Source organism: Homo sapiens, chromosome Y (assembly GCF_000001405.40).
Source record: "Homo sapiens chromosome Y, GRCh38.p14 Primary Assembly".
NCBI classification, from domain to species: Eukaryota; Metazoa; Chordata; class Mammalia; order Primates; family Hominidae; genus Homo; species Homo sapiens.
Genome location: NC_000024.10, coordinates 2,835,077 through 2,905,162, shown reverse-complemented (window position 1 = coordinate 2,905,162; position 70,086 = coordinate 2,835,077). Strand labels below are relative to the sequence as shown.

General features: G+C 41.5%; 1 protein-coding gene and 1 pseudogene across 2 annotated transcripts; one reads left to right on the top strand and one right to left on the bottom strand.

The window, feature by feature from the left end:
• HSFY3P (heat shock transcription factor Y-linked 3, pseudogene) lies at positions 21,443 to 23,603 on the top strand (annotated as a pseudogene).
• On the bottom strand, positions 37,895 to 63,561 carry RPS4Y1 (ribosomal protein S4 Y-linked 1). 2 transcript variants are annotated; one of them, XM_047442742.1, is made up of 7 exons: positions 63,190 to 63,561; positions 62,921 to 62,998; positions 60,906 to 61,086; positions 59,420 to 59,517; positions 50,392 to 50,563; positions 39,918 to 40,075; positions 37,895 to 38,370 (listed from the first exon to the last, which is right to left on the bottom strand). In XM_047442742.1, the coding sequence occupies exons 1-7, from the start codon at positions 63,217 to 63,219 to the stop codon at positions 38,269 to 38,271; spliced, it is 819 nt and encodes a 272-aa protein (XP_047298698.1). In that variant the 5' UTR covers positions 63,220 to 63,561; the 3' UTR covers positions 37,895 to 38,268. The 2 variants fall into 2 exon arrangements, with proteins under 2 accessions (XP_047298698.1, NP_000999.1); NM_001008.4 differs by having other exon boundaries at positions 63,536 to 63,561.
• Between the last annotated feature and the right edge of the window lie 6,525 nt (positions 63,562 to 70,086).

Sequence of the window (70,086 nt, the reverse complement as noted above, 5' to 3'; positions counted from 1 at the left end):
TTGCATTTCCCTGATCATTAGTGATGGTGAGAATTTTTTCATATGTTTTTTGGCCATTTGTATATCTTCTTTTGAGAATTGTCTATCCATGTCCTTAACCCACTTTTTGATGGGATTGTTTTTTTCTTACTAATTTGTTTAAGTTTGTGGTAGATTCTGGATATTAGTATTTTGTCAGATGTATAGATTGTGATGATTTTCTCCCACTCTGTCAGTTATTTGTTTACTTTTCTGACTATTCCTTTTGCTGTGCAAAAGCTCTTTAGTTTAATTAGGTCTTAGCTATTTATCTGTGTTTTTATTGCATCTCCTTTTGGGTTCTTGGCCATGAAATCCTTGCCTAAGCCAATGTCTAGAAGGTTTTTCCAATGTTATCTTGTAGAAATTTTATAGTTTTAGGTCTTAGAATTAAGTTCTTAATCCATCTTCAGTTGATTTTTGTATAAGGTGAGAGATGAGGATCCAGTTTCATTCTCCTACATGTGGCTAGCCAATTATCCCAGAACCATTTGTTGAAAAGAGTGTCCATTCCCCACTTTGTGTTTTGTTTGCTTTGTTGAAAATCAGTTGGCTGTAAGTATTTGAGTTTATTTCTGAGTTCTCTATTCTATTCATCTATGTGCCTATTTTTATACTAATGTCACACTGTTTTGGTGACTATGACCCTTTTTTTTTTTTTTTTTTTTTTTTTGAGATGGAGTCTCACTCTGTTGCCCAGGCTGGAGTGCAGTGGTGTGATCTCAGCTCACTGCCAGCTCCGCCTCCTGGGTTCATGCCATTCTCCTGCCTCAGCCTCCCGGGTAGCTGGGACTACAGGCGCCCGCCACAATGCTTGGCTAATTTATTGTATTTTTAGTAGAGATGGGGTTTCACCATGTTAGTCAGGATGATCTCAATCTCCTGACCTCATGATCCACCCGCCTTGGCCTCCCAAAGTGCTGGGATTACAGGCGTGAGCTACCACGCCGGGCAACTATGACCTTATAGTATAGTTTGAAATCAGGTAGTGTGATGCCTCTAGATTTTTTGTTTTTGCTTAGTGTTGCTTTGGCTATGCAGGTTCTTTTTCAATTCCATAAGAGTTTTAGAATTGTTTTTTCTAACTCTGTGAAGAATGGTGGTCATATTTTGATGGGGATTTTGTTGAATTTGTAGATTGCTTTTGGCAGTGTGGTCATTTTCACAATATTAATTCTATCCATCCATAAGCATGGGATATATTTCCATTTATTTATGTTGTCTATGATTTCTTTTAGCAGTGTTTTGTAGTTTTCCTTGGTTTTTTTGAATCCTTGGTTAGGTATATCTTAAGTATCTTAATTTTTTTGCAGCTATTGTAAAAGGAGTTGAGTTCTTGATTTCATTCTCTGCTTCTTCGCTGTTGGTGTATAGAAGAGCTACTGATTTGTGTACATTAATCTTGTATCCAGAAACTTTGCAGAATTATTTTATCAGTTGTAGGAGCTTTCTGGAGGAGTCCTTAAGGTTTTCAAGGTAAATGATCATATCATCAGCAAACAGGGACAATTTGACTTCCTCTTTACCAATTTGGATCCCCTTTCTTTCTTTCTCTTGTCTGATTGCTCTGGCTAGGACTTCCAGTACTATGTTGAAGAGAAGTGGTGAGAGTGGGCATCCTTGTCTTGGGTTCCTGTTCTCAGAGGGAATACTTTCAACTTTTCCCCATTAGGTATTATATTGGTTGTGGGTTTGTCATAGGTAGCTTTTATTACATTAAGCTATGTCCCTTGTTTGTCAATGTTGCAGAGGGTTTTAATCATAGAGGGATGCCAGATTTTGTCAAATCTTTTTTCTGCACCCATTGAGATGATCATGTGATTTTTGTTTTTAATTCTGTTTATGTGGTGTATTTTTGCAGGATTCAGGAGAATGAAAGAGACCTTGGGTTAAAACAGCAGGATCTTTATTGAGTGCACTCAGGTCCAGCTGACTCACATCCCAAGACTGGGCCCAGCACAAAGACAGCATCTGACTTTTATATACACTTCACAAAAGGGGGCGGGCTAGCTTGAAGGAAGCTTACAGTGGCATAAAAGCAGGGGTTCAGAGGCAGGACAAAGACAGGACTGCACATGACCATTGCCAAGCAACCCAGATGTCCATTATCTAGGTTTGTCTGGGCATGGGCTTATCCTATAACCTTCACTGTGGTGCCCAGGCAGCTGTAGTTCAGGCCTACTCAGGCTTCTCATGACCTCCGTTGTACTTTTTAGATAAACAGAATACTTGAAGTCACTAGTTACAGAGAACAAGGATCTATAAACTCATTCCATAAAACAAAGGAAAATTTGTTTTTCTTCTCCCTATGTTGAGGGAGTGCTGGAGAGTCTCCAGAGCACATTAGGTAATATTATCAAGACTTTTCCTGGGTCTGGGCTGTGCCTGTTGCTGCCTCTGGGACAAATCAGCCTAATGCAGGAAAACTTATTTCCCTTTCTTTTTAATTTTATTTTTCTTTAATATCTTGCCTTAGTATCACACTTACTCACTTGTGTATGTTAAACCATCTCTGCATCCCTGGTATGAAACCCACTTGATCATGGTGGATTATTTTTTGCTATGTTGTTGGTTTCAGTTAGCTAGTATTTTGTTAAGGATTTTGGCATCTATGTTCATCAAGGATATCAGTCTGTAGTTTTCTTTTTTGGTTGTATCCTTTTCTGATTTTGGTATTAGGATGATGCTGGCTTCAATTAATGAATTGGGGAGGGTTTCTTCTTTCTCTATCTTGTGGAATAGTGTCAAAAGGAATTGTACTGATTCTTCTTTGAATGTCTGGTAGAATTCTGCTATGAATTTGTCTGGTCTTGGACTTTTTTTGGTTGGTAATTTTTAAATTACTGTTTCAACCTTGCTGGTTGTTGGTCTGTTCAGGGTATCAAATTTAAGGGTCCTGATTTAAGCTAGGAGGGTTATATTTTTCCAGGAATTTATGCATCTCTTTTAGGTTTTCTAGTTTATATGTGTAAGGGTGTTCATAATAGCCTTGAATGATCTTTTTTATTTCAGTGGTGTCAGTTGTAATATCTCCTGTTTTGTTTCACAGTGAGGTTATTTGGATTTTGTCTATTCTTTTCTTGATTAATCTTGTTTATGGTCTATCAATTTTACTTATCTTTTCCAAGATCCTGCTTTTTGTTTTATTTATCTTTTGTATCTTTTTTTTCTTTGTTTCAATTTATTTCTGCTCTTATCTTGGTTATTTCCTTTCTTCTGCTGGGTTTTGGTTTGGTTTGTTCTTGTTTCTCTAGTTCCTTGGGATGTGACCTTAGAATGTCAATTTGTGCTCTTTCAGACTTTTTGATGTCAGCATTTAGAGCTATCAACTTTCCTCTTAACACCACCTTAGCTATATCTCAGAGGTTTTGATAGATTTTGTCATTACTGTCATTCAGTTCGAAGAATTTTTTAATTTCCACCTTCATTTTTTTTGACCCAATGTTCATTCAGGAACAGGTTATTTAGTGTCCATGTATTTGCATTGTTTTGAAGCTTCCTTTTGGAGCTGATTTCCAGTTTTATTCCACCATAGTTTGAAAGAGTGCTTGATATAATTTCAATTTTCTTAAATTTATTAAGGCTCTTTTTATGGTCTATCATATGGTCTAATCTTGGAGAAAGTTCCATGTGCTTTTGAATAGAATGTGTATTCAGTAGCTGTTGGATGAAATATATTAAGTCCATTTATTCCAAGGCATAGTTAAATCCATTGTTTCTTTGTTGATTTTCTGTCTTGATGACCTGTCTGGTGCTGTCAGTGGAGTATTGAAGTTCCCCACTACTATTGTGTTGCTGTCTATCTCATTTCTTAGATCTATTAGTAATTGTTTTATAAATTTGAGAGCTCCAGTGTTCAGTGCATATATGTTTAGGATTGTGACATTTTCTTGTTGGACAAGGCTTTTTACCATTACATAATGTCTCTCTTTGTTTCTTTTTTTTTTTCTTTGAGACGGAGTCTCGCACTGTTGCCCGGGCTAGAGTGCAGTGGCGTGATCTCGGCTCACTGCAGCCTCTGCCTCCCGAGTTCAAGAGATTCTCCTGCCTCAGCCTCTAGTAGCTGGAATTACAGGCACCCACCACCACGCCCAGCTGATTTTTTTTTTTGTATTTTTAGTAGAGATGGGGTTTCACTATGTTGGCCAGGCCGGTCTCAAACTCCTGACCTCGTGATCAGCCTGCCTCCGCCTCCCGAAGTGCTGGGAGTACAGGCATGAGCCAGCATGCCCGGCCCTTCTTTGTCTCTTTTAACCACTGTTGCTTTGAAGTTTGTTTTGTCTAATATAAGAATAGCTACCCCTGGTCACTTTTGTTGTCCATTTGCATGAAATTACTTTTTCCACCCCTGTAAGTTTATGTGAGTCCTTATGTGTTAGATGATCTTCCTGAAGGCAGCAGATGATTGGTGAGCTCATATCCATTCTGCAGTTCTGTATCTTTTAAGTGGTGCATTTAGGCCATTTACATTCAATGTTATTATTGAAATGGCTTGGTAATGGCTAATTATCTCCACATTTGTTTGTCTGAAAAAGATTGTACCTTTCCTTCATATATGTTGCTTAGTTTCACTGGATACAAAGTTCTTGGCTGATAATTGTTTTGTTTGAAGAGGCTGAAGATTGGAGGCAGAAACCCTATAAGCCCTTCTAACTTGTAGGGTTTCTGTGGAGAATTCTGCTGTTAATCTGACAGTTTTTCCCTTGTAGGTTAGCTGGTGCTTCTGTCTCACAGCTTTTAAGATTCTTTCATTCATTTTAACTTTGGATAACCTGATGCAATGTGCTTAGGTGAAGACTTTTTTGTGATGAATTTTCCAAGTATTCCTTGTGCTTCTTTTATTTGCATGTGTAGGTCTCTAGCAAGGCTGGGGAAGTTTTCCTCGATTATTCCCTGAAATGTGTTTTCCAAGCTTTTAGAATTGTCTTCTTCCTCAAGAACACTGATTGTTCTTAGGCTGTTTAACATAATCCCAGACTTCTTGGAGGCTTTGCTCATATTTTCTTCTCCTTTTTTCTTTGTCTTTGTTGGATTGGGTTAATTTGAAGTCCTTGTCTTCAAGCTCTGAATTTCTTTCTTCTACTTGTTGCTTGGGGACCCAGTGAGCTCCCATGGACTTTCTGCTGCTTCCTCTATCCCTGTATTTTGCTTGGCTTGGCTCTCTAACTTGATTTAGCTCTAGGTAAAGTCAGAAACTGCTCTCCCACAAACAGACTTTCAGCTTCTCCAGTGGGGGCGTGTGTTCAGGAGAGGAGGGTCTCTCTTTCCCACTTCCACTGTTAGGACACTCACAGTATTTGGGGTGTCTCCTGGGTCCTACAGGGGCAGTCTTCTTCCTTCAGAGGGTCTGTGGTTCCTCTCGGGATTGCTGGTTTGTTCCTGCAGTCAATCTGGAGCTAAAATTTACAATGCAAGCCCCCGCATGCTGCTCTATCCGGATCTGCAATCTAGTCCTGCCTCCTGTCCACCACGATCCTGAAATCCACAAGTTCAGGATTTCAAGACCACCCAGGGCAACATGGAAAAACCCCTCTCTACAAAAAATACAGAAATGAGTATGGTGGCACATGCCTATAATCCCAACTACATGCCCAAGAGGTCAAGGATGCAGAGAGCTGAGATGGTGACATTGCACTCCAGCCTGGGTGACAAAGTGAGACTAATTTCAAAAACAAAAACCAAAAAACAAAGCTGCTTTTTTTGTTTTTAATTGAAATGCAGTCTCAGTATGTTGGCTGTGGCAGTCTAAAACTCCCAGCCTCAGGCAGCCCTCCTACCTCAGCCTCTCAAACTGCTGGTATTATAGGCTTGAGCCACCACCCCTGGCCTTCTTATTTAAACTATAGTAACAGTTTTGGTTTGGGCCCTTCGGCTCACTTCTACATGTCACCAGTAAGAGCCCAAAGGTTGGGTGTACCTGTACCAGAATGAACTACCAATGACAAATAAAGAAAATATCTTCCAAAGCACTATTTTCACCATTTGCATCTTTTCAAACAAGAAAATATATTAAAGAAAAAATGATTTGCATGTACTTCGAAATCATCACCTCTCAACTCACTCCATTCTCATATGAGAATTCATAGAATGAGTAGATGTACCTTGTGGCAAGCATAAAGTAAGTGTTCCATAAATGCTTTAGTAGCCATATTTTCAGGGTTAGGTTGCATTATAGGAATTCATTTTTAAAAAATTAAGATACAAGAGGCCGGGCACGGTGGCTCACTCCTGTAATCCCAGCACTTTGGGAGGCCGAGGTGGGCAGATCACCTGAGGTCCAGGATTCGAGATCAGCCTGGCCAACATGGTAAAACCTCCTCTCCACTAAAAACACAAAAATTAGCTGGGCGTGGTGGTGTGCACCTGTAATCCCAACTACTCAGGAGGCTGAGGCAGGAGAATTGCTTAAACCCAGTAGGTAAAGGTTGCAGTGACCTGAGATCATGCCACTGCACTCCAGCCATGGAGACAGAGTGAGACTCTGTCTCAAAAAAAAATTTAATTTAATTAATTAATTAATTAAGATACAGTTTACAAGCATTGTAAAATGTCATGTTCTGATATAGATGTACATTGTGAAATGCTTAAATTATATGAATCCTAATTAATGTGACATTTATGGGATGACTCCTAAGGCTCTGTGAGACCAGTAAAATCATATGCAAAACTGCTTGGCTTAATGTATTTATCCAGGGGGAAAACCACACCTAATTGCTCTTAAAAGAAATTTATGGTCCCTGTGCCTCCAAGAGCTTAAATGTTAATGCCATCCTCAAGCTTCTTTTCACAATATAATCAACAATTCAAAAGATCCTTTTGAGCCATTCAGTCTATAATATCCCAAACTACCAATTTTCTAAACACTAGTTATTGACTAGCTAATCAAAAAGTCAATTATAAATAGACTCACAATCATTCACTATTTGTTGCCTAATAAAAATGAATCATTAAATAAAACTATAATTTGCTTAACTTGGGGTATTATTTGTTTAAAATAAAATATCAGGATCTTGCCTTCTACAAGCTCCAATTTTTTCAAGCATTAATAACTTCACATGATTATTTTAAGAAAAAAGACAAATACTTGCTATTTCATAGCAGAAACAAATGCTAGGATTAGAATCTGTTTTCTAAGATTATCAATTAATTAGTTAAGACAAAATATAAAAGAACTGGAAAGATCCTCATTACTTATGTAGAAGCATTTGGTGTTTGTCACCATATTTTCCAATAAGAAAAGACTGTTGAATTTTAGGAGTAACCAATGAGAAATAAGTGTAGGGCATCAGGGAGAAGGTGACTAGAACTGTCTTCACCTTCCAATTTTGCAATCTAAGAATAGAGTCAAGGGAGTTCTGGAAGTCTCTTTATGTATATTAGTGCTCATGCTCCAACTCAAAATTAAAAAAATTAATTGGATCCTATTAATTTCATTTTCACCATAAATTTTAAAGATAAGGCAAGGTAGCATACATGGGGCAAAACAGGAGCCAGTTCTGAAAGACAGTTTTTGTCTTCCCAGTTTCTACTGGTACCACAGTCCTTCAAGCCTGGACATACTAAAAACTGAATCATGAAAAAATAAAAAGAAAAACTTCATTTCAACTAGGTCCAGTGGTATTTGTGGTAAGGCAAGGGCCAGTTGTAATAAGCAATTTCATTTCAAAACTGCATGAATCTACAAATCTGGAAATGTTTAGCAATGATCAAAGTATGCTAAAATGTAGATTAAATTCACCAATATGCCAAGTTTGACATTTATTTTAGATTCTACTATTTAAGTAGTAGAAGTTGAATTTCTGTCACCAAAAAAAAAACTAATTTTGCTTTAAGTATGTAACCCGAAGTTGCTAAGAGAAATTCTGACTTCATCAAAATACATTTAATTTTGATTCTTCAGTCACCATCTACTTTTGGCTTGATGGTCATTCCTCTTCTGTTCCGACCCCATCCAATTAAATTGCAAAATGAATGTAAATGAAGACATAAATTTTAAATCCATTTGGTCAGCATTGCCACACAATCATGACATAACTGGTTTAACCTGCATAATTCTAAATTTAAATTTGTTCTCATTATATGCCCTCGTATACATAAAGGTCTGTATTATCTCTTCAGATAAGTTCTGGTCAGCATATATAAGAAAGAAAGCCAGCAAAATGTTGCCACTATATATATGCTTATCTTCCTCTATCATAATATTTCTACACATTAGGAACATTATGATATTCCTATGATATTAGAAACCAGCCAATAAAGAGCACTCTAAGTCCCTTTAAGAAGCCATGACAATACACAAAACAACTCAGCCTAATTTTTTAAAAATTTCATTATATATTCTTTTCTCCTTTAAAAATGCAAAAATGCTTTCCTAAGCTTGTCAGGAGCTGAAAAGATTAGAATAGCTTTAAATGAAAATAAGTAAAGAACTGGAAGATCATATTTTTCATAAGCATATTAGTCTTAATAGCAGAGCAAACTATGCTATGTTCTTCAAGTTTGTTCTGGCCAATAACCAGGCCAATCATTTAGGAAAAACAAAACTCACTTTAACATGGGTAAAAGCTACAATTGTAAAAATATAAGAGAAGAAGAAAAATCAGAAGAGTTGGAGACTTGAAGTCTGTAAGTCCTTGTGCTCACAACAGAAATACCAAGTAAACAACAATATACTGACCAAAGTAGTCTGTGGGAAATTTAGAAAGTAGTTACGGATCTTCTACAACTAACAAGGTATTCACTCAAGAAAAAGCACACTCATAATGGCAGGAAATTTCTACTGGTACCACAGTCCTTTGAGCCTGGAAATACTAAAAACTGAAACATGAAAGGCATTTTTGCTCGCTTTTGCCCCACCATCTACAACATGCAGTCTGGTGCAGTGACACCTTTTCCCAGTTCCTCTCCTCAAGACATAAGAAAAGGAGTGAAACTCATTTTCAAAGTGTTGGCTTGTCTGAGGGCTGCCCAAAGCACTATTAATAGTTTGTGCCTTGCCTGATTTAAAGCCTTTGAGAAAAACTGCAGCATAGTTTGGATATCAGTTGGAAGCTACTCACAACAATCCTGGGACTGAGAGCCTGAGAGCTACAGTAGATCCTGCATCCTGGGGCCCCAGTTACAGGAACAGGAACGTAATAGAACAGCGAGCTTTAAAGAAGCGGCAAGGGTATGACTCTGGGGGAAATAAAGACATTTAAAAGCAGCCACAATTGTGAGAAAACTGGGGAATAAGGCAAACATACAATCTCAGGTCAGCCACAGGTCTAGAAAAAAAAAAAAAAGCCTTAGAAAACCATTAGCCTTCATTCTGGGCTGATTACTGAAAGTCATTCCCTGCATAGTGCTAGTCTGCATAAAGAATAGGGAGGCAGCTGTTTTGTTTTTTTTGGTTTTTTTTTTTTTTTTTTTTGGTTTGTTTTTGTATTTGTCTCGCTCTGTCGCCCAGACTGGAGTGCAGTAGTTCAATCTCAGCTCACTGCAAGCTCCGCCTCCCAGGTTCAAGCCTTTGTCCTGCCTCAGCCTCACGAGTAGCCGGGACTACAGGCGCCCGCCACCATGCCCGGCTAATTATTTTTGTATTTTTAGTAGAGACGAGGTTTCACCGTCTTAGCCAGGATGGTCTGGATCTCCTGACCTCGTGATCAGCCCGCCTCGGCCTCCCAAAGTGCTGGGATTACAGGCGTGAGCCACCACGCCCAGCCAAGGCAGCTTTTTTTAAATGCTCAATTTATAACAAAAGATCTCAAAGGATACAAAGAATCAGAGAAACATGGCTCATTCACATGAAGCAAATAAATCTCCAGAAAACAACCCTAAAGAAAAAGTAAGGCCTCAGACTTACTTGGTAAGACATTGTCTTAAATATTCTCAAAGACCTAAGGGAGAATATGAACAGAAACAGAAGTGAATCCCAAAAAACAAAAAGTGACAAATTTTTAAAAAGAACTAAAAAGATATTCTGGAGCTGAAAATATAATGACAGCATTGAAAAATTTATTAGAAGGGTTAAACAAACCTGAAGAAAAAGATTCAGCAAACCTAAAGAAAGATTATTTGAAATTATCAAGCTGAGGAACCAAAAGAGAAAAGAATGAAGACAAGTGAACAAAGCCTATAAGATTTATGGATAGCATCAAGCAATCCAATATATACATTATGAAAGTCCCTAAAGGAGGAGATACAAAATAAGGATTACAGGACTTCTTTGAATAAATAATACCCACAAACTTCCCAAATATGAAGACAAAGATATACAAATACAAGCACTCAAAGAAATGAAAGTATGAAAAACCCAAAGAGACCCACTCAGAGAAATATTATAATCACATCTAAAGTTATAAACAAGGAACTGAATGTGATGACACATGCCTGTATTCCCAGCTAGTCAATAGGCTGAGATAGGAGGATCAATTGAGCCAAGAGTTCCAGTCCAGACTGGGCAACAGAGAGACACCCTGTCTTAAAAAAAAAAAAAAAAGAAAGAAAGAAAAGAAAAAAGAAAGAAAATCACAGATACAGAAAATCTTGAAAGCGTCAAAAGAAAAGTGATTCATCATATACAAAGAATTCTCAATAAGATTATTAACACCAAAAACAAAACAAAGGGATTACCAGCAGATTTCTCAGGAGAAACTTTGCAAACCAGAAGGCAGTAGGGTAAACTATTTTAAGTGCTGAAAGAAAAAAAAAAACTGAGAATTCAGTATGTAGCAAAGTTATTCTCAAAAATGAAAGATATTCTCAAAAATGAAAGATAAAGACTTTCCGAGATAAAAACTGAAGAAGGTTCATTCCCACTACAGCTGTCCTATAAGATATCAAAAGAAAGTCTTCAAGTTAAAACAAAAGGATGCTGGATAATAACCTGGAGTCATATGAAAATTACAAGTTCTCTGGTAAAAGTAAATGCACAAACATCAGAAACAGTATTATTGGAATTTTGATTCATAATTCCACTTTTCATTTTCTTTTTTTTTTTGAGACGGAGTCTCGCTCTGGTCACCCAGACTGGAGTGCTCTGTCACTGTAAGCTCCACCTCCCAGGTTCACGCCATTCTCCTGCCTCAGCCTCCCGAGTAGCTGGGACTACAGGCACCCGCCACCACGCCCGGCTAATTTTTTTTGTATTTTTAATAGAGATGGGATTTCACCGTGTTAGCCAGGATGGTCTCGATCTCCTCATCTCATGATTCATCCACCTCGGCCTCCCAAAGTGCTGCGATTACAGGCCTGAGCCACGGCACCCAGCCCACTTTTCATTTTCTATAGTATTTAAAAGACAAAGTATGAATTATAAATCTATGTTAACAGGTATACAATAGATAAGGATATAAAATTTGAGACCTTAATAATAAGGGGGAGCAGCAAGCTATAAAAAAAGTTTAAAATAAGTTGTTAGGGCTGGGCGCAATGACACATCTTACAAACCCAGCACTTTGCAGGCCAAGGTGGGAGGATCTCCTCAGTCTGGAAAGTAGAAATTACAGTAAGTCATGATTGCACAAGCTGCACTCCACCCTGGGCACTGAGTAAGACCTCATCAAGTGAGACCTCATTTTTAAAGATTAAAAAATAAAATAAAATAAATAAAAACAGAAAAACTAAACACTAAAAGTAAACTTGTACTAAAAGTAAGTAAAACTTAAAAAATAAAACAAGCTGTTATTAACTTTTAAGATGTATGTAAAGCTCATAACTAGAAAGAAGTATCTGTAGAATATAATAAAAGGAAGTGATAGAGAAATTGAAAGTCACTACAAAAAATGAGCTAAACCAGAGAGTAAGAGAGGGGAGAAAAATGAGGAGCAAAAAATGTGTACAATACAGATGAAATATCCCTAATAAAAAAATCCAAAACTCAAAATCTGTACAATCTAGAACTTTTTGAGTGCCGACATGATGCTCAAATATGCTTACTGGAGTATTTCAAATTTTGAATTAGGATGGTCAAGCATTAACTACAACAGAAATATTCTAATATCAAAAAAATTTTTGAAATCTAATACCATTCTGGACCCAAGCATTTTGAATATGGAATATTCAATCTGTTTACACAACTCAAATAATAAAACAGCAATCATACATTCTTCAGAAGAGTAATTACGTTAACTGTGTAAACTTTCTAATGAAAAGAATTACTAAAGAGATTAAAAATCAAGAAAAAACTACATACTTTCTAAAAGAGACTAACTTTAGATGCAAAAGCACACAAAGGTTGAAAATGAAAGAACAGAAAAAGGCATTTCATTCAAACAGTAACCAAAAGAGAAGAGGACAACTATTCTGCTATCGCATAAAATGGATGTTAGCATAAAAACTCTTACAAGGCAAAAAGAAAGATATTATATTATGATAAAGAGATCAATTTGCCACAAAGATATAAGAATTACAAACATGCATCAAACATCCGAGTTCTAAAATACACAAAGCAAACATTGACAGAATCAAAGTGATAAATAGCGCTACAATAAGAGACTTCTATAACTTTCAGTAACAGGTACAACATTCAGACAAAAGATCAATAAGGAAATAGGATCATGAACAACACTGAACACCAAATGGATCTAAAAGACTTATGTAAGTCTCCACCCGACATATAACAGGATTATATACATTTTTCCAAGTGTAAATGAAACATTTTCCAGTACACACCATGAATCAGACCACAAATCACACTTTCATAAATTTAAAATGATGGAAATTGCACAATTTCCGATTTTATTTCTGATCATGATGGGATGAAAACAACAACAAAAAAACAATAGAAGGACAACTATTAGAGAATCTACAAATATGTGGAAATTAAACAATACACTTAGCCAATGAATAAATCATAGAAGAAATCATGAGAAATTACAAAATATCTTGAGACAAAAAGAAAATGAAAACACAACCTACCAAAATATGTGGGCAGATAATACTGAAAGCAGCTAATACAATTACCATACAATCCATCAGTTCTATTCCTGGGTATATATCAAAATCATTGAAAACAGGGTCTTCAAGAGATACTTGTATACCCACATTCATAATAGCTTTATTCACAAAAGTTGGAAGGTAGAAGCAACCTACATGTCCACTGACAGATACCTGGATAAGCAAAATGTTATATACATAGAATATTAGTATTATTCAGTTTTTAAAAGGAAGGAAAATTTTTGGTTTGTTTTTCTGAAATGGAGTTTTACTCTGTCGCCCAGGCTGGAGTGCAGTGGCGCGATCTCGGCTCACTGCAAGCTCCGCCTCCCGGGTTCACGCCATTCTCCTGCCTCAGCCTCCTGAGTAGCTGGGACTACAGGCGCCCGCCACCATCCCCGGCTAATTTTTTGTATTTTTTTAGTAGAGACGGGGTTTCACCGTGTTAGCCAGGATGGTCTCGATCTCCTGACCTCGTGATCCGCCCGCCCCTTCCTCTCAAAGTGCTGGGATTACAGGCGTCAGCCACAGCTCCCGGCCTTACAATATAACTTTTTAAGACTATAAAGCAATAATTCAGATACTTCTTTGTGTAACACTTTTATTTTATTTATTTATTTATTTATTTATTTTTCGAGACAGAATCTCGTTCTGTCACTCAGGCTGGAGTGCAGCCGCGCAATCTCGGCTCACTGCAACCACTGCCTCCTGGGTTCAAGCAATTCTCCTGCTTCAGCCTCCTGAGTAGCTGGGATTACAGGCACGTGCGACCACACCTGGCTAATTTTTGTGTTTTGTTTTAGTAGAGATGGGGTTTCAACATGTTGGCCAGGCTTGTCTGGAACTCCTGACCTTGTGATCCTCCCACCTCCGTCTCCCAAAGTGCTGAGATTATAGGCATAAGCCACCATACCAGACCTATGCAACATTTTAAAATTGTTCAAAGTCTAAAATTTCATTTGAAAAGAATTCTCTCGTAATAGTGAGAAGACAAAAAATCCTTATTTTCTTATTATTACTATTTTTAAAAAATTGAGATGGGTCTTGCTGTGTTGCCCAGGCTGGTCTCAAACTGCTAGACTCAAGTGATCCTTCTACCTAGGCCTCTCAAATTGCTGAGATTACAGGCGTGAGCCACCGTGCCTGGCCTAAAGATCCTTTGTTTTAAAAATGTGTTCTAATGCAGGAAATGTCCATTCATGCTGAGTAATATATTCCATTGTAAAGGTCTTTGAAGGCTTGATATTATTTATGCTGCTGCTGCTTTCTCTTCTTCTTTTCCTTCTTGCTCCTCCTCCTCCTCATTCTTTCTTCTGCTGCTTCTTCTTCTTCTCCCTTTTCCTCCCTCTTCCTTCTCCTCCTTCTTTCTTCCTTCCTTTCCTCCTCCTCTTTCTTTCTTCTTCTTCTTTTTTTTTTTTTTTTTTTGAGAAAAGGTCTGGCTCTGTGACCCAGGCTGGAGTGCAATGGCACAATCTCAGCTCACTGCAACTTCCACCTTCTGGGCTCAAGCAATCCTCCCACCCTAGCCTTCCAAGTAGCTGGGGCACATGCCACCACACCCAACTAATTTTTGTATTTTTTGTACAGATGGAGTTTTGCCATGTTGCACAGTCTGGTCTCGAACACCTGACCTCAAGAGATCCACCCACCTCAGCCTCCCAAAGAGACTTATTATTTTTTGAGACAGGGTCTCACACTGTTGCCCAGGCTGGAGTACAGTGGCCTGATGACTGCTCACTATAGCCTCAACCTACTAGGGCCAAGCAATCTTCCTACCTCAGCCTCCCAAGTAGCTGGAATTACAGGTAAGCCCCATCACATCTTGCTAATTTTTAAATTTTTTGTAGAAATGGGATTTCTCCATGTTGGCCAGGCTGATCTCAAACTCCTAGGCTCAAGTGATCCACCCCCCTCAGCCTCTCAAAGTGTAGGATTGCAGGTGTAAGCCACTGTGCATGGCCTATTTATACTTTTTTTTGAGATGGAATCTCGCTCTGTCACCCAGGCTGGCGTGCAGTGGCACGATCACTATGCACTGCAATCCCCACCTCCTGGGTTCAAGCAATTCCCTGCCTCAGCCTCCCCAGTAGCTGGGATTACAGGTGCCCAACACCATGCCTGGCTAATTTTTGTATTTTTAGAAGAGATGGGGTTTCACCATCTTGGCCAGGCTGGTCTTGAACTCCTGACCTCATGATCCACCCACCTCAGCCTCCCGAAGTCTGGGATTACAGGTGTGAGCCACCGTGCCTGGCCTTTTTATACTTATTTTTAAACACACTGGAAACACTAAGATCATAACAGAGGAAATAATAAAATCAAGTATCTATAAACCACCACAGAGCCAGATTATTTTCACAAAAGGCAATGAAACTTAACCTTTTAAATATTAATATAAATTAGATACTTATACTAATGTAGCTGATGATAAATGATGACAGATCTTGGGGCAAAGAATTCATGGAAGGCTTCATAAGGAGGTAGATAGTAAGAAAAGAACAGAGGCCAAGCACAGTGGCTCATGCCTATAATCCCAGGATTTTGGGAGGTTGAGGTGGGAGGACTGCCAGGAGTCTGAGGCCAGCCTGGGTAATACAATGAGACCCTGTCTGTACAAAAAATAATTTTAGCCTGGCATGCTGGTTTCTGCCTGTGGTCCCATCTACTTGGGAGGCCAAGGTGGGAAGATTCCTTGAGCCTGGAAAATCAAGTTGGCAGCAAACTATGATGGCACAGCTGTATCACAGCCTAGGTGACAGAGATTCCATCCCTCCCTATTAAAATGAAGAAAAGAAAGAAAGGAAGAAAAAAGAAGGAAGGGAAGGAAGAGAGAAAGAAAAGAAAGAAAGAGGAAGAAAGGAAAGAAGGAAGGAGGGACGGAGGGAAGAAGGGAGGGAGGAAGGAAGGGAGATGGGAGAGGAGGGGAGGGGAGGAGAGCAGAGGGAAGGAAGAAAGAACAGGCAGAGAGCCAAGTGTGACTTGATTCTGGAATAATGAAAACATAGAAAAATTCAATGAGGGGCTTATATTGGGAAAAAACAGGAAAAAAAAAGGTTAGTTTGAATCAGGCTTTTTTATATGGGCCTGAAATACTAGGGAGAGGTGAGAAACTACTATAAATTATTGAGAATAGTATGAAGAAATTGCTAAGTCCTAATAAGGAAGGAGGAGTCTGGCTGGTGGGACAGAAGAAAGGCAGAAAAAGAAGGCAGATAAGCTATAAGTCTACCTTTCTTCATTGTTTCAGGATACACAGCCCTCCTGGACAAATAATCCAGTCTTTCTGCAGCTTTCTGCAGCTATGACCAGACCCTCAGCTGATAGAAAAATGCAAGTTAGCTCAGTGCAACTTTGGTTGTGGTGTTATCAATACTGCACAAAGCCCTCTGCAGTACACAACATAAACACTGTTCCAAAAAATTCTCAGCAAGCCTTTGTTTCCTTGCAGTAGGGTCTTTTTGCTGCCCTGCTTGTTGCATCCTTGCAACATAGTTCCATACTTTTCCTAATAAATCTGCCTTTCTTATAACTGTTTTGGTAAATTCTTCTTACTACCTGTGTGATACCAGCCCTAGACAGTAGCTGATAAGCAATGACATTTTGGGGGTCCATACAGGGACTCTCCTTACGGGGAACGCACTTGCCTTTCTCTTTCCCAACTCAGGATCCTCAGTGAACAGCACCTAAGCACAGAGACAAGTGAACATCTCTGGCTGAAACTACATTCCAGTGGGACTGAAAAATGTTCGTGTGGAAGCATCTGACCACCAATGACCATGCAGGTGAAGAACCTAAGATTATTTTGTGTTTTAAGTCTTGCAACAGCTGGCTTCCAGTATCCCTCTGGCAACTATAGTAACTGCCCTGTTTTCTGTTGTTGCATGAAGGCCAAAGTGTGAACAGAGCTGACTGCCTTGCCTAAAAAGGACTAAAACTCTATTCTATCTTTTGTAGTAGAAAGTCCCTAATCCCTACAAGGGATGTGACTGACAGCAGAAGCTCATTCAGAGTTGTTTTAGGTGACTCAGACTCTCTCTTTCTCATTCTGAATTCTCTTCTTGAGTAATTCAGCCATCCTGCTCTAGACGTTACTAAATCAGGTGATCTCAGACAACCTCCGAACAAGGAGTCTTCCCTCACCCGCTCCATCTGCTGGCCTAGCACAGATTGAGTACTCTGTGTACCCATTTTCCTCACCAATCACCCAGCATAAGGCTCCTGAGCAGCCAAGAGATCTTTTCCAATAGGAGGAATGCCCCTTTAGAAAATGTACCCAAGTCCCTCAGCAGACACAAGTGAAATGCTCTTCACCTCGGCAGGAAACCCAAAAAAAACAGCGGTTCATGAAAGCTCCTGAGCAGTGTGTTTTCCAGTCCCATGATGGGACAAAGCCTATCTATTCCTTCAGACTCACCTCTTGGCAATGTTCTAAAGCATTGTGATAAATTTGACTCCCAAACCCTCAAATAGAAATGTCTAATTTTCTTGTGTAATACAGCATTGTTCCTATGCAGAAAATCATTAAAGTAGTTTCTGTAGTGAGCCAGCAAAGGAATCGTGACCAACTCAGCATTCCACTGGAGGCTATATGATCAAACAGGAAACTGTTTATCACGAGTGCAGGATGTGGGCAAACTCACACTGCGCCTGCTGCCAAAAGGTTTGCTGAGGGCAGTCACTCCCTGGCACCAGTCTCCTTGAAGTTATCTGCTGGGAAATTTAGCACCTATTGTTTCAAGGATGCAGTCTCGCAAGCCAGCTGTAAACCAAATGGCTGACTGACAATTACCTGACAATCACCACCACCACCACCCCCACACTGGCCCCCACCGCTTTCTCATTATCTCTTTTACCTAATAAATTCAGAGGGCTGAAAAAGCTCTGGGCCCTTGTCCACTAGAGGCAAAGCGCCCCCAAACCCTTCTTCCAAATACACTCTTTTGTCTTTGTCTTTTATTCCCACGTTCATCCTCCTTTGTTCAGTCCCACAAGGTCCGTGCAGGTTACAAGTGGCGTCCGGACACAGGACTTCGAGGATGTAAATGAAGAAGGTCTGCTGGAGCAGAGGAACTGAAATTGACAAGGTGAAGGGGGACCCCAGGATAAATCTGCCAGCAGCAGATATAACATCAGTGCCCTAAAGAGGTACTGGGAGCAGTGCTTTAAAGAAATACTGGGAACGGGAAGTTTTCTGAATCAGGGTAACATGGGGCAGAATTTGTCTATTGAAGAAAAATATTATGTGCAGTTGCTTAAAGTTTTGTTGAAACAAACTGGTGCTCAAGTTAGTTCTCAGACATTAACATGCTGCAGGAGGTTATTAGGCGTAATTCATGGTTTCCACAGGCAGGCACTCTTGATACGGAAAATTGGGACAGAGCAGGAAAAGAATTAAAACAGGCCCATCAAAAAGGTCTTAAAGTTGATTCTTCTGTTTTTTCCACTTGGAGTTTAATTCATACTGTTCATCTATCAATATGTCCTTATTATTCTGCAGGACAGCATGCTGAGTCTAAAAATCTGAAAGCATCTGTTGTCCCACCCACAACATTGACTGAAAATTAAAAACAGAACAGGGAGGATACCTATACCACAGGGAGGATTGGCCTATACCCCCTTCTCCAATTGCAGAAACATCTGTACCACCTCCTTCAATAGCAGAAATAGAAACCCCAATATAAAGAATTTTATGCTCTGCTGCCACAGCTGGGGAGTCCTTAGGAGCTTATGCTTTTCCTATTTCCATAAGGCCTGATCCAAACAATCCATAGCAGGTTATTCATGAACACACTCCACTAGAGTTTAAGTTGTTGAAGGAATTAAAAAGCAAGTGTGGTAAATAATGGCGTACAGAGTCCATTCACTTTAGGATTACTAGAATCTGCGTTCGGTGCTATGCATCTTTTAGCCTTTGATGTAAAACACTTGGCACAAACTTACTTGTCTGCTAGCGCATATCTGACATGGAATTTAAATTGGCAAGACATGTGTGCAGACCAGGCTAGACAAAATAATGCTGCTGGACACGGAGACATTACAGAGGATATGCTGTTAGGTAATGGCCCTTATTCAGACCTGGAGTGACAAATGGCACTCCCACACTTTGTTTATCTGCAGTGTGCAAAGGCTGCTAAAAATGCCTGGGCCACAATTCCTAAAGGAGGAGTCCCAGTACAAGCCTTTTTACATATCATGCAAAGGTCACAGGAGCCCTATTTGCAATTTCTTGCAAGATTACAAGAGGCAGTGAAGCATCAGATTCCTCATACTGAGGGTGCAGAAGAGCTAACCTTAACTCTAGCTTTTGAGAATGCAAACACGGATTGTAAACATGCACTAGCACCAGCAAGGTGTACACAAAACTTGGGAAATTTTCTCAGAGCTTGTCAGGATGTAGGAACTGAGCTTCATTGATCTGCAATGTTAGCGCAAGCAATGGCTAATTTAGCAGTTGACAAATCTAAAAGGAGCCAAGGGTCAAACCCTAAAATGGGAAAATGTTATAATTGTGGAAAAATTGGACATTTTAAAAAGGAATGCTGCCAGTTCTCAGGACAGAAAGGACCTTACAATGCAGTGTCCCACCCAGTGGGAAAAAAAAACGCCAGGACTTTGTCCTCACTGTTAACAAAGGAAATCACCAGGCTAATCAGTGCCACTCAAGATTTAATCAGAATGGCACCCCGCTGTTGGGAAATGAGAGGGGGGCCTGGACCCCGGCCCCTCAAACAATGAGGGCATTCCCAGTTCAGACCTCAACCCCATTTCAGGCATGGGTTCCTGGAGGCACATTGATTCCCTCACCCCAGGAGCACCAGGAAGTGCAGGATTAGATCTACCCCTCAAGAGAAAGAATCACATTAGTTGTGGGAGAAAAACCCATCAAAGTTCCCACTGGTTTTTGGGGACCTTTACCAGCAGGATACATGGGACTAATTTTAGGGAAAAGCCGTCTTAACCTACAGGACATTAATGTAGTCCCAGGAGTTATTGACTCAGATGAAGGAGAAATTCAAGTAGTTTTTGTTTGTTTGTTTCTGAGACGGAGTCTCGCTCTGTTGCCCAGGCTGGAGTGTAGTGGCACAATCTCGGCTCACTGCAACCTCTGCCTCCTGGGTTCACACCATTCTCCTGCCTCAACCTCCTGAGTAGCTGAGACTACAGGCACTCGCCACCACGCCCGGCTAATTTTTTTGTAATTTTTAGTAAAGACTAAAAATTACACTGTGTTAGCCAGGATGGTCTCGATCTCCTGACCTTGTGATCCGCCCACCTCGGCTTCCCAAAGTGCTGGGATTACAGGTGTGAGCCACTGTGCCCAGCCCTTAATTTTTTAAAGTACATCTCACATAATATAAAATTATTTTAAAGTGTACAATTCAATGGAATTTAATATGCTTATGATGTTATACAATCATCACCTCACTCTAGTTCTTAAACATTTCTATCACCCAACAGGAAAGCTCTTATCTACTAAACAGTTCTTTGTATTCCCCATCCCCTCTGCAGCAACCAGTAACCTACTTTTTTTTTTTTTTTTTTGAGACTAAGTCTCTCTCTGTCACCCAGGTTGGAGTGCAATGGTGCAGTCTCGGGTCACTGCAACCTCTGCCTTCTGAGTTCAAATGATTCTCCTGCCTCAGCCTCCCGAGTAGCTGGGACTATAAGCATGTGCCCCCACACTCAGCTAATTTTTGTATTTTTAGTAGAGGCAGGATTTCACCATGTTAGTCAGGCTGGTCTGGAACTTCTGACCTTGTGATCTGCCCACCTCAGGCTCCCAAAGAGCTGGGATTACAGGCGTGAGCCACCACGCCCAAAGGCCATGCTTTTTTTTTTTTTTTTTTTTTTTAACAGAGTCTTGCTCTGTCACCAGGCTGGAGTGCAGTGGTGTGAACTTGGCTCACAGCAATCTCCACCTCCCGGGATCAAGCGATTCCCCTGCCTCAGCCACCTGAGTAGCTGGAACTACCAGTGCACGCCATCATGCTCGGCTAATTTTTTGTATCTTAGTAGAGACAGGACTTTTAACACATAGGTTCTGCACTGCATCAGTTACCAATCCAACATGCCAAACTGACAGAGCTTTTAAAATCTTTTTTTTAATTGTTGTTGTTTTTGCATTGTCCAATTACCAGGCCCTACACTCCTGGCACCAATATAGTAAGAGTGTATGTGTAACAGAGAAAATCACTTTTATTTCAGGGATTGAGGACATTATTTATTTATTTCCTTATTAAAAGATTCTGCAGGAATGAGATTTTGGAGATCACACTATGTGAGTAGTAAGTCCACATTTTATTTTTTTTACTGGATACCTTTCTAGGAAGAATTGTCCTATAAAGAAATGAGGAATGAAAATGAAAATGAAGAAATTTTCATTTCTCATACTTGGCTGAATTTTTTACATTTGTTGCTAGGAGACCAAAGCCCTCTTGTGATATCATTGCTACTCAGGTTGGGAAACATCGTGATGGTTACTTTATCTGCCTAGGGCTTCTGAAGCAGCATTTGAAGCTGCAGGCTTGAAAACCATGCAGGCTGGAAGAGTAGCTAAAGAAATATTTATTTGAGATGGCACATGTTTCTTCAGAAACTCAAGATGTTTCTCCCAAAGATGAATTAACTGGTTCAGAAGCCTCCACTAGGTCTCCATTTTGTGAACACACGTTCCCTGGGGACTCAGACTTAAGGTCAATGATTGAAGAAAATGCTTTTCCGGTTTTGTCACAAGGATCCTTGATAAAAAGGCCACGTTACACAGTTTGTGTCTCTGAGCCAGATAAAGATAATGATTTTCTTTCTCTGACCTTTCCCAGGAAACTTTGGAAAATAGCTGAAAGTGACCAATTCAAGTCTATTTCGTGGGATGAGAATGGAACTTGCAGAGTGATTAATGAAGAACTCTTCAAGAAAGAAATTTTGGAAGAAAGGCTCTTTACAGAATATTGGAAACTGACAGTATGAAAAGCTTAGTTTGACAGCTCAACCTCCATGTATTTAGTAAAATTTGAGAGAATTTTCAAACATCTGCTTCTTTGGCCAACTTTCTGGCAGAAGAAAAACAAGTCTCTGTTTTAAGCAAAGTATTCAAAATATTTCAGTTACCACAAGTAGAGTATAATATATGATTTTATTTTATACATCAGTAAACATGCTAATACATGCAGTAAGACCAAATTTCAAAAATTATGTGAAATACTAAGGTTATTTAATTTTTTGAAAACATTGAGGACAACTTGAGCATTAAACTTTCAGTGTCTTAAAAAATTTTGCCAACAACTTTGAATCTTATCAGTGAACTCCAAATAAAGATACCAAAGCCACTAGTGAAATGTTACTGTCAATATATAACATGTTTTCACTTGACGGCTTTATTAATTGAATGCTTTTTTTCCCAAAAAGTGCATTCTTTTTTTTTTTTTTTTGAGACAGAGTCTCGCTCTGTAGCCCAGGCTGGAGTGTAGTGGCCTCGGCTCACTGCAAGCTCCGCCTCCCGGGTTCATGCCATTCTCCTGCCTCAGCCTCCCCAGTAGCTGGGAATAGAGGCACCCGCCACCAAGCCCAGCTAAATTTTTTTTGTATTTTTAGTAGAGATGGGGCTTCACCGTGTTACCCAGGATGGCCTCGATCTCCTGACCTCATGATCTGCCTGCCTTGGCCTCCCAAAGTGCTGGGATTACAGGCGTGAGCCACCGCGCCCGGCTGCGCATTCTTAAAAATAGCCAACAATGTGCATGCATTAGCTGATGACATTAACTGTGTGTGATAATACAGAAATCTGAGACTTTACACGTTAGATTTGTGATAATCGCTTGTCTCTTGGTTAAAAATGGCACTAAATCAACTTCTCCTTTGGTTTTAGTTAGAGTTCTCGTAATCCAAATTTCAAACATGACTGTCCCCAACTTTCAGTAAGAATGAAGAGTTGGGATTAAAAATCCTTCTCCTGTATCTACTTTATTTGCTGAAGATTTCAACAAGAAGCACTTTAGAGCAGGGTATAACATGGATAGTCATAATTCTGGCTTAGCTGCTGAAACTAGTGAAGAAAGTTCATTTCCAACCTCTACAAATTTAAATATGCCTCTAACAAGGAAGTATTGTGTCAGCTAGAGAATTGCTAGTTCAACTGACCCAGTCAGAAGCAGTTTTCCTCCTCCATCTTCAACTTCAGTTGGATCATCAGACCAAATTGCCACAGATCAACATGCTATTTTAAATCAGTTGACCAATATTCATATGCACTCTCATAGCAGCTACATGCAAACAAATGGACACATTGTGAATTTTGTTACAACCACAACTTCTCAATACCACATCACACCTCCCTTACAGAATAGCTTTTTGGGGCTGCCAGTGGAACAACTACTTTTCCAACCAGATATTTTGAGGTATCAGTCAATGAGGCTCCTTATCCTAACCTGCCACCAGCAGGCAACCAGTGGTTCCAAATGCCTATGACATTTGATACATCGGCTGCCTGTCTTTTCAGGCCATCTCATCAACCGTCTTCACTGGACAAATATCACCCTAATTACAACATATCTTCCACCAAAGGGGTAACAGATTATGCAGGACAACAGGGACTGAAATTTACATTGATAAAAAATTTTTAAATTCCTGCAATTCTCTTATTAAACAATAAAATTACATGTTTACCTTTATGGTTGCTTTTCCCTTATTTCTGAAAACAAGGTTAAGATTTCATAAAATGGTACTTTATTTCAGTGGTGGGCTATTATACTATTTTTACAACATATGTGGACTTTTTGATCATTCGACAGGAAATTTGACATGCCCCTTTGTAAGTTTATTTAGTTCTCTAAAGAGGAAAAAATAATAGAGTGCTTTAATCCATTTGCTGCTGCAACAACAGAATACCATTGACTGGGTAATTTGTAAAAAAAAACTCATTTTGCTCATGTTTCTGGAGGCTGGGAAGTCCAAGGGGCTGCATCTGGTGAGGGTTCCTTTACAACATGGCAGGAGGGCATCATACAGTGAAGGACTTGTGATAAACAGAAAATCAGGGCCAAACTCATCCTTTGATCCAAAGCCCACTCACACAATAACTAACTTATTCTCAAGATAATGCCATCGATCCAGTCATGATAGGTTGCACCCTCACAGCTAATCATTTCTTAAAGGTCCCACCTCCCAACACTATTACAATGGCTACAGAATTTCAATGTTAGATTTGGAGGGGACATTCAAAACCATGGCAGTGAGCAAGGGCAAAAAAAGGAACTGAAGCTAGCAAAAGGTAATAAGCAACTTCTCGAAGTCTGGCCTAAATCAAATGAGGGCCTAAATTAGGATGGCACAAAGGAAGGAACAAATGCACACATACACATGCACACACAAATAAAAACTCCGGAGAAAGCTTAACACACTATTTACTTCAGTATTTTCTCAGTTACATTTCCCTAGTTATTTTAAACTTGGATTTTAGTTGGCAAAGATCATCTTTATTACAGTTCATACCTAGCCAGCTCAGTAAACATGATCATCATTATTTGCATCATCACTTGAGTAACAAAGTTCACGTGATATTATACTCATGGACTGCATCACTGGCAGGACATGGTGGAATTTCACAGCTGGCATCAGCAAGGGCCATTTCTGACCTTCCGTCAAAGCATTCCAGCAGGTTTTTGCCTTTAATAACCTCCTGCAAGAGTCCACCTTTCACATTTTCCAATGCACATTTTCTTCTCTTTTTATTTATTTATTTGTTTTTTGAGACAGAGTCTCAGTCTGTCATCAGACCACAGTGCACTGGAGTGATCTCAGCTCACTGCATCCTCCACCTCTGGGTTCAAGTGATTCTCATGCCTCAGCCTCCCAAGTAGCTAGGGTTACAGATGTGCAGCACCATGCTGGGCTAATTTTTGTATTTTTATTAGAGACGGGGTTTCGCCATGTTGGCCAGGCTCTCCTGGCCTTAGGTGATCCACTCACCTTTGCCTCCCAATGTGCTGGGATAACAGCCATAAGCCAGCATACCTAGCCTCTAATGCACACTTTTATCACATTGGCTTCATGCTCCATCCAAACTCAGATTTAATTTCTTAAGTTGGCATTTAATACCTTCTAGATTTTGAGCCCAGGTCCTCAGGATGGCTGAATAAATCACTTCAAGATCTGACATTTGTCTACCTTTCAGCTTCATGTCTGTTTCACTACTGTTTATCTGGAGCAAGATTCAAACAAACCACTTTCGGCCATGCCCTTTCCCATCTTGTACCTTTTGCCCCATTTCTTTCCTGGAGATAAAAGACCCCCTCTCCCTCTTTGCCTACTTAAGACTCCTCCAGCACAGACATCACTCCTTCCAAGAGATGTTTCTTATCTATCACATTAATTTTCTTGTCTATCTGTCTGGGACACCCAGCAGTGACCTAACACAGTGACTGATATATATATGTATGTTTATATATATATATTTATTTATATATATGTATATATATATATATATTTATTTATATATATATATGTGTGTGTGTGTGTATCAGTAAATATTGACTATATGCTTAATCCCATTAAAATCTACTTTCATTGTCAAAAACAAACATTCATGGTGTTCAGCCATTACTTTTTCTCTTTGCTCTTCACCACAACCTTTCTTCAAGGGGTAGGCCAAAGCAGTGTTGGCTAGAGTTGGAACAATTTTGACTTAATGAAACTAGTGTCGCTGGTTATCAATTCAGCTATCAAGCTTTCTTTTTAGCTTCCAGTTATCTGACCACTATGCAAATGTGCACACTTTCGGCAATACCACCATAAAGGCTTCTTTCCTTTTATCTCATTGAAATGTGTTGATTTTCCCCTGCCTCTTCTAAAATTTCTTTTCTATCTTCTGCTTTGACTGGCAGGTCCTTGCCTGAAAGAACTAGCTGCATACTTACCATGCCTTCCTTTATTTGCAGCAAAGATTCCCAGTTGTTGTGCTGAAATGGATTACACTGGGGATTCCAGCTATGCAACTTTTCAGAAGCAGCAGAGTGGATTTTGTATACTGTAAAACTGCTGGTGTCACAAGCTAAAGCCTGACAAGATTCATCACTCAGCTTTCTGGAAAAGCTGAAGTTGGGATGGTGTATGGATTTGTACAGCCAGATTTCTCAGGCTGGAAACCTACTGCTGCCATTTGACCATATGCATATATTTTCAAATTGCACCTAAGTAGGAAAAGTTTGGAATGAATAATCCATGATCTATACAGGGAATCCTGATTCCTTATGCTGGCATACCATGACACAAAACAATGGTCATTTCACCTATGTCCACATGCCATTAAAATATAATACCACTTTTTAGTTTCCTTTTCTTTTTTTTTCTTTTCTTTGAGATGGAGTCTCACTCTGTTGCCCAGGCTGGAGTATAGTGGCACAATCTCCACTCACTGAAACCTCTGCCTCCCAGGTTCAAGCGATTCTACTGCCTCAGCATCCCAAATAGCTGGGACTACACGTACAAGGAAAAAGCCTGGCTAATTTTTGTATTTTTAGAGATGGGGTTTCACCATATTGGCCAGGCTGTTCTTGAACTACTGACCTTAGGTGATCCACCCACCTCAGCCTCCCAAAATACTGGGATTACAGGGATGAGCCACCATGCCCGGCCCACTTTTTAGTTTTCAAACTGCATAGGGTACTGTAGTAAACATGATTAAATGTTGAAGATGATTTTTTTTTTTTACAAAAAAAAGTCTGATGCCTAAAAGGATGAAAAGTGAACAGACTAACTTGGGTAAATACCAGGGGAACAAAGAAAAAAGAAAATCAAATTTTAGAAGAAGCAGGAGAAAGTAATGAGAGGATGGAAAAGGATGGGTTAAATGTGGAATACAATATTGTAAGGTTAAGGCAAGTGTCACACAAACAGCAACGGCAACAACATAACAAATGCAGGGAGGGGGAGACGAGGGGGAAGGAGGAAAGAGTAAACAAATGCAAAAAATAGTGGTCAACATGATTAGAATATGTGTCCTCAACCTCTGCAAACTCTTTATGTTCTGAGCAGTTTACCTTAGAAACTATCTTAGCTTCCTCTAAGATTCAAAGACACTGTACCTCCTTTTTTTTTTTCTTTAGATGGAGTCTTGCTCTGTCGCCCAGGCTGGAGTGCAGTGGTGCTATCTCTGCTCACTGCAAGCTCCGCCTCCAGGGTTCACGCCATTCTCCTGTCTCAGCCTCCCGAGTAGCTGGGACTACAGGCGCCCGCCACGATGCCCAGCTAATTTCTTGTATTTTTAGTAGAGATGGGGTTTCACTGTGCTAACCAGGATGGTCTCGATCTCCTGACCTCATGATCTACCCGCCTCAGCCTCCCAAAGTGCTAGGATTACAGGCGTAAGCCACCAAGCCCGGCCTTTTTTTTTTTTTTCTTTTTCTTTTTTGAGATGGAGTCTTGCCCTATCATCCAGGCTGGAGTTCAGTGGTATGATCTTAGCTCACTGCAACCTCCACCTCCCAGGTTCAAGTGATTCTCATGCCTCAGCTTCCTGAGTAGCCAGGATTACAGGCCTGCACCACCATGGGGATTACAGCCCTGCACCACCATGGCCAGGTAATTGTGTGTGTGTATTTTTAGTAGAGATGGGGTTTCACCACGTTAACCAGGCTGGTCTCAAACTTCTGACCTTGAGTGATCCACCTCCTTGGCCTCCCAAAGTGCTGGGATTACAGCCGTGACCCACTGTGCCCAACTGACACTGTACCTTGTAAAGTAGTCTGTCCCTATTTAGGTTAAATTCGTTGAAAGTTGTAGGGACCAGCCCCACAGGGTTGGTGGGTTTTCTCCTCATGTGCAGAGACAAGACAGTGTAGAAATAAAGACACAAGACAAAGAGATAAATGACAGCAGGGGACCACTACCACCAAGATGCGGAGACTGGTAGTGGCCCCGAATGCCAGGCTACACTGATATTTATTGGATACAAGACAAAGGAGCAGGGTAAGGAGTATGAGCCATCTCCAATGATAGGTAAGGTCACGTGGGTCACATGTCCACTGGACAGGGGCCCTTTCCTTTCTGGCAGCCAAGGCAGAGATAGAGAGGAGAGAGAGACAGCTTACGCCATTATTTCTGCTTATCAGAGACTTTTAGTACTTTCACTAATTTGCTACTGCTATCTAAAAGGCAGAGCCAAGTGTACAGGATGGAACATGAAGGCGGACTAGGAGCATGACCACTGAAGCACAGCATCACAGGCAGAGGGTTAGGCCTCCGGATAACTGCGGGCGAACCTGGCTGATGTCAGGCCCTCCACAAGAGGTGGAAGAGCACAGTCTTCTCTAAATCCCCCAGGGAAAGGGAGACTCCCTTTCCCAGTCTGCTGAGTAGCAGGTGTTTTTCCTTGACACTGACGCTACTGCTAGACCAAGGTCTGCTTGGCAATGGGCATCTTCCCAGATGCTGGCATTACCACTAGACCCAGGAGACCTCTGGTGACCCTGTCCGGGCATAACAGAAGGTTTGCACTCTTGTCTTCTGGTCACTTCTCACTACATCTCCTCAGCTCCTATTTCTGTATGTCCTGGTTTTACCTAGGTTATGATTACAGAGCGAGGATTATTATAATATTGGAATAAAGAATAATTGCTACAAACTAATGATTAATGATATTCATATATAATCATATCTAAGATCTATATCTAGTATAACTATTCTTATTTTATATATTTTATTGTACTGGAACAGCTTGTGCCCTTGGTCTCTTGCCTCGGCACCTGGGTGGCTTGCCATCCACAGAAGTGTTTTAACAGCAAAAATTACTTTGAATTTTCTGCCCAAAAGGAACAGTACAAATGTTCTGCATCTTCAGTCATCACTTAAGTAATAAAATAGATGGAGCAAATGTACTTTTCCATCATACCATGAATACAATTAATATCCCTGGGTGTTATAACTAAAACAAGCATAAGACTTTGAAAATTGGAGCAAAGAGGTAAACTGCTGAGGGAACTTAAGACCCAGCAAATGATAAAAAGGATGAGTTCCCTGGATTTTGTTTTGGCTTCATGTTATCACATAGTTGGTCCTGAAGGAGCTGGTACCCAAAAATGTAAAGAGGCACAGACAAAAATGTTCTCACAAGCCCGCCTTCTCTAGCCACAGGGCTAGGAAAAAGACATCTTACTAAGACAAAAAGCTTTTATACAATAGCCACCCTACTTTAGCCAAACAACACACACAAAACAAGGCAAAACAAAAAACCTACCCAAGCCAACAAAGTCCAAGTGCAAACATCCATTCTATAGGCAGTAATGAAGCACCCCAACCCTCTGCTGGAGTGGAATCAGAGAAGACAGCATAGAGAACTAGAGTTTTCGTGGTAATAAGACATCCTTCCCTAGGAGGTGCAAGTAAGGCCTTGTGTGACACTGGAAACTGCATATTCGTTTATCAGTAATGAGGAGCCTTACCTTGGGTGTCAAAGGAAATGAGGAAGGGAATTTGGAATTGTGCATCTACTAGACAAGCACACCCTTTCCTCTATTAGGGTGGTATTAGATAAAATCAGCTAAAAATGAACATCATAATAAGGTCCAGAGTCTCCTAACAGTCCCCTAAATGTTCAAGTTTCAAATAAAAATCACTCATAAAAATCAAGCAATAGGAAAGCCTCCACCTCAAAGAAACAACATGATAAATGTCAATACAGAAATGTCAGTGTTATCAGGAATATCTGAGAAAGATTCCTAAACTGCCATCATAAAAATAATTAAATGAAGAATTATGAACATGCTTAAAACTAATGAACAAGTATAAAGTGTAAAAATTACAGGTTTCAGCAAAGAAAAGGAAATTTTAAAACTAAAAACTCTACTATAACAAAAATTATGTAACACAGTCTGAGATCATCATAAATGTATGTAGAGAAAATATATAAGGCAAGTATAAAACGGGAAATGATAAAGGGACTAATAGGAGGTAAGGTAAATTGATGTCAGTAGACTGTGACAAATTATGTTTACACAATGTAATACCTAGAAAGACAACCAAAAAAGGCATATCTTTATATCTCTTCAGGTATACTAAAAAAGATAACAAATACATCAAAATGAATGTCTCAAATCTCTTCAAATAACCCACACAAAGGACAAAAAATAAAACTCGGGAGAAAAAACAAAACCAGCAGACAGAAAATGAACAGCTATTGTGGCATGACAGTTCTCGCTGACAGTCATACACACAGGCCTGTGCAACACCCTAGTTACAGACAAATTTCCATAGCACTGCCTTAACGTTGAGCAGAGTTAAACCTACAGAAATCAGTGCCCAGACATCAAAGCTAGAAATGAAGCATATGGTCATTAGGAGCCTGGCATGGGCTTCTCCCTAACCTGGAGCCAGCCAAGATAATAGAGACAGCCTTACATTCCTAGTGCCAGTATCCGTTTCTGGTCAACAAAACCTGAGATGAGTCAAGGTAACAGAGGCAGCTGTTTGAATGGATTCACTGGAGAGTCTAAGGCACCTCTCCAGATCAAGCTCTAAAAGGACATAAGATACAAATAATCACTGCTGTACCACAGTAGACAGCCCTTGAAGGCACTGGGGCCCTTTGAATCAGACTTAGCAAGCCTTTTTTTTTTTTGGCCTCTGACCTAATTGAAACAAAATTTAGCTGCCAATAGACTTAGGCAAAAGCTATACTGCATGTAGGCACATAAGCCCAACCTATATAACCACCAAAAAATTGTAACACTTTGAGTTGGTCTCCTGGAATTATCTCATCTTCTCCCTGTATCTAGTTACAGCAATAAATTCCCTTCTTATGTAGTTTGTCTGCTTCTAGTTATTAGGCCATGAGAAAATGCAGCCAGACCTGGCTTGGTTCCAAGAAAACTATGAACATATCAAAAATTAACACTAAATGTAAACACTAAATCGTTTAAATGCACCAACTAAAATATGGAGATTAGCAGTGTAGATTTAACAACATGCTCCACATATTTACTATCTACAAGAAACTCACTTTCATATAAAAGTACAGACAGGCTGAAAAGTTCAAAAGTGAAAAGCAGAACAGGAGTGGATAGATATATTACCAGATAAAGTAGACTAGAGAAGATAAAATTATCAGCGATGTAAAGGATATTGTATAATGCTAAATAAAACAACCTAGAAGAAACAGCAATCTGAACTGTCCATGCAGCAAGAAACAGAACTGAAAATATGTCAAGCAAAACCTAAAAAATATAAAAGAAAAAGACAAATCTATTATAGTTCGAAAGGCCAACATCCTTTATCAAAAAAATTCACCAGACAACTAGAAAGAAAATCAACAAAAAAGAGACCTCTCAGTAACACCATCACCCAAAACCATCTAATGAACATTTATGGAACACTCTGCTAAATGCAAAATACACATTATTTTCAAGGTTCCTCTGCCATCAAACAAAACTCAACAAATAAAAAAGAATTACAATAATCCAGTGTGTTCCCAAACTACAACAAAACTAAAGTAGAAATCAGTAAGAAAATTATAACAGGAAAATCTCCATACACTGGGACGATTATCCCTTGGGTCAAGCAAGAATCCTTCAATAATCAGAGGGTTAAAGGAAAAGTGTCAAGAAACAATAAAATAATACATTGAGCTGGATAAATTTGAAAACACATTTCAGATCAGATGAAGGTAAAAGGAGAAGGCGTGCTGACAGGTAAAATTATGGCATTAAATTAAAACATGGGAAAAGAGAATACATTTCAATAATGTACACTTCCATTTTAATAACTTGTATAGAGAAGGGCAAAAATAATCCAAAGCAAGCAAAAGGAAAAAAAATAAAGTATACAAATCTATCAAATAGAAAAGAGAAACAATAGATAAAAATCAATGAAACAGGCTGGACATGGTGGGTCACCACCTGTAATCGCAGCACTTTGGGAGGCCAACACAAGCAGATCACTTGAGATCAGGAGTTCAAGGCTAGCCTGGTCAACATGGTGAAACCCCATCTCCACTAAAAATAAATACAAAATTTAGCCAGGTTGGAGGCAGGTGCCTGTAATCCCAGCTACTTGGCAGACTGAGGCAGGAGAATCACTTGAACCTGGGATGCGGAGGTTGCAGTGAGCCAAGAGTATGCCACTGCACTCCAGCCTGGGCAACACAGTGAGACTTCATCTTAAAAAAAAAAAAAAAAAAAGTCATTGAAACACAGAATGGTTGTGTAAAGATTGATAAAATTGACCAACCTCTTTCTAGTAAGACTGACAAAGATGAAGAAATAAATATCATGATCAGGATAAAACAGGGTATTCTGCTTTACAGACCCTATACACCTTACACACACATACATACACACTCAATATGGGAATACTATAAATAATTATACACACATAAATTTGAATCTTTGACAAAATGGACACATTTCTCAGAAAGCACACAGATGCTGGGCATGGTGGCTCACCCTTGTAACCTCAACACTTTGGGAGGCTGAGGCAGGAGGACTGCTTGAGCCCAGTTAAAAACCAGCCTGGGCAAAATGGTGAGACACCATCTCTACAAATAAGTTTAAAAAAAAAATTACCATGGTGTTGGGAGCAAGCCCCCCAAAATCTGGCCATAAACTGGCCCCAAGACTGGCCATAAACAAAATTTCTGCAGCAGTGTAACATGTTCATAATGGCCCTAACGCCCAAGCTGGAAGGTTGTGGGTTTACGGGAATGAGGGCAAGGAACACCTGGCCCACCCAGGGCGGAAAACCGCTGAACGACGTTTTTAAGCCACAAACAATAGCATGAGCGATCTGTGTCTTAAGGGCGTGTTCCTGCTGCAGTTAACTAACCAAACCTATTCCTTTAATTTGGCCCATCCCTTTGTTTCCCTTAAGGGATACTTTTAGTTAATTTAATATCTATAGAAACAATGCTAATGCCTGGTTTGCTGTTAATAAATATGTGAGTAAATCTCTGTTCGGGGCACTCAGCTCTGAAGGCTGAGACCCCTGATTTCCCATTTCACACCTCTATATCTGTGTGTGTGTGTCTTTAATTCCTCCAGCGCCCGCTGGGTTAGGGTCTCCCCGACTGAACTGGTCTCAGCACCCTGGCATGGTGGTGTGTGGCTGTGGTCCCAGCTACTTGGGATACTGAGGCAGGAAGCTCACCTGAGCTCAGGAGTTTGAGTCTATTGAGAGCCATGATTATGTCACCACACTCCAGACTGAATGACAGACTGAGACTTTGTCTCAAAACAAAACAAAAACCAACAGACACAGCACTTCCACCCATCGATAGAGATACTTTAAATTGTCCCATAACTATTCACAGAATTAAATGTATAATTTAAAATGTTGACTCCTAAAAAAAAAACTCAAAAGATACCATCTAAAGAAATAACATCAATTCTACCTAATCCTATGAAAAATAGAAGATAATCTACCATATATCTTTAAGAACATAATTCTACATAATCTCTGAGAAAACAAGAGTTACAGCAAACACATTCCTAAGAGAGAATTCCATAGCAATGAACACACACATCAAAAAACAAGGAAGGCCGGGTACACTGGCTCACACCTGAGTACCACAGGTAAGTGCTATGTTCTTGGGCAACATATAAATTGTAACCTCTTTTGAGTTTAGCTTTCTTTCCTCTAAACCACTTCAGTGATACTCTTTCATGTTGCTCAATGTTTTAGAAGTGCTTTCCTTTTTATTGCTTGTGTGGTTTGTTTATGCCATATATCCTTTAAACTACCTCTCCTGATTTTCTTGCATGTACTGTTAGATCTGCCTGACTGTATTCAGAACATATCCATATATGTAACTGTATGGATACGTACACACTAATTCTTCACAAGTGACATTGTGCACTGGTAGGTATTTGGTTGACTTTCTTACTAGAAAAGGAACTATTGAAGATGGTCAATTTCTAGAAGTTTCCAATGCCTGTTTCAACACAGCCATCCCTAAAATCAAGGTCTTGGGACCCTTTCCAGGAATACATAAAAAGTCACAATTATTTTCACATGCAAACATTACCTGCCCTTTTCACCACACTGATGTTTGCACTGAAGGTGCAAAGGCACTGGTGGTTGAGACTCCTGGCTTCCTACCACGAATGGATCAAGGCAGTAGCACCAAACTGAAGTCATTTGTAATTTTCAAGATCATACAAGCTCCCCTAAAAGTCAATAGTGCCAGGCGTGGTGGCTCACACCTGTAACACCAGAAGTAAATAGCACCAGGCGTGGTGGCTCTCGCCTGTAATCCTAGCACTTTGGGAGGCCAGGGTGGGTAGATCATGAGGTCAGGAGATTGAAACAATCCTGGCTGACACGGTGAAACCCCATCTCTACTAAAAATACAAAAAATTAGTGGGCATGGTGGTGGGTGCCTATAGTCCCAACTATTCAGGACGCTGAGGCAGGAAAATGTCGTGAACCCGAGAGGCGGAGCTTGCAGTGAGCCAAGATAGCACCACTACACTCCAGCCTGGGGAACAGAGTGAGACTCCATCTCAAAAAAAAAAAAAAAAAGAAAAAAAAGAAAAGTAAATTGCAGGTTTCACTTAAGTGTATCTCCAGCACACAGGGAGAATGCCATGTGAAGGCTAGTTACGCTGCCACAAGCCAAGGAACTACCAGAACTGTGAGAGGCCTAAAACAGATCCCTCCTATCCACTGAGGGAGCATGGTCCTGTCAAGACCTTGATATTGGACTTTTGGCATCCAGTATTAGGAGACAACTAATTTCTGTATTTATTTTTGCGATGGAGTCTTGCTCTGTTGCTCAAGCTAGAGTGCAGTGGCATGATCTCAGCTCACTGCAACCTTTCCCTCATTGGTTCAAGCGATTTTCCTGCCTCAGCCTCCCAAGTAGCTGGGATTACAGGTGCCTGCCACCATGCCTGGCTCCATTTTTGGATTTTTAATAGAGATGGAGTTTCACCATGTTGACCAGACTGGTCTTGAACTCCTGGCCTTGTGACCCACCCACCTTGGCCTCCCAAAGTGCTGGGATGACAGGCGTTCATGGCACCAGGGCTTCATTTGTCTTACCCATTTTGTGGCTCAGCAAACTAATACAAATGGGAAGCATGCATCTATCCCTTTTTTATGGAGGAAATCTATCAACATGCCATTAACTTGCATTCTTGGTTGACTCTTTATTCTACTGACTCACAAATGTCAATGCTCAGGGAGGCCTTGTGGACTGCCTAAAGAGGTCTCTATCCCAGTTCCATTTTATTTATTCAGACTTGTCACTGGCACAACCTTGCTTAGTTCTGCTTTTTAAATCATGAATTTCCCACACCTGAGCTCAAGCTTTAGTGTTTTCTATCTGTTCTGTTCAGTGCATGTCAAACAGTAGGTACTCAAAAAATATGTCTCAAGAATAGAGATGAGAAAGTAATGTTTAATTCAGGAATAGATTTTTTTCTATGGTCAAGTGTTGTTGACACTGATGGTGCTCATTCCTTTCTTATTCCGCTTTTCCTCCCTTCTTCCATCTGTCTCTTAGGGCTGGGATTAAGTATTTGGACTTGTTGCATTAAGAGTCATGGGCCCCGAGTTATTTGCATTTGGATGAGTGTGTTTTTATATCAGTTTGTCTCAGTTGCCGATAGAAGGTGAGTTCTTAGTCCTACGCTGCCACCCCTCCCGGTAGGAAAGAGAGCTGGGAGGAAAATTAGACCTTCAAAGCCTGAGCACAAAGGCCTGAGGGCTCCATCTCTGACAGAAAAAGGCTGTCAGGTCCTGGGCCTGCGTAGGGCAAAGATTAGGACCAATGTGCAGACATATACTTAAGAGTTTAAGATATCAAACAATGAAGGAGCGGTATTTTGTGAGGGCAAGACTTGCTGTCTTTGAGCCCCAGGGCAAACCTGAAAGAGACTAGGAAACAAAGTCATGGATTCACAGTGTAGCTCTTTGAGCTCACCAGCTAGTTAAAATACAGGAAGACCAAACTCAAATAATAGGCAGTGGATGGAGAAGGTTAAGTCAGATAAATATTTCTGGGATAAAATCCTCCAACAGAGGAGTGACAGTGGCAATGGATAGGAAGAAATTTACCCAGCTGGTAATGTTTGGTGGCTGATTAGTTTACTTACATATAATTTAAAATTCACCCACTTACAGAAAGGATTTGAGGGAGATGATGACATGAAGGTGAGGAATAAGGTAACAATAACCCTAGGTTCTCAAGTGTGATGAGGAAAGGGATGTCCTTACATCCTGTCCTTACATCAGGGAGGAAGGGCTGGTAAGAGAAGACATTTTTGAGCAACATATTCAGTTTTAGATTTGTCAGTCATAAGGAGATGAAGGGACACTGAAATAGAGGTGCCTATGAGACTACAATAAACACAGTACTCAAGAGAATTCTTATCCCACCTTCTTTCCAGTGTAGTATCTTCGCTGCACTTGAGTCAAAATTTTGATTATCAGCCAGGCACAATGCCTGACGCCTGTAATCCCAGTACTTTGTCAGGCCAAAATGGGTAGATCACTTGAGATCAGGAGTTTGAGACCAGACAGGCCAATTTTGTATACTAAAAATACAAAAATCAGGTCAGGCATGGTGGTATGTGCCTCTAGTCCCAGCTACCTGGGAGGTTGAGAGGCACAAGAATTCCTTGAACCCAAGAGGGGGAGGCTGCAGTAAGCCAAGATTGCACTAGTAAACCTTAACCTGGACACGAGTGAGACTCTGCCTCAATTTAAAAAAAAACAAAAACCTGATTATCACAGGTGCATGCACACATACATCTGGCTCTGCCAGGGCCTCCTAAGGCTGTGTCTCCAGGGCCCATGGGGGGATCACCAAGCAACGGCGATCCACTCCTGGAGGCACCCTGGCCCCCCTACACCCCTACTCCCCTCCAGGGTCGGGAACCTGTCAGAGGCGGGCACTGGGGCCACAGAACAACTTGCCAGATGTCACCCCTGCTCCCAATACCATCTCTGCACTCTGCAACCTTGGGGACCTGGGAAGGCACCCCTCGTCCCCCAGGATCAGGCTGTCTGCTCCCACTGCCCTCTCCTGGCTCCCAGAGCCTGCTCCAATCCTGGCTGAGGAGTGGAGCTGCCCCATGGGTCTCCTCTGAGCTGTCCTGTTGCTCAATAAAGCTCCTGTCTTGCTCACCCTCCACTTGTCCACGTACCTCATTCTTCCTGGACGCAGGACAAGAACTCAGGACCCACCAAATGTCAATCCTAATATACCTGTAACACAAAAGAGCTGATACATTCCCCTTGGTTGCCACATTGCAGGCAATGAGGAAAGAAGCCCTGCAGTACTCTGGGGAGCCAAGACCTGGGAGCTCCCTGAGCCAGGGATGTGGGCTCCCCATTTGAGGCCGTGCAGTTCCTGGCATCTCCAAGCTTCTGAGTGCTAACGTGTTCCCCAGAGCCAGCTGTGGAAGCTGTTGTGGTACACCTGGTCCAGCTGCAGCTTTACAGAGAGCCAGCACCCATCCTGGCACCTGGAGCTGCCTGCCCAGCGGCAGCAGCCAACATGTGTGACTGCAGTGGCCAGACCTCATGCTTGTTCACATACCCCTCCTCACTGCTCCACGCCTGGTTTGCCCTTGGCAGGCATGGGATCCAGGCCAGTATTATACGCCAAGCACAGCCTGCGATGCCAAGTGGGCAGAACGAGCCCAGCAGGCCAAGCAAAACTCAGGCAAAGGCGCCACCAGCCATAGAAGTTTCTGTAAGAAAACCAATATCCAAAGATCCTATAAATACGACATTAAAGTGACAATCCATGAGAATAAGAGGTTACTCTAATGGGCCCCCCTTAAGTGGAGAACCATTGCTGAATGGGTCAAAGAAAGACCAAAGACTCTGTATGTGAAGGACCTGACCTGCCACTGCTGGCTTTGAACAAGATGGAGAAATGGGACATTTAGGCAAAGAATGCACATAGCCTCCAGAAGCTGAGAAAAGCGCTCAGATTGTCAGTCAGCAAGGAAAAAGGGACCTCTTTCCTACAGCCACAGGATTTAATTTCTACCAATAATGTGAACAAGCAAGAAAACTAAGACCATCTCCCATAGCTTCCACAAAAGAATGCCGTCCTTTCTGAAATGTCATACGTTTTTTGTACTTCGTTTTGGAATGCTACTCCATCACTCTGCCCACAGAGATGGTGTGGGTAACATGTATGAGGGAAGCAAAGGTTTATTTACTGGAGGGTCAGAGGAAGTATAGGTGGTATTCCTAGAGATCTTAAGACAGTGCCAAAATCATGAGCAAATTCAAACCCTACTATTATCCACAAGGGGGAAAAAACACATTAAGAAACGAGAATTCACTGTTTATTTGTGCAAAGAAAAAAAGATATGCTGCTACTGCAATTTAGCCACTGCTCTGTTTGGTGGCCAGCCTCTTATCTCTCTCTTCAGCAACAGTAAGTCGAATGCCCTTTCCCCTGGGCAGGGAAATCCAAGGTTTATTGCCCTGCAATAGAAGAGGAGATAAAAGTAAGTACAGAAAGAAAGGGAGGAGAGAAAAACAACATCCCACCAAAACACACATGCCTCATACCTTCCTTCACATTAATAGCCAGCTAACAGACCACCACCCAACAAAATCTAAAACAAAATAAACACTTCCTTATACATGTCTCCTGAGAGGTTATCTGCCTCTCACAGTCCCTCCCACTCCTCACTGCTGAGCTGCTAAATAAAGGTCTTCCTGCTTCTATTTTATGTGAAGCAATCAGCCAACAAGTTTTTCATAAGCATCTTTAAAGGCAAGGCCACTAACTTCAGGTTCTCATAGTTTTGAAGTTGTGTACTGTCAGCACCCTATCATCAGCTTTACAGAACTTTTACATGCATTTACTCACTTCCCTGATCCCCTGCTTTCAAAGGTATAAACTGAGGTTTCATAATTCAATACTGAGAAGAAGAATGGCCCAACTATAGAGCTTCTGAGTGGCACAGCCAAAAAAACAACAGCAGGCTTCGCCTCTGTACCACTTCTCTCAAATATCCTAAGGACTGCCAGGGTACAAGTGAAAGATGCTGCTCCCGGGGCTGAATAGCTTGATGAAAAGCTTTTCAGTTGGCCAGGCGTCGTGGCCCACATCTGTAATCCCTGCACTTTGGGAGGCCAAGTTGGGTGATCACCAGGTCAGGAGATCGAAACCATCCTGGCTAACACGGTGAAACCCCGTCTCTACTAAAAATACAAAAAGAAATTAGCCAGGTCTGGTGGCGGGCGCCTTAGTCCCAGCTACTCGGGAGGCTGAGGCAGGAAAATGGCGTGAACCCGGGAGGCAGAGCTTGCAGTGAGCTGAGATCGTGCCACTGCACTCCAGCCTGGGCAACAGAGCAAAATTCCGTCTCAAAAAATAAATAAATAAATAAAAATAAAAAGCCTTTTCAATTATGTCCGTTGCCCTTTCCTTAAGTCTTGGGGCAAGTGACTCCCATGTAAGGATACTGCATGATTTCAGAGGTGCTCCTTCACTGAAAAGGTCTCAAAAGATCCCAGAGCAAGATCATCTTGAACAAGTAAACTAACAAGTGTTACGTGCCTTGTAAATGCCCTTATTCTCAAATTAGCAACTCACTCATAGCCCCCTTGCATCAATCTCCATCAACTCCATGTTCACTGATGAACTGTAAGATGGAGTCTCAGAGGGGTTTAGCAGACTCACTTACAAAATTAAGGGGGCACAGCACTACCAGGATTGGAGCCAGTGACCTTAATCCAGCCCATACCAGTGATGTAGCCCTGCAAAAGTTGCAAGGCTGAGTTTAACTTAATTTACTGAATGACACTGCTGGCATCTCACACAGACCACCTGAAGAGGCAGGTGTAAGGCTCTAGATCTAATCTTGTTTCTTCTCAGAGGCTCTAAATAGAGAGCTTGCTGCACTCTGTGAACCTTAACACTGGAAAAAGAACAAACAGACAAACACCAGTAGTGGATGCAGGTCTTTATGCTTTTTAGGATGAGTCTTCTTAGAAAGAAGTAAAGAGAGTGTAAGTCTTACATTGCCAATGACAAAAATGTTGGAAAGCCTCGTGGCAAAGCTGTTGCCATTGGCATCCTTCACATGCACCACATCAAAAGAACCAGGATGTCTTTCCCTGTTGGTGATCACACCAACACGACCGAGGTTGGCTCCACCAATCACCATACACAAATTGCCTAGAGGGAAAGGAAAATAAACAGGAGAGGAGTCATTTTAAAACCAGACGGGCCTGTTGCCTTTAAAACAAATTAACACACACGGGCTCACCAGGAAAAAAAAAAATGGAGCATCATCCCAAAATTGTAATTTCAAGAACTCTTGTCACTGTAAACGAATGCTATTTGTGAATTAGATTGCAGTCAGCATTTAAAGGCAGGCCCCTGATGATTTTTCAAATCATAAGCTTTCCCTGCATTGTTTGTCCAACAATAATTCTTCAAAGGTTGAATAATCATTTTGGGGTTGACAAAGATGGCATGGAACAGCACTGGGTAGGGTGGATGGGTAGAGAGATAAGGAGGATGACTGAGAGGGAGGGAGAACTGGAGAAATTCAGGCTATGAGAAAGACACTAGACAATAAAGAAAGGCCTTTAACTGGATGGCTAGCTAATCCAGTCTTTCAATGGGGAATCTTTTAAGGGCTCTCAGGGGACCCCTGGAGGAATACATTTGTTTCAGACATCTAGAGTTATTTTTGCGGGACATAACCATCTAATATAAGTATACTATCTAGGACACAGGCTACCTTGTCAAGGAAGTTCTACCTATCACAGAATAAACATGTTTTAAGAAAAACTTTCCCTCAAACCACTGCTAATAAAGACTCAGCCACAAGTCCTCTTTTTTATGTGAAGACACATTTAAAAAAAAAAGGAAAAAGGACACATCCTCTTTTTTTAAAGAAGACACACCACCAAAGCCAGAGAATAAAGCCCTGTCTTAATACTAACAAAACAAAACACAAACAAGTAACCTAGCCTAAAAAACTCCAGGATAAATTTGAAATTATAACCTATGAATCAATGGCACAAACATATTACACTTATTGATCTCTCAAAAACTGATGGGAAACAGAAGAACCCAACTCAATCTGAGCATCTTAAAGATGAGGCTCTAGGATGCAAGAAAATTACAATTATCTCTAAGGTAAAAATTGCTTGGTCTGACAATGATCAAACAGATTTCTGCAGTTTGACCCTTTCTACCACAAATACATTGGTTGATCCAACATGCAGATTTTTAACAGAAACCCAAGGCCAGCTGCTTATATGTGTTTTGACATGGTGAGAAGCCATAGGAATTAAAAGGACCAAAGGTTTTGCCTCAACATTAGCAACTGTACTGGAGAGTTAGAGAAATGATTTGAAAGTAATTTTGTGTAAGATGGTATGGATACCCACTAAAGTCACAAGAAAGTACCCACAGACCTGTATCTGAAAGATAACAAAATCACATAAAAGGCCCAAGATTTTGTTTCTTAAGTCAGTGTACTTGGCCAGTCCTTTAGGGTCCTTGTGGCAACTACTAAGACAGTAAACGAGCAGCCCCTAACAACCTCAGTTACAAAGAACTTTCTTATACTATACTTTACATTAAAGTTAAGTTAGGTTTGGAGTTAAGGAAGGTTTGGATAGAAGCACCTGCTCAGTAACAAAATGCAGGGCTTGAGCTAGCTGGTAAGCAGAAGATAATCCCGAAAAAGCGGTAAGATGAAATGTCAATGAAAACTTACTATTTTGCTCAAGACTGAATTGCAGAGCCTCCTTTAAGAGAAAATCAGTACTTAGGCAAGAGTAGCAGAAATGCCTTGCAATGCTTATGTCAATTAAAAGGTGCACCAAGTTTTTTTTTAGTTCATTCTCCAGAACCCTCATGTGGGAACACTATGGACTTAGTATGCATAGGGAAAAAAACAGAGCTAATTATGGTAAAATTCAAATTGTTAATAATAGTTCCTTCACTTCACTTGTTTGTCACTGCTTCTAAAAGTGAAGAAAGGCTACAAATTGATGAAAACATTGATTCTTTCAAGATGTGTTAAGTTCCAGTAAAAAGCCCCTGACATTTAGAATGGTGCCTACTACGGGCACATTAGTAAATGGAGGTTGAAAGCGGAGACCCTTCCCATGAATCACTATTTTATAATTCTTGAATGTGTCAGCTCTATTCTTTACGTCTATCAGACAACTCCCAGGAAAACAGACTGAGTGCAAACTAATGTTGACTTTTGTTGTGGGACACTCCTTTCTTTTTGATGGTCTCACAGGGACAATAGAATAGAAATCAAAGCTCCGGGTTCAGTCTCCAGGTGAAAACAGCAGACGCTTCCCATAATTAGCTGGACCCCAAAGGCAAAACCCTCACAAACACCTGAGCCCAAAACAATCCTTCTTCCTAATAACTTAAAATCTGAAATTCACCCTCTCTGGACAGCCAGCAAGGGAATCTCAAGTCTTGATCAAGGTGATCTCACGCTGCTAAGACAGCCCAGATGCCAGACAGAAGGAAGGCAGAATCATCTTGATCGCATAGTATTCTTACTAACAGTACTTTACATGTAGTGTCTAGCATGGAAGGAACTAAGACACCATGATAAAGACCACCACCCTCAACATAGCACAAACCAAATGCAGAACTTGGAACTGCCTTAAAAGGGTGTACAAGGATAAAAGAAAACACAAAACATAACAAAACTAATGTAAATCAACAAGAAGCCCACCTTTGCAGAGTAACCTAGCGGATTTGAAAATCAAACAAATAATGAAAAATGCGGTTACCAAAATTAAGAATGGAAAGGAATGGGTTTAATGAAACATGTCTATAGTTAGTTGAAGAGAGAATCAGAAAAATAGAAGGTGCTGAAAGTAACTGCTCATGATGCACCATGGAAAGACAAAAGGATGAAAAATGGAGAAGACTGGACAAGTAGGTCTACTGTGAAAAGCTCTAATACAACTTAAATCCAAGTCCCAAAAACTGAAGTGAGAGGAAGGTTATGGACAAAGCAGTATGTGAAAACAAAATTTTCTACTGCAGTGGATCACAGCTAGGCATGGTGGCACACACCTATAATCCCAGCTACTTGGGAGGCTGAAGCAAGAGAATGCTTAAACCTCAGAGACAGGGGTTGCCGTGAGCCGAAATCATGCCACTGCACTCCAGCCTGGGTGACAAAGCAAGACTCTTGTCTTGGAAAAAAAAAAAAAAAAATGCCAGGCACGGTGGCTCATGCCAGTAATCCTTGCATTTTTGGAGGCCAAGGCAGGCAGATCACCTGAGGTCAGGAATTCAACACTAGCCTGGCTAACATGATGAGACAACCCTGTCTCTACGAAAAATTACAAAAATTGCCAGGCACTGTGGCTTATGCCTGTAATCCCATCACTTTGGGAGGCTGAGGTGGGAGGATCACCTGAGGTTGGGAGTTCAAGACCAGCCTGACCAACATGGAGAAATCCCGTCTCTACTAAAAGTACAAAATTAGCCGGGCATGGTGGCACATGCCTGTAACCCCAGCTACTCGGAGGATGAGGCAGGAAAATCGCTTCAATCCAAAAGGCAGAGGTTGCAGTGAGCAGAGATGTCACCACTGCAGTCCAGCCTAGGCAACAAGAATGAAACTCCAGCTCAAAAAAAAAAAAAAAAAAAAAAAAAGACATACAGGGATGGGGGTGGAGCAGGGTATATGAGACAGTTGTTACAACAGCAGAGAGGCCATAGTACCACAGACAGGCATCAGGCAAAGCAAGAGGTTAGGGGCTTCAGAGAAGCACAGCCAAGAAAGTACACATGCAAGCCCTGAGATGAGATTCCCAAAACCTCTAGCCTGGCTGACTGGTGAAGGTCATACTCCCTGTATGAAGATACATAGGGAAGACTGGAAGAGATGGCTGTTTTTCTTTAGAAAAATAAGCCTAAAGAAACGATGATGTATGAGTTACCAGACAAAAAATTCAAGCTAACCATCTTAAAGATGCATATCAAACTAAGGAAACAGCTACAAACAAAATCAGAAAAACAACCCATAAACAACATGAGAATTATCAACAATGTAAAGGAAACCCACAAAAAAGGATCAAACTCTGGAACTGAATACAATTGAACAGAATTTAAAAATCACAGGTCCAGAAAGAATCTGCAAACTTGAAGACAGGCCACTGAAATTAACAAGTCAGAGGCGCAAAAAGGAAAAAAGAAAAATAAAGGTGAGCCTAAGAGAGGGAGTAGCAGACACCATCAAGAGGAACAATATACAAACTACAAGAGTCCTAGAAGGAGAAAAGACAGAAACAGAGAAAATGAGAACAGGATTTGGGGGAAAGACAGGGAGGGGCAAAAAGCCTACTAGAAGAGAATAATGGCCCAAACTCCCCAGTTGTGTGAAAGAAGATGGACATACAAATTCAAGAAGCTGAACTCCAACTAGGATAAGCCCAAAGCATCAAGAGACAATATAATCAAACTCTCAAGAGTCACAAAGAAAGAATCTTGGAAGCAGCAAGTAAAAAGTGACTCATCATTTACAAGGGAGCTCTTGCTAGATAAGCTATAACTCTGCAATCCAGAAGACAGTGGGATGACATATTCAAAGTGCTTAAACCAAGTGACAACGAAGAGTCTAACTATAAAAGAGCCAAATATGAGCGACCATGGCCCATGACACAACCCTCAAGAGGAGGCCCTGAGAACATGTAACCAAGGTGGTCAGGGCACAGCTTGGTTTTATACATTTTAGAGAGGCATGAGGCATCAATCAAATACATTTAAGAAATACACTGGTTTGGTCAAGAAAGGGCAGGGTTGGGGGGTTATCAGGTCCAGTCTATTGGTGAATTTAAACATTTTCTGGTTGACGGTTGAGTTTGCCTGGGATTGGTAAGAAGGGAAAGGGAATGCTCAGGTTAAGATAAAAGATGATGGAGACTGAAGTTCTTCTGAAGTCTTAGGGAAGTGGTTGCCCTTAGAGACAATAAATGACCAATGTTTCTTATTCAGATTTTAGTTTATCTCTTTAGGATTGGGAGGGTCTGGAAGAAAAAGATTTATCTATTTTAATAGAGATTCTTTACAGATGCAGATTTCTCCTCCACTCCCACGAAGAGCAGCTTTGCAAGTCCATTTCAAAATATGGCAAACATGTTTTGGGGTAAAATATTTTTATTTTCTTCATTGTCTCGTAATGTTATCCCAGAGTCAGACTGGAAAGTAAGTCATGAAATATAGGGTTAAATAAAACCCATCTGATGATGAGTCATGCTCATTTGTAGGGCGTAACTCTCCAGATCCCTTAGATAGGGATTTGGGTAAGATAATCATCAGGGTTTAGTCCTCACAAGAATACCATAACTTTCAAAATGAAAGAAAAAATAAGACCTTCCAAGGTAAGCAAAAGCCACTAGGCTGGCCTTACGAGAAATGCTGAAGAAAAGCACTTCAGGATGAAACAAAAGGATGTCAGACACAAAACCATATGAAAAAAAGAAAGAAAGAAAGAAAATATAAAGCTTTCTGATAAAGGTAAATATACAGACAAATAGAGAATCCTAGATCACAAAGGTGTATAAATCACTTTTAAGTCTGGTATAGAACTTAAAACACAAAAGCACATCAATAACCATAAACCAATGGTAAAAGGATACACAATAGAAAAACATTCATGTGTGCCATCAATAACAAAATTTGTCTGAGGGGATATGGAGATGCAACTGAAGGTAACAGTTGAAAACAGACTGTTTTCACTTTAAGATAATTTATGTAATCCCCTTGGTAACCACAAAGAAAATAACCATGGAAGACACACAAAATCAGAAAGGATTCAAAGTGTTCTTTTATTTTTTGTCACTATAAAAAGTAAAGAGCAGCAGAGCACAAAAAGGCAGGTAATAAGGGAGAAAAAATAGGTATAAAATAGCTACAGAACATACTGAAAATAATTAACAACAGAGCTATACTAACTAATGCCTTCCTTAACAGCAACTATTTTGACTGTAAAACAGATTAACTCCTCACCCCAATCTAAGGACACAGACTAGCTAAATGAATAAAACCAGCCAACCAACCAGTCAAGTTACAACTATATGCTGTTAACAAAAGACCGGTTTCAGATTTAACGACACACACAGGCTGAAAGTGAAGTGCTGAAGTTGATGTTCCAGGCAAATAGTAAGCAAAAGAGAGCAGGGGTGACCAAACTTGGGTCAGACAAAATAGACTATAAGTCAAAAATTGTCACACAAGACAAGGCAGCTCAAAAATGCTTATGTTACAACAGAAGAAAGACCTCAAATGAATAGCCTAACTACATTACAAGGAACTAGAAAAACAGAATAAACCCAAGGTTGGCAGAAGGAAGAAAATTAAATAAGACCAGAGCAGACATAAAAGAAAAAAACAGTAAGAAAAAAGAAAAAAAACTAAGGGTTGATATTTTAAAACAGATTAACAAAAACTGACAAAACCGAAGTTGAGCATGGTTGACTCACTTGGATAACACACTTCCTAATTTGAAAACAAAATACAAAATGACAGTAATTCAACAGTGTGATACTGGCATAAAAGACAGGCAAACAGACCAAAGGAAGAAAATAGAGCCCAGAAATAAACCCAAGCATATATGGCCAAATGATCTTCAACAAGGGTGCCCAGACCTCTCAATGGAGAAAAGACAGTCACTTCAACAAGTGGTGCTGGTAAATCTACGTCCCCATGTAAAGAAACAACATGAGAATACCTTACATTACACCATATACAAAAACCAGCTCTAAACAGATTAAACGTAAGGCCTTGAACTGTAAAGCTCCAAAGACAAACACAGAGACCACAAGCTTCATGACATAAGAGATATAATTTCCTGGACATGACACCAAAAGCAAAACCTGACAAATTTAAAAATGCCTGCCAACCAAAAGAAACAATCAGTAAGGGTGAAAAGGCAACCTATGGAATGGGAAAAAACATCCACAAATCTTACATCTGATACTATCTAAAGATGTCCTACAACTCCACAATACCAGAAACAACCTAGCTAAATACTGGACAAAGGACATGAATAAAACCTTTCTCCAAAGACATACAAACACTCAAAAAGATGTTCAACATCTCTACTCATCACAGAACTCCAAATTTAAAAAAATAATAATGAGATATGACCTCATACCTACCAGGATAGCCACGAGAAAAAAAAAAAGAAAATATATAAAAAGCAAACAACAGCAAAGTGTGGGAAGGAATGTGAAGAAACTGAAATTCTTCTACACTGTTGGTAAGAATGTAAAATGGCAAGGCTGCTATAAAAAAACCGCACAATGGTTTCTCAAAAATTTCAAAACTATCTCATCCAGCAATGCCACTTCTAAGTGTGTATACAAAAACATCCAGCAGGATCTGGAAGAGTTGTCTGCACCGCTGTGTCCCCAGCAGCATTACTCACAGTAGCCAAGAGGTGGAGACAACCCAAATGTCCATCCACAGAGGAATGGATAAACAAAATGTGGTATACACACCCAACTGAGTATTACTCTGCCTTAGAAAGAGGAAGGAAATACTGGCCAAGTGCGGTGGCTCACGCCTGTAATCCCAGCACTTTGGGAGGCCAAAGAGGGTGGATCACCTGAGGTCAAGGGTTTTGACTCCAGCCTGGCCAACATGGCGAAACCCCATCTCTACTAAAAATACAAAAATCAGCTGAGTGTGGTGATGGGTGCCAGAAATCTTAGCTACTCAGGAGGCTGAGGTAGGAGAATCACTCGAAACCAGGAGATGGAGGTTGCAGTGAGCGGAGATAAAGTCACTGCACTCCAGCCTGGGCGACAAGAGTGAAACTCTTTCAAAAAAAGAGGAAAGAAATACTTTCACATGCCACAACATGGATGAACCCTGAGGACATGACGCCAAGCAAAGTTAACTAGTCGAAAAGGACAAACACTATCAATTCCACTTATTAAGACACCACCCAAAAGAGTCAAATTCACAGAAGCAGAGTGGTATGGTGGTTGTCAGAGGTTGTAGAAAGGAGAAAGTGGCAAAGTTGGTTAAAGCACATAGTTTCAGTTTAACAAGATGAAAGAGTTCTGGAGATCTGCCACATAAGAATGTGAATATAGTTAACAACACTAACGAACTGTACACTTAAAAATGGTTAAGGTGGTAAATCTCTGACGTATCTTTTTTTTTTTGAAACCACAATTAAAAATTATTTAAGCATTTAAAACCAAACAAACCAAGAACTACAAAAAAACCTTTGCCCTCACTCAGTGGGTTTCTTGTTACTAGGAATATTGGCTTTGTCATTCTGAGATTATTTTATGTACACTCCCAGGACTAAACTAAGTAAACTAGTAAGTAATAAACAAATAAGCAAAAAAATTAATACCAAGCATGTTTGTGTAAGACAAAGGGATATATATTTCAAATAAAGTTAGGGCCAGGGCGGTCGCTCACACCTGTAATCCCAGCACTGTGGGAGGCCGATGCAGGTGGATCACCTGAGGTCAGAAGTTTGAAACCAGCCTGACCAACATGGTGAAACCCTGTCTCTACTTGGGAGGCTGAGGCAGTAGAATCACTTGAACCCAGGAAGCGGAGGTTGCAGTGAGCCGAGACTGTACCACTGCACACCAGCCTGGTCAACAGAGCAAGACTGTCTGAAAGCAAAATGAAACAAAACTCCCCCAAAAACAAAACAAAACAAAAACAAACAAGTTAGGTGGGGGAGAAAAAAAAATCTGTTGAATTTTAACTGGGAATTTGATTTAATAAACAAATGAGATACAACATATCATTTCATTGGAGATAAGAAGTCCACATCCATTTTAAAAATTATTCTCGGCTGGGCACGGTGGCTCACGCCTGTAATTCCAGCACTTTGGGGCGCCAAGGTGGGCGGATCACAAGGTCAAGAGATCAAGACCATCCTGGCTAACATGGTGAAACCCCGTCTTTACTAAAAATACAAAAATTAGCCGGGCATGGTGGCAGGCACCTGCAGTCCCAGCTACCTGGGAGGCTGAGGAAGGAAAACGGCGCAAACCTGTGAGGTGGAGCTTGCAGTGAGCCAAGATCGTGCCACTGCACTCCAGCCTGGGCGACAGAGCAAGACTCTATCTCAAAAAATTAAAAAAAAAATTATTCTCAAAGGTATGCAAACGTTTGAGAGACAAGCATAAGATGCTCCTACCTACCCACTCTCCAGCTTCGTAACATTTTTAAACTCCTGGCCAGCTTTGATTCATCTTTACCTATGCAGTCCTGCGCTGGATCACTTAGAAACAAATGGCCAGTACCAAATCATTAGAACCTGAAATATTCTCACAAGCCACTCGAAAATCTAAGTAACTCCGCAAATGTTTCTTAAGTGTGTTCCAATATATACATTTTTTCCTTTGTCCCTTTACCCAAGTTTGTCTTCATTCTTTGACAAGAATACTTCCTGAATGTAAGTATTCCTGCTATTACTTCCTGCTATTACTAGGAGGTGCATGATATCTGGTTATCTCTGTGGTCACACTGAAATCAAACAACAGGTTTAGGTATCACAAGCATGACACATCCTGTTTAATATCCCCTCTCAATATTTTCCCCTAATGGGAAGCCCTCTCAACTTTCACAGCGAAGAAACAAACATTCTTGGCTAAAATTTTCAGGTCAACAGTAAATAACAGAAGTGCAGGCAGCACAGGTACAAGGTCATAGTGGTCAAACAATCAGACAACCCTAGCCTGTGGAGTACTCAACTCAAGACAGCCAGCCTAGGTTCAAACACCAAGGCAACTGAGGACTTTGGCTAGGTCTTAAATCAGAGTCCAAGTGAGGACTGCGGGGGTGCCATAAGCAGGTAAACAGGGAGGGCAGATAAGCAACAGAACAAAATCAAAAAAAGCAACAGAAAAAAAGTCACTGAAGAATGGCACAAAAGGAGTTGCCATTGTTTGTTGTCCCTGACCTATTCTTTCAGTGTTTCTGCATGTCTAAAAATTTCTGTTAAAACAAGTCAGGCAAAATATTTTACTTCCTTAGCTGATCAGGTATTAGCAAGCACTTGGGTATAAACCTGTCAGGAGTCAGAGCCTGAGGTGTAGGGAGGAGAAACAAAGCTGTAGACACATCTTTTTCTCATCACTAGCTTAAGATTATCTGGACAACTTCAGCCCTTCACCTCAAGGAACACAGCTAAACTTTATCGCATTTAAAACAAAGTTCCCCTCTTCTGACAAACAGAATGGACACAGAGTTTACATAGCTATGGTTTACATTCTTGAATGAGGCTGGGCTACTGGAGATAGCCCAAAGGGACATCACACCTCTACTCAACATCAAGAACCCACTGCAAACCCAAGAGACCATGACACAATATGCTCTTAGAGAAAACCAAATGTGTTTTAGTTCTCTCTAATCATAATGGGTGTACAGACAAAACAGAAGAATAAAATAGAAAGAAAAAGAAAAGACAAAGAGGGAGGTGGCAGACAACACAAGGGAAAAAAAAAACTTACCTGTATCAAATTTGATAAAGTTGATTATCTTGCCAGTCCCTAAATCAATCTGCACAGTATCGTTCACCTTGATGACAGGATCTGGGTAGCGGATGGTTCGAGCATCATGAGTCACCAGGTGAGGGATTCCCTTCACTCCCACAGTAATCTTCCTCACTTTGCACAACTTGTACTATAAACACAGCAAGGAAAATCAATTCAATATGTAAACACAAAGCCAGCCTAAAGCAGTCACCCAGACATTACTTATCCCATCGATTTCCAGCATTTCCTCGGTCAGAGAAGGAGTGCTCTTGGGAAAAACTATATTAACCAGTCACAGAGCTGATGATCTCCCATACTGATTTAGTAATTTAGACATTTGGGAAACCTTGCCAAGGGGGAATCTGTTTCAGAACCCTCTGGTGGCTGCTGGAAGAGTGCTCAGCTGAACTAACCTCTGGTCCTTTATCACAGGCTAAAAGCCTGTTGCCTGTGTATCTGAGTGGTAACACACAATCAACTGGTATATCATTTTTTCCTCAGGGACATATTTCCAATTGATAGTCCTCAATGGGCAACTCTGGAGCGGTGGTAACAAAGAGCCCCAGAGACAAACTTAACTCTACCACTACTAAGAACTGCTAAGAACATGTGGCTTTTGCCGGGTGCGGTGGCTCATGCCTGTAATCTCAATACTTTGGGAGGCCAAAGCAGGCAGATCACCTGAGGTCGGGAGTTCAAGACCAGCCTGACCAACATGGAGAAACCCCGTCTCTACCAAAAATACAAAATTAGCCCGGGTGGTGGCACATGCCTGTAATCCCACCTACTCGGGAGGCTGAGGCAGGAAAGTCGCTTGAACCCGGAAGGTGCAGGTTGCAGTGAACCGAGATTGCACCACTGCACTCCAGCCTGGGCAACAAGAGTGAAACTCTGTCTCAAAAAAAAAAAAAATCATGAGGCTTTTATGACCAGGTTAGGTAAAACAGCTGTCTCGGCCAGCTACATGCTTTCTGTACACAATGCTGCTCTTCCTCATCTCATTTTTAAATGGCACAACCCATTAACTACTTGCTTTATTCCTTGTTTAACACTTACCACTCTGGTGTTGCTCGTGACATCTATCAGCAGGAGGAGTTCAAAATGTCTCATACCAAGTACATGTATCAGCCCAAGAGTTATCCAAGCCCCATTTTGTTCCAGAAGCAATTTTCAGGAGATTCAAATGGTACACTATGTAATCTCAAACAAACATAATCCATTTATGGTTGCCAATGCCCATCCTACATACCACAGGCTCCCCATGGACTGTCACCGCTCAGAAGTGACAAAGTGGGTTTTCTTTCAGCTTTGTTGGGAGAAAAAGCTTATAAAAGTTAAAAGATATTAAAAACTCCACATTTAAACTGAGTACAGTCCTCTGAAGTCTCAGGACAAATTCTGGGTAAATATGAAAATGACAAGGACAAACAGAGTGCCAGATGACAGAAAAACTCCCTGAAAAGATGACAGAAATACTCCAGAAACTGTACAATAAATGAACTCGAGGAGCCACTTTTTTGTTTTTTAATCAGCTGCTGCATTTCCTCTCTCCCGTATCTTTGGGCTCTCAGGACTAACTAGGTTTGCCAGCTTCTCTCTTATCACTGCTTTTAACCTGCCTAGGAGGTGTGGAAAGAGACACAGTAAGTAAAGTAACCAGAGCTTGGCTCATTCTCCTATAAAAAAGGCCGAAGTTGAAATACTGTCCCCTTAAGCTTCAGAGGTGCAAGATGGGAATAATTATTGCACACTACTACATCTTATAAATTTATGAGATAATGGAACATAAAGGACCTGGCAAAGCAGTAAATGTCAGCTAATATTATTTCTGCTGCTACTATAGATTTAACACCATTCAAGGTGCTATGGAGATGTGAGGCCATTTAATATAAGCCAGCAGTCCAAAAAGGTGACAAAGGCTCCTATTCCACATGTGGAACTTAGGCCACATTAACTCCCCAGTTAAGGTAAATCTGGAATTCATCAGCCTGGCATATCCAAGCCCACTTATCCATGTTAAGGCCTGGATCCTATGCAGTCAATCTAATGAGAGCACGCTCTTCAAATCAAAACTTCACAGTTGACACACCCCTCCAGGCATTCTCCAATGAGTGTTCAGTTTGTTTGCCACCACCACCTCATATTTACCACCACTACTAATAGAAACTCAAGATCATTTCCAGCTTTCCTGGCCAGTGAGTTAAGCAAAGAATTGAAAGCTGCGTAAGTTCCCTGATCAGAACTGCCTACTGGACCAACCAACTGAAAACTTCAGAGACTATAATTCAGAAGTCAAACATAAATGTAGAAATTGAAGAAACTCCCAGATGCTGCATGCAAACATACCAATTAAAGCTCTTAAAAGAAAAGTTGGAAGCACTTCAAGGGACAATTAGGCTGACTGAGCCCTTTTCTTCCAAAAGGAAAAGGAAAACCACATCCTCCTTTCCGGCTGCCCTGCCACTGTGTGTACCACCCCCAAATTAACTTTAGGAATGCCTTTGGGTCCAGAACTTGGCCCTAAAGGACAATACATCAGAAACCTGCTTGCATACAAACAAAAAGGCCACAGTGTGTAAAACTTTTGTTCTACTGCCTGTCATAGTAAGGCACAGCAGGACAGAAGCCCTTTGAAAGTTTGGATGGAACTTGGAGGGAGTGAATGGTGGCAGAAGGAGAGCAAACCAAACACAGTGCAAACCAAGGTGACTATAGGAATGGCCCCACCACCCAGCGATGTAAGTACTTGGCCATCCATAAACAAGTGTAATGAAGGTAATGTGAATGTGTGCAGAGGCAGGGTAGGGGGTGCTGTCATTAAGACACTGAATACAACTTGGCACATTCCTTCCAATCAGGTATAAACATCCCCATAAGAGAAGACAGATCCAATATGCAACCAAATTCAGCAGATAAGGTTATGTACCAGAACAGAAAATCATCAAGCTGTGGTGCTACAGTAGGCAAAATACTTACGTGAGATGAGGCAGAGGGAGAATATGGACACAGACACAGAGTGTCCAGGGTACTGAAAGGAGGTTCACTAAGCAGCCAAGCAGAACTGCCTCAGACAATAAATGATATAACAAGGGCACAGAGGGATACTAACCTGCCCAACCTCAGGGTGAATACATGTGGATGGGGTATAATATGCCTATCAAAGCCCATTCTTCTCTTTGCCCTCTAATCTAAAGTGGAAAAGTACGAAGCTATAGTCCATAAGCACCAAAGCAGTGGGCTAAGATTCCAGGTTTGTTTGAGTCTACGGTAAGTAAGGCTAGAGGTGCTGAGTAAGCAGACAGAGAAAACACATTTTCCCCTTATACCTCCCGAAGCCCTGGGACCAAACCATAAGAAAGATTACACCACTCAGTATACATTCTGCAACCAGTGGAGCCAGACTTAAAAACAATCTGTCAACTTCACTCTTCCATCCTCATTTAAAAGAGTAACTTGCACTTTACCTTTAAAATGTGCTATCCAATCATCAGTACCAATCCAGTGACCACTTACTAATGCAGTGTTACTTTAACCAACCTAGGGCTACTAGTGGGCATTTTCAATCTCTCCAGCTCTACTCCACGCTAGATATAAGAAACCCTCTGGGCCGGGCGCGGTGGCTCACGCCTGTAATCCCAGCACTTTGGGAGGCCGAGGCGGGCGGATCACGAGGTCAGGAGATCGAGACCATCCCGGCTAAAACGGTGAAACCCCGTCTCTACTAAAAATACAAAAAATTAGCCGGGCGTAGTGGCGGGCGCCTGTAGTCCCAGCTACTTGGGAGGCTGAGGCAGGAGAATGGCGTGAACCTGGGAGGCGGAGCTTGCAGTGAGCCGAGATCCCGCCACTGCACTCCAGCCTGGGCGACAGAGCGAGACTCCGTCTCAAAAAAAAAAAAAAAAAAAAAGAAAGAAACCCTCTGTCCCTGATAACCAGAGAAAGAACTCTGAAATGCAAGCTCTCTACCTCTGCCCCTCCAACTTCATGAAGCAAGTCTTTGCATCACGGCCTGCTGAATGCATTCCTATCACCCAACTGTCCTCCACATTTTTTGTATGTGACATCCTGAACCTACTTGGGTGATTCTAAAACATTTCCAGTGAAAGTTAATCTTGTCCCTTTTCCACCCTGGCTCATTAGCTCCAAATAGCCCAGGTAAGACAGGTCCAAGCAAGTTCTATGACTGTGAACTCATAGAAGGCCTATTCACACCTCAAAGCCTACCTGCTGCCCTCCACTTTTCATGTACATCCTGTCCAGTGTACTCTCTCAGCTGAGCTGAGAACAGTGCTAAGGGAGTCAAAATAGTTAGCAGGTACTGCTGACAGTCAGGAGAAAGACAGCAAAAACAAAACAAGTAAAAACTTTTTCTTCTCCTATATCCTCCACAGATCCTTTCACTAACCAACAGTTTCTGCATGGATAGCAACAGCACCATGCAGTTCACTGCTATATCACAACATCAAACTTGAAGCCTTGTGCCCAAAGGTCCTCGGCCTTTAACTGCACATGTGAAACACCCTCTGAAAAAAGACATGGCCTCTTTCTTTAAAGGTGCCTCCAGTTCCAAGTGGCCTCCCTCCATCCTGTGAGATAGTTCCGTCTGGAACTGTTAACCCAAGCTTCACGATGCGTGTCGGTCCTTTAAGCATCCACAGATGACTGTGAAATACAGATTACACTTAGCAACTATCTATAAGTGAGTGAAATGCCTGTAAGCATGCTAGCACATTAACGGGTAACAGTTCTGTGTCTAACCTCTATACAGAGCTGACTGACCAGGTCTCCAGTGCTTCAAGACCAGGACTAAGGCAGGCTAAAAACTTTTGAACACTTTTATTAGTGGGAGTGCTCCTGCAAAAGCCAACTTTAGCAGGCTTTCCTCACATCCACCTCAGACGACTTTTATTACCTATGCACCTTCATGTGGCCAAAACAGCTCAGGATTTAGATCTTGGGTCCTCTCGCTTAGTAGAGGCCCATCCTGCCAGGAAACTAGAGGTTCACTAAGGGTAAGACTGGCCATATCATGAGGGGAACTTCCAGTTGAGCTAAACCTCTTACCACAGGGGTAGCCTCAACATCTGCAGAAAACCAATTATTTTTCCTCTGTCCCACAGCTGAAAAGACTGTCTTCAGATTTTAAAGATGTGACACCCCATCACCTTCTGTCCTCCAGCCCCAAGACTCCCAAAGACTGTAGGGCCCTCTGAGTCACCACTGGCAAGTGAGAAAGGCACAACAATGACAGCAGACAGGAGACTGCTCTGAGTTCAATCCTTAGTTCCTAGTATGGGGCTCAGCCTCTATGTGGTAAAGGAATCAGAGTTCGGATTGAGTCCTGCAAGTAGGCAGGCTCAAAGCCACAAAGGCAAGGATACAATGGATGAAAACAAAACAGTATGAGCTGAAGGATGCCAAACCAACTGCTTATAATAAAATGTCTGAGACAAAAGGAAATGTCTGAGAGAAAAGGAGAGGGTTGGGAGCCACGGAAATAAAAGGTAGCTGAGCCTAGGTATATGTAAGCCACGCATATCTAAGCAAAATGCTTAGACAGGGTAGCCTCCAGAATGTGTCAGTTTCTGAGCACTCTCAGAGACAGAAGTTTGGAGAAAAACAGCCATTGAAAGGAACAAAATAATGCCTTTTGCAACAACATGGATGGACCTGGAAGCCATTATTCAAAGTGAAATAACACAGGAGTGGAAAACCAAAACCCCTATCTTGCTATGAGTATGCAAAGGCATACAGAGTGATATAACGGGCTTCAGAGACTCAGACGAGGGAGGTTGGGAGGGGGCCAGAGACCCAGATGAGGGAGGTTGGGAGGGGGCCAGGGATAAAAATAACTACACATTATGTTCAATGTACACTACTAAGGTGATGGGTGCACTACAATCTCAGAACTCACCACTGGATAATTCATCCATGTAACCCAAAAAACACCTGTATCCAAAAAAATTACTGAATTTTTTCAGATTTATTTTAATAGAAGAACTACAGAGAAAAAGTTTATTCTTAACTGTTGAATAGCACTCTACCACAAGAAAACCTCAACTCTACCATCTGTCTGCTCAGCAGTCTTGACCAGTCATAATTTGTAATTACATCACCACCTACTACAACATGCCTGCCCCATTGACACCCTTTCCATACAATCTTGACTGCAAGGTGAAGCCTCCTGTCATTCTCCAAAATGAATGTCAAATGTGAGGCTCCCCTGAGAGCATTCTACGCTGTCCCTCTCAAACCACAGATAAACTCTTCGCTTCAAGTTTCCACTGCCCTTTGTACAACACCTACACAAACTAGTATGAAATCTTTCCCAGCTGGCCTCCCTCAGAAACAGATCTAACTGCCCAGGTTCCATCTTTTCTGAAACTTAAACTTCAACTGCCTATTCCCTCCACCTGTCTTCTTCCTTGCCCACCAAAAAGGCACTAGTCTCCCCACTCATGGTCTTGATCATCTCCTTTTGCACCAGTCTCCAATTCTCTAAAACAAATGGGCAAACATCACCCACTATCTCAAAAGAAAATCCCTCTTTCTGCCTCTTTCTAGTCACTGTCCCGTATCTTCTACTTTGAGAATAACTGTCACCTTTATGAGATTCAGTCTTCTCAACGTTCAAGAATGGTAATCCATAAACCCAAGTCTCTGTTTGGTTGGTTACTCTGATTTTCTCTTTTTGATTTCTTTAACCAGTATTTTCTACTTTTCAGGAAACAGAACCTGCACCACCTAGACCCTGTTCATAAACCTTCTGCAATATGAAATCTCCCTCTCCCCATACACACCTATCACTGAACACAAGCTGCCCAGTATCAATGAGGTTTCTGTGCCAACTATTCAGACAGCATCTACTGTAACTCTTTTGAGCAGTGTTTCAGTCCTCTATTTCAGTCAGCACTTACTTCTGTCTTATCATCTATTTGCAAGTTGCAAGGCAAGCTGAACCCAAAGCATTAAGGTACTGTCCTTCCATCCACAACTCTCTCAAGCATCCATGTATTTCACCAAGATCTGCAGCTACCATCTCCTTATCCTACCACCAAATATTCAATCACCCTGTTCCACATGTGCTTCCTCCACACCACAGCTGGGGATGTATATTCTAAACCCCTGTCTTCTTTGCCATCTTCCAGGTGATACTTGTGCTCTCTACCCCCACTCACAATGGGAACAGGCACTGCCTTAGTTCCCATTACTCGTGTGCAAGTTCATCATGGGCTCACCCAAACTCTTTCTTTTTCTCCCATCCACTGTAATGGCAATCACCCACAAAAACAGACCTAATCTCCCATTCTTAAATCCAGTGACTTCCATTTCCTTGGTCTTCAACAACTAATACCAAGTTGTTACGGGGAAATATTATGTCTGAAATCCATCAGGCTGTTTTCCCAAGACCCACAAAATACCACTTTTCTAGTCTTATTTTCAAGGGTGGAGGGCTGTTTGGATGTTCTGTCTCTCCACTAACCTATGCTACCTGGTGGATTAATAAACTATGAAAAGGCTCCCTGGTGTGTCCCTGACATAACTGACGTCCCAGGAGCCTCTGATTCTCCACTCTGAACTCGCTGTGTCCTTGGCTCAAGCCAAGCTAAACTGGGTGGGGTTTGTGACAGGGAATGCTCCCTTCCAGCTGCCCAAAGAAACAACCAGCAAACAAATAAGCTCAATCAAAACTTCCCAAGTCTCTCACCTGTTACACAAGGATAAGGCCAATACCGTAACCCAGGGCAACCATTTGGCACTTCTCGCTACTATGCGATAGTCTCCTGGACACAAGGTTTTTACACCCTGGCTGGCCAATCTGGTAGGGCCAGTACTAGGTATTAACAACACTCCAGTATCTCCTTGTCCCACTCCATCTCCCCCTACTTAAAAATTCACAGGGACTACCAATCTGCATTGTCTCTTGAGATCCAAATTCCATACAAAAGCAGAAACCAGTCATCAGATTTGATTTCCTCTGTGCTTTCTACCTTTTAGGTACAAAAGAATCCAACACCCTACGCGACTGAACACACTGCATGATTCAAGGCCTAGTTCCTATCATCTAAAACAAAGTACCTCCTGTGGGCGAATCCACAAAAACAGAATGGACCCTGCATCAAGGGACACGACCAAATAAGTCAGAAACAACCAAACAACCGATATTTGTCAATTCCTTTAGGGACTCTAATGTGTTTCCCCCAGAGAAATAACAGAGAAAAAGGCAAGCTGGTTAAACTAAGTAGAAACAACATCCAATGAAACGTTGTGATTCACTTACAGAATGCATCTCATATTCAGATGGCATCTGGTCACTGTAAGTGATTGGGTCATGTGAAAAACAAAGTCACCCCATGACCCTAAATCCAGGGAAAAGAGGAATGGATGACTGAAGGGTGATCCTGGTTTCCAAAGAGGTCTTCCCTACACAGAAAAATGGAAGGTGCTGTCCACACAGAAAGCAACTCCCTTGAAAGTTTCCTTGAAACTTCAGCCATTAAATCTGGGGAGGGAAGAGGGAGTTTTAAGGGCAGAGGCAGACATCAGGCAGTCAATCATCTTCTATGTCTAGCAAGTGCAAGGCAGCACTACTACTAACATAGTCACAGAAACCTGGCAGGAAAGCATATTATCACCATTTACAAGGAAAACAAAGACTCAAAAAAGGTTCTATGTACTGTTGCCTGCAGTTACACAATTAATCAATGACAAGAAATCTGGATTTCTACCCAGGCCTTCCTGGTCAATATCACAGATCTTTCCTGTACAGAAATATCTTGTCCTTCAGAGAACTCCTTACTTGTAATCCCGTTTCTAAAACAGTCTTGTGTGGAAAATCCATTACTTTCTATCAGTGTGCACCTACATGCCTGGATTAAACAACCAGACAAACAAGTAGAGATAGGAAATATTCCCGGAATCTGGCTTAAACACCCTCTGACAAACTTAGCAACCGACCTATCTGTCTGGAAATTACAAAGCTCACTTGACTTGTGCAACATACCTTTGCCTCTTCCACTGTGATGCGGTGAACAGCAAAACGGCCCTTGGTGTCATAGACCAGGCGGAAATGTTCACCTGTCTTCTCGATGCTGATGACATCTGATCACAAAAGGGTATAAGGAACATCGTTAACACAAACACAAAGTTTCTTTTGCCTGCACAGCAGGAACACTCTATGCCAGGTTGAACCTGAGAACGTTTTAGCAGCCTAGGAGTCCCCAGGGCTTGGCGGAGGTGCTTGAATGAAACCAACCAACCCCTGCTCCTCTCCCAATACATGTCATCCAACAAAAGAAAGTGAATACATTTATGGCTGCTCTATTGCTTCCTATGTTCTTGTGCAATAGCTGCTTGAGACTGTGTGCTGGGTTAACGCACTCAGGATCCTGAGGAGAAAACATACATGAGCACACCCACAAATACCAGGAAACCAAATGAACAAGCAGACCTCACATTTAAGCAAGCAAGGCTCCAGGCTCAGCAGGCTGCCCAATCAATGTCCTGGCCCCATTTACGCCCTCCATGACTTCGCTTATCAGGAGTCCTGCCTCACTCAGGATTTGGGGTTTTGAGAAACAAAGCAAAATGCTAAAAAAAAAAAAGAGGAAGGAAGGAAAGTAAGAAAAGGAAGGTCTGTCTTTTCTAACTCAGTGGCTGGATCCTAGGAATGTCCGGCCTGGAACCCCATCCACTCGGTAGCATCCACACCTGACAAAGTAATCATCCCCCTGCTTTCTGGACAATGCTAGGCTAAAAAGCTGTACTGAGCCTTTCACCATGAAAAGGGTGAACAAAGCACTAGGTCAGAATTCCTTACCTTTCCCTACCTTCCCTCTTGGTACACTTTTTCCCTAGAGGTGTGTGACCCTTCTGCCCCTCCTCCACCCTCCCCGCCAAAAAAAGCTGCAAATCCATCCTTGGAGATCCAGAATAGTTAAGTCATCAACGAAGTGGGAAGACAGAGCCAAAACCCTGTTCACTGACAAAGATTCTCTCCTTGACCAATCGTTAGCCAGTTTCCTCTGAGCCCTCTTCTTGGCTAAGCTTCAACCTTGACCTATGAAGACCTCAACACTAACACAGCTTCTAAAAGCTCAAGATGAGCCCAGTCTGCCTCAAAATGCCTGCCTGAGAAAACTCAAGGCTGCCAAAAGAATTTACTGTTTGTTCCAGCCAACACCTAAGGACAGCTCCTCTGTCTCCCAGTCTCTGCCGGGAAGGTAGGAGCCTAACTTTGATAATCCGCCAGCATGCAGCCACTGCTGGCCTCATCCCATTTACATTATCAACCCCTTTCCAGCTTTTCACTTGAGCCTTGCCACTCCTCTCCCTATCCCTCATTCTCCTTCTGAAAGGACCAGCAGTAACTTCTGCAGAAATCTGAAGTTCAGTGTCCAGTTTTATCACTGGCAACATGAGAGCCCTACATCTTGTCCTTCTCTCAACCTGTTCCTTCTTCAAAACAAAACAAAGAACTCTTTCCTTACCCATGAATCCAGCAGGGTATGTGACATCCACTCGAACCTTGCCATCAATTTTGATGAAACGTTGCATACATATCTTCTTTACCTCATCTCCAGTCAACGCATACTTGAGTCTATTCCTGAGGAAGACGATCAGAGGAAGACATTCCCTCAGCTTGTGGGGACCTGTCGATGGACGAGGTGCCTGTAGAAGACAAGGAAAGGTAACCTAATCTAAGAAGATCCACTCCTTATGTAACCAGATTGAGCAGATGACGTACTTTAGTTCTGCATAAGTTCAGCTGAACTTAACTTGTTGTGGGGAAGAGGAATACAAGAGGGCAATTATTTTATTAGTTTAGAGGTCTGTCTTGTTAGGAAGGTCATATCCCCAACCATGGAAATCTCATTTTGTGCCCCTTCCTTCCCCAAATCTAGCCTCACAACCATCTCCCCATTTTGCCCTGCCCCAAGCACCACTGCCACTCATACTCCTTCTTCAAACCTCCCTTGAACACAACACTACATCCCATGTATCTCAAGTGTAGCTTACGCTTTACCCAAAACCTTATGAAGACATATTCTACTACTCTCTCACCATGCCAGGCTTCAAAGTTCCACACAAGCCCTGCCGATGTTGCAGGACCACCCTGTAATACCCAATGTGCGTTCCTCCTCTCTTGGCTGCTTGCCGGCTTAAGTGTCATCAAATTCACACCGCAACAAATCCTGTAACCTATACTCTCGCAGTTTTGGTGTTATACTGTCCTTAGGATATCTGCTACCAGTACATATAAAAGTCTCAAGGTCTGTCTTGAACACCACTCCCCAATTACCTTTTAAGTTTGGATCACACAAGAATCTCTTCCAATGGAGACCGTTCAAGCTGCTTCTACAGATCCCTCTCTAGCTTTGTCTCTCTTAAAACGGACTCGCGATCATTAACCACACACTTTCATCAATGTCACAGGGAAAAGGAGAGGAACCCACAAGACTAAGGGACCAAGTTCCCAGCAAGTCTTCTTAAAGAGTGCCTTGCTCATCCACTTAACAATAGAGAAAACAATGGCCCATCCAGGGAGGTCAAATAGTAGGTGACAGTAGCAGAGGTAGCACTTGGAAGCAGAAACTGACAGGGACAGGTTGCAAATCCAGGTCCCCAGCCAACACACTGCCTATGTTCTCTCTGAAAATATCAGAACAAGGAAGACAAGTTTCTACTACTCAGTGTTCAGAGTTCAAACTGTACCAAGAAGAGGCCAAATCAAGTTAGTTACTAAGTGCCTCCTAAATGGAGACCCTCAGAGCTAAATATAGTCTCTTACCACATTTATTCCTGCTCAAAAAACCCTTGGCATCTTAAGCGCCTCGATTCTGTCTTCTTCACACTGGCTCCTCTCTGTCTCAGAAGACCAAGACTTTACAGTTTTAACCACTCTCTCCTAGTGTGACCACACCATCAATGTGGAAATTGCCTAGTCTCCTTGTGAGATGCTTGCCTACTGTGCCTCTGAGTATACTGCCCTCATCCTGCCAGGTCTTCAAGGTTGGGTTCAAGAGCCTCCAGACTTTCTCACACAACTTCTTGCCCTTGTTTCGTGGGCTCCTGTAGCCTTTACTATTAAACCAGTAACTCGGGCTCAACGTAAAAAGCAGCTACTCCACCCTCTAAAACAAGGGGTAACTTTAAATTAAACGCATTTGATTATTAATGGGGGACTCAGCGGACTGTCACTGAACTCCTTTCTTATGTGGAATTGGACACATTCATTAACCCACCCAGCTCTGGGCTCAGGAAGTGCCCTCTGAAGTGGCGAGCTAAAAGAGCAAAGGAAACCATCGGGACGTGACATCCTGGCCCTTTGTTGCACAGAAAAGTGCAAGGACAAGTTCAGGGTGCGGGAAGTCTTTACCAACGAAAATCCCACATAACAAACAAGCAAACGCCGCCCCCAAGAAATACCGAGCCACAGGTATTTAGCATGCACTCTTGACTAAAAAAAACAAAAAAAAACCACAAAAAACAAAGTTATACTCACAAATACACCCGTTAGTTTGTCAAGCATCCAATGCTTCGGCGCTGCAACACGCTTTAAGTGCTTCTTGGGGCCCCGGGCCTGAAAAGGACACGAAACTCAGAGAAATTAGTTTCCGCTGACAGTGAAATGCCCTCATCTTCAGCTGTAGGAACTGCTAACGGGTAATACCTGACTCAAGGAGAAAAGATCGCCCAGCCCATACTCAAGCCCCGTTTTGAACAAATATTACTTCCTGCCAGACCCCAGAAGAGACCACGCAAAGCACAGACCTTTGAAAACTTGGCGGGTCTCCCTAGCATCCGTCAAGAGAGCGTCCACAGTGCTCTCCAAGCGAATCTGAGGCTGCTTCAACGTGTGAAAATAAGCTAATCCGGGTAAAAAGCCACTGCCGGGCTGCGTCAAGGATGGACTCACGTGACGGCCCCCAGACCGAGCACAACGAGACACACTCTTCTCAGACCTCCCCTCTCCAAATCGGGTTTCCTGAAGCAGCACCAGCAGCATTCCCACCCACCAAGTAGGGGCGACCGAAAAGTGAAACATCGCCAAGGTAGAACGGCCCTTTTTCAAATGATGGAGGCAGATATACTAGGAGTTAGGAACTATCGGTCTTACCATGGCGAAACTCTGCGACGGAAGAGAATCTGTTCTTTTCCGGTGCAACCAAAGTCTGTTGTCGTAAACCGCAGGAAGTCAGATGAGTGAGAAGTTTAGTTCCGGTTTCTTATTCTTCCGCTGTAGAGTTCATATCCTGGAACTGAATTTCTTAGCATTTTCAGTTTCTGATACTGATTTACAGGTGTCAGTTATGCCGCAGGACTTTTTGTTGTGCCTACCCCCCGTCAAGTTGGCTGAGCTGGGAGGACGCAGTTTACACTCTTAAACTTATCTTTCGCCGACCTTCAAAATATTTAGCAAAAGTCCTGAAACAGCACGATTTAGGAGCCTTAAAAAAAAATGCCAATCGTGAGAAATAACCTATATGATTCCTTGTGACTGTGACATGCTGTGATTGCAAAATCATGATTTGTTTCAGAGACAAATCATTCCTTGTTCAGGATTGGGGCCAATTTCATAGGTTTGGGAAAGTACTAAAATCGTCTGTACCGTAAACATTGAAAGGATAGGTTTCATGGCATTTGAATTTTAAGTCGAATACCTTGCTTTGGATTAGCTCGTGATGATGGCTGCACAGCTCTGTCCATGTCGTAAAACCTGCAAAACAATTCACTTTTAAGAGAGTGAAGTCCGCTATGTAAGTTGTACTGCGCAGGCGTGTGTGTGGTCACAGCTTCCATTGGAATTTTTCACGCGCGTCCGCCTGACAGAATTGATATACAAAAAACAACCAGCCAGGCCGGGCACGGTGGCTCACTTCTGTAATCCCAGCTCTTTGGGAGGCCGAGGTGGGCGGATCACGAGGTCAGGAGATCGAGACCATCCTGGCTAACACGGTGAAACCTCGTCTCTACTAAAAATAAAAATACAAAAAATTAGCCGGGCGTGGTGGCGGGCGCCTGTAGTCCCAGCTACTCGGGAGGCTGAGGCAGGAGAATGGCGTGAACCCGGGAGGCGGAGCTTGCAGTGAGCCGAGATCGCGCCACTGCACTCCAGCCTGGGTGACAGAGCAAGACTCCGTCTCAAAATAAACTAAATTAAATTAAATTAAAACAAAAAAACAACCAGTCAAATGAAGCTGCACTTCCTTAATGTGTACAATTTGATGAGTATGGACATAGGCGTAAATCCACGATACCACCATCACAATCGAGGTAATGAACATCTCCATCACCTCCAAAAGTTTCCTTGTGTTCCTTTCTGGTTATTCTCTCTCTCTCTCTCTCTCTCTCTCTCTCTCTCTCTCTCTCTCTCGGCCAGTGCACAGGTTGGTTTCATACATTTTAGGAAGGCAAGATGTAAGATGTACATGGTGCAGGACATTGGGGTGGCTTGGTGGGGGGCTGGGGCAGTGGGAAGGTAGAGTTTGATGTCGTAAGAGACAAATGGTTGCATTATTTTGGGTCTCTGATCAGCCTTTCACTAAATACACAATTTAACTGTAACAGGAAAGGTAGAGGCCGGGTGTGGCAGCTCACACCTGTAATCCCAGCACTTTTGGAAGCTGAGGCAGATGGATCACCTGAGGTTGGGAGTTCAAGACCAGCCTGACCAACATGGAGAAACCCTGTTTCTACTAAAAATGCAAAAATTATCTGGGCGTGTTGGCACATGCCTGTAATCCCAGCTACTCAGGAGGCTGAGGCAGGAGAATCGCTTTGGAAACTCTGTCAAAAAAAAAAAAAAAAAACAGGAAGGGTAGAGGAATAGTCAATTACTTTCATAGTCTGGCTCAGTGAGTCTGTATTTTTACATAAACAGTGTAGCAGAGGAAACAATGAGATAGGCATTTGTTGCAGATGTGCACATGGAGGACTTTCTGTCTTGCACCTGTGAAGATGAGCTACCAATGTAGGTCGCCAGGGTGAAATTAAACAGAACTGCTTTGGAGTAAAGATCTTGAGGTGCATGGCTGGGCGTAGAACCTCTGCGCTTTCCAATTTGAGACCCTTGGTGGGCAGTGCCTAAACACAGAGGCAACTGCAGGTTTCTGGCTGTGGGCAGTGAATCTAGGAGTTTCCGTGTGGAGGCACCAAATCACCACTGCTCAGTTTGTTTAAGGTATCTGGGTCTTTTATAATTTTTTTTTTCTTTTCTTTTTTGGTCTTTCAGTGGCTGTTTCCCTGTAGTTCCTTGGAAATTGAGGGCAATTAGCTAGGATCACTCTCTTGTGTTACCTGAATGCCAAGGAGTGAATAGGAATAATTGTCCTGTCCAGAAGGGGGAAGGACCTTTTTTTTTTTTTTAATCTGTTCCAGGTGTGGTCCCTGATTCCTATGTGTGATGCAGCTCAGAGTAGACTTGCAAATGTTGCAGGAGATGTAAACCTTCTTTTCTTATTCTCCCGTTATCCTACTCAACTGGCTAAGAACAAAAAACGAACCCAGCTTCCAGTTCCTATCATTAACGTTCATGGAATGGGAAGCATGGGAAATCATGGCCTTATCAAATTATAAGGATGCCAGCAGTCAAGCCTTTCCTGCAGTGACAAAAATGAAAGCTCATAGTAGAGGCGGGCAGATCACGAGCTCAGGAGATCAAGACGATCCTGGCTAACACGGTGAAACGCTGTCTCTACTGAAAATACAAAAAAGTAGCCAGGCATGGTGGCACGTGCCTGTAGTCCCAGCTACTCGGGAGGCTGAGGCAGGAGAATCGCTTGAATGTGTGAGGCAGAGGTTGCAGTGAGCCGAGATCGCGACACTGCACTCCAGCCTGGGTAGCAGAGCCAGACTCTGTCTCAAAAAAAAGACCTTGAGGTCCACAATGAATTTCTCTTTTGGGGCAATTGTGAGGAATCTATGTAGCTTTTTTTTTTTTTTTTCCTGAGACAGAGTCTTTCTCTGTCACCCAGGCTGGAGTGCAGTGGCACGATCTCAGCTCACTGCAAGCTCGCCTCCCAGGTTCACGCCATTCTCCTGCCTCCGCCTCCCAAGTTGCTGTTACTACAGGCGCCCACCACCATGCCTGGCTAATATATATATATATATTTTTTTGTATTTTTAGTAGAGACGGGGTTTCACCACGTTAGCCAGGATGGTCTTGATCACCTGACCTCGTGATGCACCCGTCTCAGCCTCCGAAAGTGCTGGGATTACAGGCATGAGCCACCGCTCCCGGCCCTATGTAGCTTTTTTTTTTAGCTTTGTCTTATTCTCATCTCAGGTTTGCCTGCCACAGTTCCCAGCTTGACTTTTCTCTTTGGCCTCGTAGTGATTTGGGGGTTCCAACATTTATTTTTCCTTTCACACTCTCTTAGTTGAGTAGTGCCATATGCATAATTTCAAAATAATCAAGGTGTAAGAAAATGTAACAAACTACTTGGCAATATACACTCCTACCTTAAATCAGGGATTGGGTGATAAAGCTTCCTTCCAAACAGTAAGCAAATTGATGTGTTTACTGAGCACTTATTCTGTGCCAGGCATGCGTTTTCACTTTTCACATGGCCTAAGTGTGTTGAAAGAGCCTTAGCCAAACAGGCTAAGGGATGTGGTAATGTGGCAGGCCAGGTCTCACTAACACAGGCCTCTATAACAACTGTTTCAGCACTGACTGATGGGTTAAGTTAAATATTAAAAGCTGAAAAAGCCAGTGTCCTTATACAAAGGCTGGAATGCAACAAAAGTCCACCAAGAGTTTTCCCCAGGCCTTTCCTGAACCTTAAAAGCATGATTAAACAAGTTTTACTGGGGATCTGAAGAAACTCTTCAGGCCTTCACAAAAAAGTTTCTTAGGGGGTCTGAAGGAACTTCTCAAACCTTTATGATTTAGCAGGTGACAAGTATAATCATCCCAGCACCTGCACCCACTGAGATTAAGCAAATTTACGGAGACTCCAGAGGAAAGTCTTCAGGACTCAGACCTTGCTTGTAGATTAAAAGAAGTATTCACATATGTCTTTAGATGAATGCACACTTACATGTAGATATAGAGCTTAGAAGCTATAGAAGCTCTGGAAAACTTTGTAATTTTGAGTCGGCCTGGCAATAATTTCCAGGCCTTCTCCCTGTAACCGCTTGTAGAAATAAAAACTCTTCCTCCCTCCCTCTGGAGGGAAAACATGCAACTGGCACTTGTACACTCCTAAGGTCAGAGACATCTGACTCTAAGATTGGGGGATGCACAGGTAGGGGAATTCTTCAGACCTCACCCTCTCCAAAGGAGAGGCCCTTGGCAGGGGTTCTGAGGTCTAGTACTAAGCCCTCCTTAGAATTTTCTCTGAATTGCCATACTGCTTGTCCCGAATATTGTTTGGAACCTGGAGTTTGCAGTTGAATGGGAAAGTGGGATGACATTGCATGTATCCAGGTTTTTGTACTGCTGTCTTAAGCAAGGGGCCTGGTTAATGTGTGACACTCTCATTTAGTGCTGTTTGGCCCCAGTACCCTTTGGAGTCGGGGGAGGTTTGGCCTTTAAAAATCTGCCATGGAGACTCCTTCAGCAGAAATTTTGGTTCACAGACTTCACTGAATTATCTGTTCAGGCAAACAGGCTAAAATCAGCAAGCTTATGTTGCTATCTCATGGCTGATGTTCTAAGCTATTGGATCTTTGTTTATGTGTGTGTATACAGGTCTAATGTGTTAATTTATATGTACACTTATTGTCATATGGTGTGTCTACCAAATTGGCTTATAACTAAGAGTGCTCATAAATTAAGTAAATAAGTATAAGCAATTTTCAAGTTCATGTGACTCAAATATAACTTTACTGAACAAGGTGGCTTTAAAATTATTTAAACTAATTTTAAAAATTATTTTAGAATAAAAATAGAAATGCCTTCTGAATTGTCAGCATACATTTTGTCTGAATTTTATGTTTGTCTTTGCTAGCTATTTTAACATGTCAGTGTTTGGCACAGAAGGTTATAAAACTATAAACTCAGCCAAAACAAAATTATCTTGGTTTGCATGCTTTCTGTTGATGAATGAGAGTAACTTATGAAAGGAAAATATTTTGCGCTCCCCAAAATCACTAAGCTGAAGAGAAAATTCAAGCTGGGAATGCTTATGGCCAACCTGCCTTCTATTGTATTCAAACTCACCCCTCTGCTCATTAAGATAAATGCATATCCGACTGCCTACCTCAGAAAGGCTTATCAGAAACTCAAAAAAATGCTACCGTTTGTTTCCCACCTATCTGTGACCTGGAAGTTCCCAACCCCCCTCCCCACTTTGAGTTGCCCTACCTTTCCACATGGAACCAATTTCATTTTACGTGTGTTAATTGATGTATCATGTCTCTCTTGTTCAAAATGTCACATTTGGGAGGCCAATGTGGGCAGGTCACAAGGTCAGGAGATGGAGACCATCTTGTCTAATAAGGTGAAATCCCATCTCTACTGAAAATACAAAAAATTAGCCTGGTGTGGTGGCAGACACCTGTAATCACAGCTACTTGGGTGGCTGAGGCGGGGGAATCACTTGAACCTAGGAGGCAGAAGTTGTAGTGAACCGAGATTACACCACTGAACTGCAGCCTGGGAGACACAGCGAGACTGTCTCAAAAATAATAATAATAATAATTAATAAAGTGTAACAATTGAGTACAATGAATGGAATAAATGTTTTAGGTAAACCCTTTCTGTAAATTAAAATCTTAAAAGTTATTTCCGATGCTCATTTCATATCTGCGTCATTTCCAATTAAGAAAGGGTTGTAGTGTAGGGAAATATGTTCTAAAATTGTGGAATTGTTCTTATCTGTAAATGTCCATATCTGATAGTTCAGAATTTCTTACATTTTAGGGTTTCATAAGAATTCTAGTTAACATGTAATTCTGTATACAAAATGTGCCGGAAAAGGTTATGTTATTAGGATTATGTTATTAGTACCTCCCCAGACTCCAAAGAGACAAAAACAAACAAAAAAATTTTGTCTATTTCAGTAGTTATCCAAAAGGTAGTTCAGATTACAGATTTGAAAAGGTTATTCTTGAAACAATGTGGTAATGAACCATTCAGTAGGTGAGAAAAATGTGGAAAAATTATATTATAAAATATTCTTTAAAACCTGATAAAGAATTGGACACATTTGGCTAATTAACATTTTCATAGCTAAAGCTCTTCATCTTGATTAAAGCAAAGTAAGAAGTATTGTAAAAAATGCACTGGCAATTTGACAGTTCTTTTTTTTTTTTACATACAGTTAAGCCTGAAGCTGGATTTAGTGTGGAGCCAAGTTTCAACATACATGCTTGCATTGCTTCACACTATGTTTACTATTTTATGTGGATAGTGCCAGTACTGGAGTCCTTATTGGTCATGTTGACAGAACAGGAGTATTGCCATCATGAACAAGCACCTCATTTTAAAATTCATCTTAATCAAAAAACAGCCTAAATCCAAAGGACAGCAGCCTAATGGCAAAAGTCAGCATGACCCTAAACCACAAATAACATCTCCAACAAGAAACATTACAAACTCCTCCCCATCCAGAGACACACTAGCCCAGAGATAACCCCCTACTGCCAGAAAGATGTCAGCCCCAAGATAACCTCCCCTCCTCCCAGAGATATTCCAAACCTTCCATAAACTTCTCCCCCATA

What these genes read in the sequence shown, in the direction of transcription:
- RPS4Y1 (XM_047442742.1), bottom strand. Translation starts at nt 63,219, where the DNA reads ATGCTAGGGAGACCCGCCAAGTTTTCAAAG. An exon ending in ACAAACTAACGGGTGTATTT is followed by an intron (nt 61,087 to 62,920) that starts GTGAGTATAACT and finishes TGTCTTCTACAG; the next exon opens with GCACCTCGTCCATCGACAGG. An exon ending in ACATTTTTGTCATTGGCAAT is followed by an intron (nt 38,371 to 39,917) that starts GTAAGACTTACA and finishes CTTCTATTGCAG; the next exon opens with GGCAATAAACCTTGGATTTC.